This window comes from Staurois parvus, unplaced genomic scaffold, assembly GCF_062004578.1.
Source record: "Staurois parvus isolate SC_StPar_1 unplaced genomic scaffold, SC_StPar_1.0 ptg000272l, whole genome shotgun sequence".
NCBI classification, from domain to species: domain Eukaryota; kingdom Metazoa; phylum Chordata; class Amphibia; order Anura; family Ranidae; genus Staurois; species Staurois parvus.
The window spans coordinates 29,475-101,563 of record NW_028318068.1 but is presented as its reverse complement, the minus strand read 5'-3'; the positions used below and the strand labels follow the sequence as shown (position 1 = coordinate 101,563).

General features: G+C 43.9%; 1 protein-coding gene across 1 annotated transcript; it reads right to left on the bottom strand.

The window, feature by feature from the left end:
• Positions 1-29,663: 29,663 nt before the first annotated feature.
• SMAD2 (SMAD family member 2) lies at positions 29,664-58,043 on the bottom strand. The gene is made up of 7 exons (XM_089681588.1): positions 57,975-58,043; positions 55,963-56,037; positions 54,423-54,476; positions 47,296-47,508; positions 41,079-41,216; positions 38,280-38,424; positions 29,664-31,442 (listed from the first exon to the last, which is right to left on the bottom strand). The coding sequence occupies exons 2-7, from the start codon at positions 55,970-55,972 to the stop codon at positions 31,319-31,321; spliced, it is 684 nt and encodes a 227-aa protein (XP_089537714.1). The 5' UTR covers positions 55,973-56,037; positions 57,975-58,043; the 3' UTR covers positions 29,664-31,318.
• Between the last annotated feature and the right edge of the window lie 14,046 nt (positions 58,044-72,089).

Genomic DNA, 72,089 nt, shown 5'->3' with positions numbered 1-72,089 from the left:
CGGCGATGCTTTTCTTCAGCAGGGACAGGGAAGCTGGTCAGAGTTGATGGGAAGATGGATGGAGCCAAATACAGGGCAATCTTAGAAGAAAACCTGTTAGAGTCTGCAAAAGACTTGAGACTGGGTTGGAGGTTCACCTTCCAGCAGGACAACGACCCCAAACATCCAGCCAGAGCTACAATGGAATGGTTTAGATCACAGCATATTCATGTGTTAGAATGGCCCAGTCACAGTCCAGACTGAAATCCAATGGAGAATCTGTGACAAGACTTGAAAATTGCTGTTCACAGATGCTCTCCATCCAATCTGACAGAGCTTGAGTGATTCTGCAAAGAAGAATGGGCAGAAATGTCCCTCTCTAGATGTGCAAAGCTGGGAGAGACATCCCCAAAAAGACTTGCAGCTGTAATTGCAGTGAAAGGGGGTCCTACAAAGTATTGACTCCGGGGGGCCGAATACAAATGCCGCCACACTTTTCAGATATTTGTAAAAAATTTTGAAAACCATTTCTCATTTTCCTTCCACTTCACAATTATGTGCCACTTTGTGTTGGTCTATCACATAACATCCCAATAAAATACATTTACGTTTTTGGTTGTAACATGACAAAATGTGGAAAATTTCAAGGGGTATGAATACCTTTGTATATCTTATAGGTGTGGTGCACTTTCTGAAAGAGCAAAAAAAACAATGAATATACACTGAGTGGGGTTTTTTTTTATATATACCAATGACATGTAGCAGAATTTGGCCTAAATTTATAAAATTAGTTTTTTTTTTTTTTTTTATTGGACACCTTTTATAGCAAAAAGTCAAAAGTATTGGGTTTTTTTTCCCAAAATTGTCTTTTTTTTGTAAAAAGAATATGCAGAGGTGTTCAAATACCACCAAAAGAAAGCTCTATTTGTGCAAAACAAATGACAAATTTCATTTATGTACAGCGTTGCATGACCGCACAATTGTCAGGTAAAGTAATACAGTGCCATATTGCAAAAAAAAATGGACTGGTCATGAAGGGGGGAGAGGGGTAAATCTTCTGGCGGTCAAGTGGCTACAGGATGCATAGAACCAGAACAGATCCAAAATTGTAAATTTACAAAATTTGCGTTCTCTATATTGGTTCCGTGTCAGTGACTTGGAAGTGACATATTAAAGTCAAAGCTTCAGTTTGGTGAGCAGGGAAGTAGCATTCTCAAAAGGAGAGTTCAGTGATGGCATCTTCCATGAATCACACATTACAAAGTCCCTATAGAAGAGACCCTGTCATCAGACCATTTCAACAAAAATATTCCAATATAGACAGTATTAGCATACTGTATATTGTATGTTATTTACCCGTAAAATCATCCCTTGTGTAGACATCTAGACAACTTAGGGTTGCCACCTCATCTCTTTAATTCCAAACACATTAGTTTCACAGGTTCTAGGGCTGATTAAGGTGGTAATTAAGCTCCTTTAGCACCTTATCTGCAATAAATTGGCCTCAGATCCTGTGCAATTAATATGTGTTCAGGTTTAAAGGGATGAGCTGGCAACCCTAAGACAAAGCTCTGACATCCAAGATGTGGGCCACCATCTTGGATGTGATTTAAGCAGCCCCAGCAGACTCCAGCAACATTCTATAATATTCCAATTCACTCCCCACCTTGGTTGCTACTATGTAGGAAGGTGAGAGGAAGAGGAAGTGAAGGAGCTGGGCCAACACAGAGTAATTAAACACTTCTAGAAGAGGAGAGGCCTATGATGTGCAAGTAGGGAGTGGCCTGTACTAGGAAACTGACTTTCCTGAAGAAGTCACATTTTCTAGCAAGTTTAACCACTTCCCATCCGATCCATGTCTATAAACGGCCAGACGGGAGCGCTGCCGAAGCGGTTGACATTTCTAAACGTCATCCGCATTCACTGCCTGTGCGCGCTCCCTGGGCATATAAAAAAAAAAGAAATTTGAAAAATTATAATTTTGGGTTATAAACTCATTTGGGTTATTTATTATTTTTTACTAAAAAGATAGCTGAATACATTTTAGCCAAGATTTATGAAGAAAGATTATTTATTTGCAAAATTTTATAAGAAAAACACTTTTTTTTAAAAAAAAATTTTTACTTTTTCTTTTATATAGCAAAAAAATAAAAATCCCAGTGGTGACTAAATACCACCAAAATAAACTTTTATCTGTCTCAAAAAAAGAGAAAAATTACCTCTTTACAAAATGTTATAATAGAAACAAAGAAAAACTTTTTTTTTTTTCAAAATTTTCAGTCTTTTTTCCCTTGGCAAAAAATAAAACACCCAACGGTGATTAAATACTGCCAAAAGAAAGCACTATTTGTGTAAAAACTTGATATGTGTACAGTGTTCAGGGGCGGACTGACCATTCGAGCGCTCGGACTCTGCCCGAGGTCAGTAGGGGCCCCATGAAATGCCCCTGGTACCTTTTATAGGCTTTTGTGGGTGTGCTTTGAGTGTGGGCAAGGACACAGGGGCCCCATGATCCCCTATTGCCCAGGGGCCCCATGAGTTGTCAGTCCGCCCCCGACAGTGTTGCATGACCGTGCAATTGTCATTCAAAGTGTGATAGCACTGAAAGCTGAAAATTGGCCTGGGCAGGAAGGGGGTGTAAGGCTGGCCATACATGATACAATTTTCTATAGAAAATTGCTTTAGATTGGCCAAAAACCATATAATATGAGGTCAAACCTAAACAACACTTTCAATTGTATCCAATTAAGCAGGCCCATGTACTACATAGTTGAAGGTAAATGTAAAGGAAATTGGGCAGAAATTGAACAGAAAATTGTATAGTGTATGGCAGGGGCGGACTGACAACTCATGGGGCCCCCGGGCAATAGGGGATCACGGGGCCCCTGTGTCCTTGCCCAAACTCATTTCCGAAATGTAAAATGTGTGGGATCTCAAAGTTTTCTTAGTTTTTCCAAGCAAGCAATTTTGGTACCTGCCTCTTTAGGGTACTTTCTGAGAAAAGAGAAGTATCTGAGATCATCCTTCAGAAGGGTCCGTTGGTCCCAGGGGTGGAATGACAACTCATGGCGCCCCTGGGCAATAGGGGATCATGGGGCCCCTGTGTCCTTGCCCAAACTCAAAAAAGCCTATGAAAAATGTACCAGGGGCATCTCATGGGGCCCCCTACTGACCCCGGGCCCTCGGGCAGTGCCCGAGTTTCCAAATGGCCAGTCCGCCCCTGGTGTATGGCCAGCCTAAGTGTCCGGACTTGAAGTGGTTAAAGGCACATTGCAAGTGAAAAAAAGATATATATTTTTTTTTTTCAAAAGAAAAACTATGCAAGTAAGCACTTAAAATACTTGTTTTACTTGCAGTTTCTTTAGGTTGGTAAAAGGGTTTTAGGAGCCTAGTGTGGAAGGGGAGGAGACACTGTTCTGACAGCTGTGTGTGTAAACCTAACCTTCAACTACTGAAATCCAAAAAGCAGGTCAGCATACTTTGAAAAGCATGTAAAAATTATCCTAGAGCGCCATTTGCTGGCTGGAACCGAAAATACAATAAGGACTAGAACACAAAAGCACAAGAAAAAAAAAAAAAAAAAATCACCTTTTGATCCAAAAAAAAAAAAAAAATTAACTCAAATGCACATCGAAGGTGCACTCATCAAAGGGGAAAAAATCCAGAAAGCAAAGAAGTTGTTTCGATGTTTGGATGTTATAGTTCAACACCCTACTGGAGTGGGCGTGCAGCATTCCAAGTGCAGGAAAAAAAAAAAAAAAAGACCTTCCTGAAACCAAAATCCCATGCTATGACTGGCAGCGAGTGACAGGCGGAGGATGCGTAGCCTACTGGAATGAGGATACATTTCTTTATACCCCTATTACACAGTGCCTGGTGAACTATGCAGGAGTTTCAATGCCAAATTTTGGTCTGAAATGCTTGATCAGGACCAACCAGGGGCGGACTGACCATTTGGAAACTCGGGCACTGCCAGAGGGCCCGGGGTCAGTAGGGGGCCCCATGAGATAACCCTGGTACCTGTTTTATAGGCTTTTTTGAGTGTGGGCAAGGACACAGGGGCCCCATGATCCCCTATTGCCCGGGGGCCCCATGAGTTGTCAGTCCGCCCCTGGGACCAACGGACATTTCTGAAGGATGATCTCAGATACTTCTCTTTTCTCAGAAAGTACCCTAAAGAGGCAGGTACCAAAATTGCTTGCTTGGAAAAACTGAGAAAACTTCGAGATCCCACACATTTTACACTTCGGAAATGACCGCCTTTAAATGATGCATGTACCCCATCTTGTGGTACCTAAAGCTCTTTTGATGATTTTGAAGGACAACTACTTTTATGCTAAACTCTTGTAAACTCTCCTCCAGATCTCTGCAAAAATAACATCTCGCCCGGCCTTCTTAACCTCTTGCCTACCGGGCACTTATACCCCCTTCCTGCCCAGGCCAATTTTCATCTTTCAGAGCTGTTGCACTTTGAATGACAATTGCATGGTCATTAATCTCCAAATACGAAAAGGTTTCTTCACAGTAAGAGCTGTGAAAATGTGGAATAGACTCCCTCAAGAGTTGGTTGTGGCCAGCTCAGTGGATTGCTGTAAAAAAGTCCTGGATTGTTTCTTGGATACACAGAATATAACTGGATATAACATTTATAGGTAAAGTTGATCCAGGGAATATCCGATTGCCTCTCGGGGGATCAGGAAGGAATTTTTTCCCCAGCAGGAGAAAATTGGATCATGCTTTGCTGGGTTTTTTTGCCTTCCTCTGGATCAACTGTGGGTGTAGGATTATAACTTTTTTTTTCCTATGGTTGAACTGGATGGACTTTTGTCTTTTTTCAGCCAGACTAACTATGTAACTATGCAACACTGCACCCATATGAAATGTTTATCCTTTTTTTGACACAAATAGAGCTTTCTTTTGGTGGTATTTAATCACCAGTGGGTGTTTTATTTTTTGCCAAATGAAAAAAGACTGAAAATTAAAAAAAGAAAAAAAAAAAGTTTCTTTGTTTCTATTGCTACATGTGTTTGCTACAAAAAATCCCAATATATGTAAAATTAATTGGTTTGCATGAAAGTTATAGGCGTCTAAAAATGTCGGTATAGATACTGGAATTTTTATTTGTTAATGTTTTAATACTAGTAATGGCGCCAATCAGCGACTTATAGTGGGACTGCGGGTCTGCGGCGGGCATTCTGACACGGGGGGTGGAAACTAACTTCCACTGACATCCCAATGACACTAGTACAGTGTTCAGTGCTAATAAAAAGCACTGACACTGTACTAATAGCACTGGGCATGAAGGGGGTTCAAATCTGGGGTGATCAAAGGGTTAACTGTGCTCTGTGTGTGTTTTACTAGGGAAACAGCAGAGAAGTACAAAGCAGAATGTCTTTTCTGGCAGGAGAGAGACCTGGAGATCTCTCCCTTGTCAGCTTTACTTGGCGATCGTTGGATGCCGGCGGGGAATCTCCGGCCGGGATCCGGTGACTGACGTCCCTAGCCGCCATAGCATGCCCCCTACCCAGATATGCAAATCACATATACATACATGATTTTGCACAGCCCTGCCAACAACAGTGACTAAAAGTCCCATTCTCTGCTCAGAGCAGCTGTGAGAAGTCAGCGATCAGTGGTCATGTGACCGCCGTGTTCTCACACTTTGAGCAAGCTGGGGATAGCATCAAACCAATCCACCTAGGCAAGTATAATTTATACAAAATACAAAAAAAACACAGTGCTAATCATAAACACACAACGCCAATAAAACATAAAAAGTCCCAATTCATAAAGTCCCAATAATATTCCCACGGTCCACCATCACCAGGACACCCAAATGGTTCAACCTCTTACCAGAACTTCTGACCGAATAACACTGGTCAATATAGGCAACTCCAATGGGAGATGACCATATGAATCTTGGAATCAGCAGTCCTCATCCAGGTTATTATCAATCTTCCCCTTTAAGAATCTGAAGTAGGTCCTAAAAGAGTACTCTCGTCCAACATTTAAGTAAAGAATAAAAGAAAAAAAACACTCATAGTGTAGTATTTGAGTATTAAATTCACCCTGTTTAATTTCAAGTTACTCGTACATTGTTATGGATGGTTACCAGCATTTGTATTAAGTTTCCAACCAAGAAAAATGGCCACCGTCCCTCCAAAAGAACGTGATGACATCACACGCCAAAGCTCCTGGGGTGGAATCCCACGCTTCTCTTTTAGGTAATGAAAAACCTAACTCCTCTGCTTTACACTAGGGTACACAGGTTGAATCTCAAAAAGGACATGGAGCTTGCATGTCATCCCTGTGCATGAATGGGTTTCCTCTGGGTACTCTTCCATGTCCTAGTATGTGTGATAGGGACCTTAGATTGTAAGCTCCTTGAGAGCAGGGACTGAAGCAGGGGTGGACTGACCATTTGGAAACTCGGGCACTGCCTGAGGGCCTGGGGTCAGTAGGGGGCCCCATGAGATGCCCCTGGTACCTTTTTCATAGGCTTTTTTGAGTTTGGGCAAGGACACGGGCCCCATGATCCCCTATTGCCCGAGGGCCCCATGAGTTGTCAGTCCGCCCCTGGACTGAAGTGAATATAGCAAAGCACTGCATAAATTGCAAGCATGGAATATTAAAATCTTACGGCTGCTGATCTCCTCCAACCACTTCCTGTCTACATGTACTCCAGCGATGGCCACATGGGATTTCTCAAGGCGGGTTTTCTGATGGTGACAACTGTGGACTGTGTGTATTTAACCACATCCTGTCCGGCCGCTGTATATAAAACGGCCGAGCGGTGGCAGTCCAGGGGCGGGTTGCCGTTCATAAACAGCACCTGCCATTTTGGATTGTGTGTGCTCCCTGGGAGCGCGTGGCACCCCGATCCGTTGCCCGCTGTGTCCGGAGAACACCGATCGCTGTACGGGACCTCTGTGTGAGGTCCTGATCATGTGATCACTGATTGGCCAACCAGAGATCACACAAATAGGTGTAAGCTTCTGAAATCATTGCTTACTATAAGTGAAATCTGTGAATGATCACAGAGGTCATATGGTACAATGCTTCACAACTGCCTTGTACCGTGTGACAAGCTGTGACCAATCACAGCTCTCACAGTATTTCTCAATGGCTGCAAGAATGCAGCCAGAGAGTAGAAATGATTGCTTTTACACCCATAAAGGCTGTAAAGGTAATCTGTAAAAAAATAAATAAATAGATAAATAAAAAGCTTCATCACCCCAAGTAATACAGTGTCACTATGGTGACACTGCACTGCTAGGGGGACAGTATGTTAAAAAAAACATAATATAAAAAAATAAAACAAATGTAAAAATTACAGCTCCCACAGTATTTCTCAATGGCTGCAAGAATGCAGCCAGAGAGAAGGAGAAATGATTGCTTTTACAGCCTTTATGGGTGTAAAAGCAATCAGTGTAAAAAAAATCTTCATCACCCCCCACAAGTAGTACAGTGTCGCTAGGGTGACAGTATGTAAAAAAAAAAAAAAAAAAAAAAAAACAAATAATATAAAAAAAAATAAAAATGTAAAGAAACATTTTTGAAAAATTATAATTTTTGGTTATAAACTAATTTGGGTTTTATTTTTTTTACTAAAAAGATAACTGAATAAATTTTGGCCAAGATTTATGAAGAAAGATTATTCATTTGCAAAATTTTATAAGAAAAACACTTTTTTAAAAAATGTTTGGACATTTTCATTTATATAGCAAAAAAAATAAAAATCCCACTGGTGAATAAATACCACTAAAATAAAGCTTTATCGGTCTCAAACAAATGCTAAAAAATTCATATGGGTACAGTGTTGCATGACTGCGCAATTGTCATTCAAAGTGTGATAGCGCTGAAAGCTGAAAATTGGCCTGGACAGGAAGGGGGTGAAAGTGTCCGGACTGGAAGTGGTTAAACAGCCACTTGTAGTCTCCATAGGAAACCTGTGGGAAGATACATGAGAATAATCTGGACACGGGGCAGAGCATTGTTACCTGATCAAGGGACCTTATAGGATCAGAAGATGTCCCAATATTAAAAAGAACTATTGAAACAACATTAACAGCTTATATAAGATTCTGCTGATTGGGTTTACACACACTTACAGTGTAACTTTATGACCACTTTATTATAATGACATCTGACAGTCGGTGCAGCAAGTAAACATGTGATCCCTGAAATGAATGTGCTGAAAGCAGAAAAAAATGGGCATTTCAGTTTGTTGTGTATGGAGCTACGTAGCTGGAGAGCGATCAGGGTGTCCATGCTGACCTGTGTCCACAGCCAAAAGAGCCTACAATGGGTACATGAACATCAGGACCACGAAGCAGTGGAAGAAAGTGGCCTGGTCTGATCAATTACGTTTTCTTTGTGGATGGCTGTGTGTGTGTGTGTGTGACACTTACCAGAGGAAGAGATGGCACCAGGATGCCGTATGGGAAGAAGGCAAGTCGGTGGAGGCAGTGTGATGCTTTGGGCAATGTTCTGCTGGGAAACCTTGAATCCTGCAATGCATGTGGATGTTACTTGGTCACCAGTGTTCAGGTAGGTGGTACGTGTCAAAGTACATCTCTTCTTGGAAACAGTGTTTTCTGATGGCAATAGGTTTTCAGCAGAATAATGTGCCCTGCCACACTGCAAAAATGGTTCATGAATGGTTTGAGGAACACAAGTTTGACGTCTTGACTCAAAATCTCAATCCCAAAATCAATTTTTTTTGGGATGTGCCAAAAAAACAAATCCAATCCATGGAGGCCTCACCTTGCAACTTACAGGAAATGAAAAGGTCTGCTAATGGCAGTTTGGTGGCCGATACCACAGCATACCTTCAGAGGGATAGTGGAGTCAGTGCCTTGACGGATAAGGGCTGTTTTGGTGGCTGAATAAGGACCTACTCAATGTTCGGTGTGTGGTCATACATGTATGGCTGATCAGTATATGTGACCCTATACTTTGGAAAACAACCCAATCAGCTTAAATAGAAAATCAAGCAGTACATTTGTGTATACTGTATATAAATAAATTCTAATGGCCTCTGTTATCAGCCTCATAAGGGACTTGGGGTCCTTTCACACTGGCGTCATCCATTCAGTCATGTTTTTTTTCAAAGAAAAAACAGATTCAGTTTACTTCACATTTCAGCTCAGCTTACATCAGTTTTTCACATCCAACAGCTGGAGTCCTTAAAGTGTTACTAAATCCACAACAGTAAAATCAGTCTGTAGATGCAGTAAAGCATGCTTGTTATACTCACTGTGGAACCTAAGGGGTTAATCTTCTGCATGGTGTTAAAACGCTGTTTGATCCTGACTTCTCTGATCCTCCCCTTCTTCTAGTGCCCGCCACTTAACTCCGGATGAGACATATCCCGTGAAGTCACTCTGCACATGCTCAGTTTCGTGTGTATTGCTAGGAGAGGTTTTTTTCTTTTCTTGGGAGAGTGCATGTGATCAGCACAGGGTCAATCAGTACTGTCTAGACCGGGTGTCGGCAACCCGCGGCTCTTTTTCACCTTGGCTGCGGCTCCGGAGCACACTGCCCACCAGGTGACAGGCAATAGGGCAGCAATGGGCAAACTACGGCCCGGCGGACCTTATAATCCGGCCCGCGGAGCTAGGCTCCCGCTAGGCTCCTCTCACAGTCCGCCCTGAAGACCGGTGTAGCATGAAAATCTGTCTCCTATGAGGATCTGTCCCCCTCGACGTATCTGCGCATGTGCCGGAGATCGCCGATCGGCTGCTAATGCCTGAAACTGGCACATGCGCAGATACAGCGAGGGGGACAGATCCTCATAGGAGACAGATTTTCATGCTACACTGGAACGGCGCGGGAACACGGCGAGAGGAACGCGCGGAGCAAAGGTAAGTGAATTGACACAGGGGGTACTTGGGGACTTAATATGGGGGATGAATTAATATGGGGGATGAATTACTATATGGGGGATGAATTACTATATGGGGGATGAATTACTATATGGGGGATGAATTACTATATGGGGGATGAATTACTATATGGGGGATGAATTACTATATGGGGGGTGAATTACTATGGGGGATGAATTACTATATGTGGGATGAATTACTATATGTGGGATGAATTACTATATGTGGGATGAATTACTATATGTGGGATGAATTACTATAGGGGGGATGAATTACTATAGGGGGGATGAATTACTATATGGGGGATGTATTTTCAGTTTTAAAAATGTGGCTCTCAAAATAAAATTTCAATCGTGGTTTTGGCGAGATTTGGCTCAGTTGAAAAAAAAAGGTTGCCCACCACTGGCCTAAGGCTATGATTGTGATTATGAAGATACACTGTGGCCCTGATTAACCCTTTGCTTACTGGGCCCTTAAACCCCCTTCATGACCAGAGCGCTTTTTGCAATATATGCAGTGTCGGATTGGTTTTAAATGTTGCAATGGTTTTGCGGCTCCCAGTCTTTTTTTCCCTCTCGGAAACGGGTCCAAGTGGCTCTTTATGTCTTAAAGGTTGCAGACCCCTGGTCTAGACAGATGTCAGCGGTCCTGCATCCTCCTAGAGCAGAAAGAAACCTCCTCCTACAGGCTTTAACGTGCACTGCTGGACACTGAGAAGTCACAAGACTGCTATATACTGCTGATGAGAAAAGGTATTTAGCAGTTTATATTTACTAAAATAATTGCACTTTGATGTTCTGTGTACTGTGGGAGACCGGATAGAGTGAATGCGGGGTCCGGGGAGACCGGATAGAGTGAATGCGGGGTCCGGGGAGACCGGATAGAGTGAATGCGGGGTCCGGGGAGACCGGATAGAGTGAATGTGGGGTCCGGGGAGTCCGGATAGAGTGAATGCGGGGTCCGGGGAGACCGGATAGAGTGAATGCGGGGTCCTGAATGCGGGGTCCGGGGAGACCGGATAGAGTGAATGTGGGGTCCGGGGAGTCCGGATAGAGTGAATGTGGGGTCCGGGGAGTCCGGATAGAGTGAATGCGGGGTCCGGGGAGACCGGATAGAGTGAATGCGGGGTCCTGAATGCGGGGTCCGGGGAGACCGGATAGAGTGAATGTGGGGTCCGGGGAGTCCGGATAGAGTGAATGCGGGGTCCGGGGAGTCCGGATAGAGTGAATGCGGGGTCCGGGGAGACCGGATAGAGTGAATGCGGGGTCCGGGGAGACGGGATAGAGTGAATGCGGGGTCCGGGAAGACGGGATAGAGTGAATGCGGGGTCCGGGGAGACGGGATAGAGTGAATGCGGGGTCCGGGGAGACCAGATATAGTGAATGCAGGGTCCGGGGAGACCAGATATAGTGAATGCAGGGTCTGGAGAAACCAGATAGAGTGAATGCAGGGTCCAGGGAGACCGGATAGAGTGAATGCAGGGTCCAGAGAGACCGGATATAGTGAATGCAGGGTCCGGGGAGAGCGGATATAGTGAATGCAGGGTCCAGAGAGACCGGATAGAGTGAATGCAGGGTCCTGGGAGACCGGATAGAGTGAATGCAGGGTCCAGAGAGACCGGATATAGTGAATGCAGGGTCCGGGGAGAGCGGATATAGTGAATGCAGGGTCCGGGGAGAGCGGATATAGTGAATGCAGGGTCCAGAGAGACCGGATATAGTGAATGCAGGGTCCGGGGAGAGCGGATATAGTGAATGCAGGGTCCGGGGAGAGCGGATATAGTGAATGCAGGGTCCAGAGAGACCAGATATAGTGAATGCAGGGTCCACGGTTTAGTAACACTTTAACCACTTGAGTCCTGGAGCCAGTTTTTTTTTTATTTTTTTTCACTTTTTGTTCACATGATTACAAAAATTTTAGGCCTGAAGGGGGGGGGGGGATGTTTAGCACAGGTCTGACCATTGGATTACAGCCAGGCTAGGCTCCCAATGGAATGCAAAGAGAAAAACTGACCGCACTGGAATGGATGGTAAATTTTATGTAGGAAAGAAGTGGAACTGGCAGGATCACCTGGTATTTTACACAAAGGAAGCAATACAAAGAGAATAGGATGCTTTTTTTGTACAATTACATGGTAATACTGACATATCAGGAATATGACATGCTGGGGTAACATACACGTTAAAATACATAAAAATAATTAAGGAACAATAACAAATAACTAACCAAAAAAGTCAGAATGACAGCTGACCCTCTGTATCCAACTGTCTTTAGAAGCCGGATCAGGATCTCATCCAACTCTGGTTTGGCAAGTGGTCCTGCAAACTAAAGGGAACAAGAGGGGGGAGGGGAATACAGCAAATAGTCGCTATGGTACTTTGGCGCCATCTAGTGGAGTATAGCGATAAAATACCATGAAACAAATATAGAAAGTACCATTCTGTCCAGTAATATACAATCACCTAAAATCCATTGTTTTAGTATTGCTAAATATACTGTGTACAAAATCAGTGCCCAGGGATGCTTCATATATTGTGGGACTGTCCCCGCATCCAAGAATTTTGGTTATGAATCCTTACCCCAGGGCTTGACAAATTCACATTGAATCTAGGAGCCAGCTAAAAAAAAATAAAAATTTAGGCGCTAGCTTTTTTCTTTTTGTAGCGTAGCATGGGTTTTCAGCGCCCAGGACTTGGACCCCAGGACCCAACACGCGATTTTCCACGTGACAATTATGGCAAAACCGCACCACGTTTTAGGCACCATTGAAACTGAGTTTTGCGATCACAGCGATTCTGCTGCAACCCCAAATGCCCAGATGTGAATGGAGCTGCCTTGGTGCACACACGAATTCTGGATTCATTTTGAAGCTCACAGATTATGTGTTCCTATTGAGGTGGTTCACACAGATGCCATCCACACGCATTGCGTTTTGAGTGCCATAATGAAAAAGGGTCCTGTGCAAGTTTGTAGTGGTGTGTTCCAGACTCACATGTGATAAAGTAGAGAGGCATGCGGAGAGAAGTTACATTGTTACATATAGTTATATAGTTAGTCTGGCTGAAAAGAGACAAAAAAGTCCATCCAGTTCAACAATTTAAAAAAAAAAAAGTTATAATCCTAGGGAGGGGAAAAAAAAAACCCCAGCAAAGCATGATCCAACTTGCTCCTGCAGGGAAAAAATTCCTTCCTGATACCCCGAGAGGCAATCGGATATTCCCTGGATCAACTTTACCTATAAATGTTATATCCAGTTATATTCTGTGTATCCAAGAAAGAATCCAGGACTTTAAGTGTTCTCATAGGATTGCTATTGACAGGAGTTTTCGCATTGGAGTCTGTGGGAGACGTTTTTCCATTGAAGTCTATGGGGCGCGATTTCCCATTGAAGTCTGAGGGGCGCGATTTGCAATTGACGTCTGTGGGGCGCATTTTCCCATTGACGTCTGCGGGGTGCGATTTCCCATTGACGTCTGCGGGGTGCGATTTCCCATTGACGTCTGCGGGGTGCGATTTCCCATTGACGTCTGCGGGGTGCGATTTCCCAATGACATCTGTGAGGTGCGATTTCCCATTGACGTCTGCGGGGCGCGATTTCCCAATGACATCTGTGTGGTGCGATTTCCCACTGACGTCTGCGGGGCGCGATTTCCCACTGAAGTCTGCAGGGTGCGATTTCCCATTGAACTCTCCATGGGGCGCAATTTCTCATTGAAGTCTATGGGGCGCGATTTCCCATTGATGTCTATGGGACACGATTTCCCATTGAAGTCTATGGGGCGCTATCTCCCATTGAAGTCTATGGGGAGCAATTTCCCATTGAAGCCTGCGGGGCGCGATTTCCCACTGAAGTTAATGGAAGGCAGTGTGTGAAACCAGGTGCCAGGATGCAATTTGAAGTCACCATGGCGACATGACGCATTGGTTTTGTTGAGCCTTGGCTTACCCTGTACTGTAACCCTAAGGCTACTCAAATCCAACTTTTCCCTAAGGTGGTGCTCCTCTCCATGTTTCCTGAACCCCACAAAAAACAAAAAAAAATGAAGGATGGCCTTAGGCATTTCTTAGGCTCAACCAGAATGGTTATACCCTGGTATTTGAACACAACGGCCATATCTCCCCTTGCAGAATGGGCAATTGAACTTGATTCCATACAGGACCTGGAGTGCCTATTGGCGCAAGAAAAATACAGGGAAGAGCAATTCAAAACAGCATGGACCTCCTGGTCAAGGTTTCAGTTTTCCTCTGCATTTTGGCTTTGGATAAAAGAGAAAACTCCCCGATTTCCAACCAGCCATGATGGAGTGACTGTAAACCCTCTTCCTTCAGTTCAAACCTCGGCTATTCCCTTTCCTCCTTTCTTCTAGTACTCGTATGTTCCATGTCACCTCGCTACCCATCACTGGAAGCTAGTTTTGCATCATGGATTACCCAGTTTCTATTAATAGTCGAACTTCACAGAATATTACTTTTCACTGGTTTCTGATGTGGGAGTCTTTAACCAATTTGGTTGGGCCATCTACCTCCCAGATACTCTAGGTGACCTGAGATGGCAGTACTCCAACCTTAGTGCAGGTGTACCTCGGTTTACGAACGCCTCGGTTAACAATTTTCAGTTTATGAATGAAAATCCATTGAAAATATTGCCTCAGTTTACAAATTTTTTTCGCAATACGAAGCAAGTTTCCCCAGGATGGATTGCGCCTGGGAGGTTTATAGCGTCGACCCCGTGGGTCTGTGGGTAGCATGTGATATCGAGTGTGGAGGTGTTGGAGCGGTTTTTGCATCGAGTTTTGGAGCCATTTTGGAAATTTTTAATCATATCCCTGTACAGTATTTATGCCTTTAAAGTGCACTTTATAAAGAGTTCTGAACAGATAAAAGACTTTATTTCTAACTTTTTTCTGACCTCCGGAACGGATTAATTGGTTTTCACTGCATTCCTATAGGAAACCGTGCTTCAGTTTGTGAATTTTCGCAATACGAAATGTCCCGGAGAATGCATTAAATTCGTAAACCGAGGTACGCCTGTACCTTGTCATGTATCACCAGTAGGGTTGCACCAATACTGATATCGGTACCGATACTAAGCATTTTCATGAATACTCATACAAATGCTCCGATACCCAAAACCTATACCTTTGCGGTGCAATTTGGGCCATACAAAATGAACAGCTCAATTCGCACTGCAAATCACACCACACCCGCAGGGAAACCGCATGTGAATAGGACAGAAATTGCACCGCATTCCTATTCCAATCACAGGTGATTCTTTGCAGTCCAATTTGAGCCCGTTCATTTTGTATGGCCTCAAATCGCACTGCAAAGGTATCAGTATCAGCGAGTATTTGACCAAAACTATCAGTACCCATACGCGCCAGTAAAAAAAAAAACGGTATGGGTGCAACCCTAATCACCAGTAACCAAGTACCAAATCATTTTATTTTTTTTTAGAATTCTATTCTACCACTTGTAGATGATTTGAAATGTACCGCCTTTGTATTTTCCATAGAAGATGAGAGTGAGCCTGACTATGCTAGGTAACAACTTTGGTCATCACAGAGGACAAGGGGGCGCTCTTTACGTCTGGAGGAAAAGAAATGTAATCTCCAAACACGGAAAGGTTTCTTCACAGTAAGAGCTGTGAAAATGTGGAATAGACTCCCTCAAGAGTTGGTTCTGTCCAACTCAGTGGATTGCAATAACCCCCCTGGCGGTATTCCCGAGTGTAGCTCGGGGTAAAGTTTCAGCACCACAAGTGGTAACCCCGAGCTACACTCGGGAAAACCCTGCAGCGTTGCTCCGGGATCTCTTCTGCACTTACTTTGTCCTGCGCTCCCGCGATGCACCCCCTGCAGTGTCCATGGCAATGTCCTCCAGCCGATGCCGGCATATGTCTTCTGGGTTCCGTTCCCTGCGATGTCGGGGCGTACGGGGGATGGACCGGCGGGAAATTTGAAAATGACATTCACTAAATACACTAAAATCACATAATAAAACATGACTGTATCAAACCATTTCACATACATTTTGTCCCGAGTGCTTTGTCCGGCGCCCTGCCTGCATTTTTACTGTTCTTTCTGCCTGGAAACTGAGAAACGTCCATGGCGTCCAAAAAGCGTCCCTTTAGGTCAAAAGCGGTTTTAGACCGGCTAGAGAACAGCGATAGTAAATCAGAACCACTTGCAGAATTGAGTGATAATGATTCGTGGGGGAAATTCGTCATCAGACACTGAAAACGATTTTGCGACTTTACTCAGTGATGTCCGAACTTAGCGCAATATTTCAAATTTCAGTGTTTTTGGTTTGATTATATTATTGAATTAAATTTATTATATTATTATTTTTTATGATTATTTATTAAATTATAATTTATGATTTCGTGTTTCAAATTTTAACATACCCGGGATGTTTACTAGACTCTTGTTCGGACAGATTTCAGCGAGTTATTCCTAAGAATTACAGGCCTACAATAAAAAAAACTACATATTTCCATGCAAAAACATTTACCGCTTTAAGCACAGAAATATGTACATAATCAGACCACTAGGGAGGCTACAAGCAAAAAGCAGCATTTTAGATACAATAGAGTTCAATGGAGAAGCTGCTGCAATGCATAGTAGTGCATTTTTGCCGTGTTTTTGCGTTTTGCTTTTTTTTTTTTTGCCCAGAACAAAATAAAAGCTGAACAAAACACAAAATGTTCGTAGAAAAAAAAACACGCAAAACAAACTACAAGAAGAGAAAGCATCAAACACAAAATGCAAAAATGTGAACCAAGCCTAAGAGTAGGTTGTTCTTAGTATTGGATGAAAAGGTAGTCATTAGATTTTGGTATCCCCAGCATACTGCTCTAGGGGGGTTTTCAATTGGTGCTGTATAGCATTGTACCAGATATATATGCAGCCCATTCACATCAGAGATAAGGCAATTGAAGAGAAGGGAGGTATATTGGTTTTGGTAACCCCACTATACGAGGTGTGACCATTTTATTCCCATAATGGATTGTGGAAAAAGAAAAAATCCACTTACTTGTACACTAGCGGTTGTTGTCATCTTCAAAATAGTCCCCATGTGAAGCAAAACTCTTTTCTAGACAACTATGCCACTGCTAGAAATATTCCTGAAATTCATTTTCTGGAACATTGTGCAGTATCTTTGTTGCGGGGTGCTGGATGTCCAGAATGTCATCAAATCTGTGTCTGCTTAAAGGCATGTTTTCATTTTGGAAACAGCCAAAAGTCACAGTGTGCTAAGTCAGGGGAATAAGACGGTTGGTCAAGTTTCAGAATAGATATCTGGGCCAGGAACTCGCAAATACTTGAAGAATCACGTGCAGGAGCATTGCCAAGATGGAGAATGCACTTGTTTGGCCAGAATTCTGGTGTTTTCCTCTGAACAGATTGCCACAACCTTTACATTTTTCACATTTACATCCGTCCTTTGCGTTTTGAGCTGCCCACTTCTTGTGTCATCATAGACACCTTCCCACCCCTCAAACTGCCTATGCCATTCAAAAACACTTGATTCCTTCATGTTCACCATAAGCCTGTTACAACAGAGCTAAGGTTTCATTCCTGTCACTCATTTTCCGCCACACGTGTGTTACTTCTTCTACTGCTCCATAAAGACTGATTCAAATGGTCTGTGACCCAGGCAAGTGCAAGTTAGGACATGTCAGAACACACCTGAGTGCGAGTGGCTGTGTGACTCACACCGCGGCCATTACCTGGAAACTACTAAATGCACAGCCCAACCTAGATGGGACAAACACGACTCATTTCCAATGAGAGTTAAGCAGGAGGCAGAGTGTGAAACTTCAAAGTGACACTGTGGACCCAAATGTCTGAGGTTTCCTTAGACCAGAAAGCCGTCCCTGCATTCTGAACAAGTGGGGGCACCCCATCACTGGGAGGAAGCCTTGAAATCAGTCTTGGCTGGTTTTTGGGCCATGGAGTAGAGTACTCTTGCCCTCTATGAACTGCTTAATGTACTTTTCCAAAACGATGTACCAAACAGCCATTCACCTTAAAAGGAGAACTAATCAAGGAGCTTCTAGCAAGGGAGCTCAGCTGACTAACATTTAAGCCAAAAGATCCTGCACATATGAAGAAGCCACATCCTGAATATTTGGAGAAGCGTGTCTGCCAAGCGGTTAGCGTAAAGCCACCAGTATGTTGGCTGTGAACTGAAGTAATTGCCATAATGGAGGCAAGATCAAGGGGCAGGTGCTTAGTCTAGACAGCAATGATCTGACAAACTGCCATAGAAGCAGCCGCAGACTGCTGCATGGTGAGGTCCATTAAGGAAAAGAGAGCTTTAAAGGACGGCTCCAAAAAACGGCAGGGTCTACCACAGGAACTGCCCACTTTCATCATCAATTTTCCACAATAAGATACTGGAGTACAATGCATTTCGGAGTAAAAATGTTCTCCATGTGAGGCCAATCCCTATATAGGACAGGCACTCCCAGCACATGGTCTGAAAAAGTCTTAGCTGGTTTAGGTAAATTAAAGGACCAAATGCTGGAGACCTTTGTGTTAGAGCTGCCTGGATCTGCTCATCCCAAACAGCAGTGTACCTCTCATACTATCAGCATGCCTTAGGTTTGTAACAAAACAGTATTGAGAGCATAATTATAACAGAGGAGCAGGACCTGGGTCTTTCAAACCATTTTATGGTGAGTACCATCTCTATTTCTTTCTCATCCACTAAGGTACATAGACACAAGTCGAACCTTTACGACATCTAAAAGCAGTCTGAGGGATGGACAACATAAACTCAAAGAGTTGCCCAAAGAACGTTGTGGCTGACGTGGGCATCAAATGGAGGTCTGAACGTTCACCTGGTAGATCTTGGAAGAATGTTTAAAACAGAGGACCAGGTGGCAACACCTCCTCATCACCTTACCGTATAAGAATGGAGCCCAGACACCAATGTAAAAGGAATGGAGGAATCTTCCAATTTAAAAATGGAACACACTGTGCCTTGATTAGAAAGGAAACAGTTTCCTTCTCCTTTGGTGAAATAACTGCTGATAAATTCAGCTGCTGAGATCTCCTCCAAGAAAGGGAGAGCTTCCAACAAATCCTGTGGAGGATCCTTAGCAGAATCAGAAATACTGGGCATCTCTGTGTCAGATTCAGCTGGAGAAGATGGCAGTGGATGTTTTACACCTTTGTAATCAGGGAGATCAACAAGATGGACTAATATGTTCCTATATGCTGCCAAATAAATAACACCTCCACTGTGGGGAGGTGAGGAATGAGCACCAGAAGATGAAAGGGGGTTGAGATGTGGCCGATGGAGCAGGCAATTCCAACTGGGATTTCCCCGTACCAAGCTCATCCTTGCATAAAGAGCAAATGGGGTTCTTAGTTAGTAGGTTGTCTGCAATTATAGAGCGACCACTCCCGTATAGCTAGCACCACAAAATAGATAAAAAGGTGAACTAACTCCAAAAACCCTCCCGAGTTAGTCCTATGCCACTCTTCCACTAGTACGGTTAGTCGCTATGAGCTCTGCTCCTTTATGGACCTGCTACTCAGCATCCCTCAAGCACAGTTTAGGAGTTTACACTGTTCCTACGCTCCATCAAAGCTGCTCTGAGGATAGGAGAGTAGTGTGACGGGAGTGACTTTGGGTGGGGGGCCCATGGAACACAGCTCACTTTGGAGGGGTGGGGAGACCCCTGTCTCAGCTCCCCATATCCCTCCTATGTGTAAGTCACCCTGTTCCTGTTAGGGGTACAGGGTGGAATGTCCTGATATTGTGTAGACATGTATAGGTGGGGTGTGGGAGTTGTTCATGGTTTACTGCCATGTGGTGCATCCCATTGTTCTATTGTGTGTCTTGCTTCAGAGCAAACTATTATGGGATGTATCTGTTTGTGTATTGGCTTGGTGGGAGGTCTGCTGATGTGTCTCTGGTTGCTAGATTTGGTTTGCCCCGCCCTTTCCTCATATGCAGGGAGGTGGGTTGTTCCCTTGAATGTTTATATCTTGTGTCTGTGTTAAAATAAAGCAGTCTATTTCCTGCTGTCCTTCCAAGACTGGTCTTGTCTAGTCTTGTTTGGTCAGCGGTGGTGTCCATGGATCTGTGTTCAGACAGGGAAGCAGGAGTCTAACGGAAGTACCCTAGCGCAGTCGGGGTCCGGTTCCGTTACAAGTAGGAAAGAGAAGTTGGTGCAAGCACGCACTAGCTACTATGCTGTGTTGTCATGTCCCAACCATTAATGGAGGAAGGGCAGGAAATCCAAATGGTGGTTCAGACACAAAATCAGTCTACAACACAGAAGAGCTGAAGTTAAATAGCAGAATGGGCACAAATAGAAAAGAAAATGGCTAGCCTGAGCAAAACTAAAAAGGGTTGTTGCAGCTCTGTCCAAAGTTCAGTAAAGTCATCTGTTCCTTTATCAGTGCCCAGCCAGTTAAATGAATCTTAAGGACACAAAAACCTCAGGCACAATAAAAAGGGAAAAATCCCCAACCCAGCAAGAAACCTGCATTAGCCACTCTGACAAGTAGTCTTCAGAGATGGAGACAGACATAACTGCCACACCCCTGATTCTGAAATCACTGTAAGGAATTCCCGAATATACTGGCCTAGCCTGAACAGTGGAGGACTTTGCTTACTGGAAAGCTGATAGATTGTCACTGCCATCCTCAGAACCACTGCAAAGAGAACAGCAGTATACAGCGTGTTTCAAAAAGAATAACCCGATCTTAAAATCTTGTATCTGTGCAACCACACAACACCTGGACTTCTTGAACAGGCGTGGCCTGGAAGTTCCAATGATGGCACTAGTAGCGCTCAAATAGATCCTAGCCTCAGTCGTTAACAAGGTGGTGTCTATGCAACAGAAGGGGTTTTGTGTTCTCCAATTTAGCAAGACGGAGTTTGTAAAAATGGTCTTGCGTGCGTTTCAGGATCGATCCACCAGTGGCAAAGAACATTGGTATAAACAATTTGAAGAACTGCGGTGTTTATGTAAGGGGAAGTCCAGGGCGACCACGCACTTCAGAGGGAAAATATGCAACAAATTCAAGAAGCTTTTCAGTGAAGACCACACAAGTCCGCTCTTCGTGCTAAACGAAAACTTGCGATCCCTCATAGGACTGTTTGACATGTGTTAGGCTAAGTTCACACTAGCTTTGTTAGCAGGCGTTTGAGGAGCGTTAAAAACGCTTTCTAAATGCCTATGAAAATTCTACACATGGCAGCACACAGTGCTGTTCACACTGAAGGGTTAGCGTTGCGGCAAAATTGATGTCTCATGTCGAGTCAAGAGGAGTTGAAGCTTCCCATTCAAGTCTATGGTGACGCTCCTCAAACGCCTGGCAGGCATTTGCGAGGTGGTTACTGAGAAATAATACCATTAAACGTCATTATAGGCGTTTGTGGTGCAGTGTTAACACTTGGCAAATGCCTATCAAACCCCTCAAAAATGCACACAGGGTGTTTTCTGAGCGTTTGAAGAACGTTAAAAACGCTAACGCCTGTCAAACGCTATAGGGGCGTAGGAGTTAGAATTTAGTCAAGTGTGAATGAGCCCTTAAGGCGCCGTTTGCTTCTGAGGCCATACCGATTGCAACTGGTGCAAGCTCTTTGTGTGACGAAGAAAAATGTTTAGATTTCTGTCATATGCTATTAAAACGACATGGATGGACGGATGACAGATTCTTCCCACGGTTGATTTTAGTGATGAGGCAACATTTCAACTAAGCATTAAAGTTTTGCATCTCAATGTTCGCATATGGGGACTCGGGAAGCCACACGGACTTGTAACAGCATGAGTGAGATTCACCAATAATTTGTGTTTTGTGTGGTTTTGTTTACAAAGATTTGTGGCCCTTTTTTGAGGGAAACACTGTTTTGGGATATTCCTATTAAGAAATACTGAAGGACTTGCTTTTCCCACAACTTAATGAAGACTCTGAAGATTTCATATTTCAGCGAGACAGCCACATTGGCACAACCAAGTTCATCGGTTTCAAATGAAACAGTGCCTCAACATTGGATAGGTCACACAGGACCCCAAGATCCATAAGATTGGCAGACAGAGAAGCACGATTGGTCACTCTGGAGAATACGTCTCTACTGCTCTGGAGTCCAGTGGCAGCATTCTTTACACCATGGCATCCAATGCTTTGCATTGCACTTGGTGATGTAAGGCTTGGATGCAGCTGCTCGGCCAAGGAAGCCCATTCCATGAAGCTCTCAGCGCACTGTTGTGCTAATCTGAAGGCCACACCAAGTTTGGAGGTCGTTAGCTTTGACCGTTGGCGACTTCTGCGCACTGTGTGCTTCAGCATGACCTCATTCTGCCATTTTACGTAACCTACCACTTGGTGGCTGAGTTGCTGGTGTTCCCAGTTGCTTCCACTTTGTTATAATCCCACTAACAGTTGAGCGTGGAATATTTAGTAGCCAGGAAATGTCACAGATGGACTTATTGCACAGGTGACCACCTATCAAGGGACCACGCTTGGAGTCACTGAGCTCCTGAGAGCGACCCATTCTTTCACCAATGTTTGTAGAAGCAGTCTGCATGCCTAGGGGCTTGATTTTTTACACCTGTGGCCATGGAGGCGATTGGAACACCTGAATCCAATGATTTGGAGGGCGGGCCCAATACTTTTGGCATTATAGTGTTGGTTTATCATCAAGCTGTGTCTGTCAATATATAATTGAAAAAAAAGTTTTGGTTGCAGGAGGACGTTAACTTCAGCTCTTGCACCTGCATACCCCTGATGTATTAATTTTTACATTTCTGTTATGTGCCTGTTTATTCATTTATTACTTTGTTAGTACTTGAAGTACAGGGTTACAAAACAAAAAATTTAAACATTACATGATTTACAGGTGAGACAGTGATAACGTTTCGCGTTTAAAGCAGAAGTGATGTAACAATATGTTCCTTCCACTGTGTGATGAGACACCTAGCTATCAGGTGGGAAGCCTCACTTTTGTCAATCACTGCATGAGCTGCTAGTAATATGGAGTCACGTCAGAGCTTACTGAGCTTCAAAGGCAAATTGTTGGTGCCGCTTAGCTGGTGCCTCTGTGACTGATGTTGCCTATTTATTTGCCGTATCGCGAGGTACAGTATCAGTGTACCTTGGAGCAAGAAAACAATTGCTGCAAAATTGACTGAAGAGCTCAATCTCAGTCCTCATGGGACTGAGAACGAGCTCTGCAGTCACTTTTGCAGTAGTGTAAATTTTGGGTCACAGTCCTGCGCAATGTCCTTTTGTCTCTTTCAGTCAGTGGACCATGTCAACCACGCTTATGCTCATCAGGCGACATTTTCACAGAAACTGTACGTCGTCATGACAATTGATACTGTACCTCGCAACATGCCAAATAAATTTCCAACTTCGGTCACAGAGACACCAGCTAAGCAGCACAAACAATTTGTTCTCTTCGAAGCTCGGTAAGCTCTGACATAACTCTGTATTACTATAAGCGCACGCAGTGAATGGGGAAAGTGAGGCTTCCCACCTGTTAACTTGTTCTAGCCATTCAATATGGCGCTTTTCTGGTTTACAGAAGGGACATCCCAGAGTTCCAGAAATGACATGGCTGCAGATTACATCACACATGTGCGATCTTTAGAGACGACGGAGACCGCAAACGCAGGCACCATCTTCCTCTGGAGAATCCATGGGTAGCATTTCAATATCGGCTGTTCATGGTAGGTAAGATTGATTAAGTAGCTGCAGCTGTTAATACAACATAAAAGGTTACTTGTGAACATAACTTCTCTGACACGAGTTCAGAGTTGTCTATCAAAGACTCAAAAGACCAACTGCATGTATAATCTCATACTGGAGGGCCAGTATGAGATATGATAACATAGGGTTACATGCTCATGTATGTATGTATATATAGTTGTGTTCAAAATAATAGCAGTGTGTTGAAAAAAGATAATAAAGCTCAAAATCCTTCTAATACCTTTTATTTCCATACACACAAATGCATTGGGAACACGACACATTCTATTCCAAACCCAAGCATTAAGAAAAATAGATCAAATTTGTGTTGTTCCTGTAAAAAAAAATTAAAGAAAAGTGAATATTAGACGGTTCAAAAAAATAGCAGTGTTTGTATTCTTCTTTACAAACTCAAACATTCACTATATAAACTGAAAAATGTTTGAAGATTTTGCTTTCCTTTGAATGACTTCATGAATATTTGGTTGTAGTCGCACTGTTTCTGAGAACTGCTGTACATCTGTGTTGCATGGAGTCACCCAACGTCTGGCCCCTGTGATCAGGTATTCCAGCCCAGGATGATTGAACTACATTCCACAGTTCTTCTCTATTTCTTGGTTTTGCCTCAGAAACGGCATTTTTGATGTCACCCCACAAGTTTTCTATTGGATTAAGATCCGGGGATTGGGCTGGCCACTCCATAACGTCATCTTGTTGGTCTGGAACCAAGATGTTGCACGTTTACTGGTGTGTTTGGGGTCGTTGTCTTGTTGGAACACCCATTTCAAGGGCATTTCCTCTTCAGCATAAGGCAGCATGACCTCTTCAAGTATTCTGATGTATTCAAACTGATCCATGATCCCTGGTATGCAATAAATAGGCCCAACACTGTAGTATGAGAAACATCCCCATATCATGAGGCTTGCACCACCATGCTTCACTGTCTTCACAGTGTACTGTGGCTTGAATTCAGTGTTTGGGGGTCGTCTGACAAACTGTTTCCGGCCACTAGACCCAAAAAGAACAATCTTACTTTTATCAGTCCACAAAATGTTGCACCATTTCTCTTTACGCCAGTCAATGTGCTCTTTGGCAAATAGTAACCTCTTCAGCACATGTCTTTTCTTCAACAGTGGGACTTTGCGGGGGCTTCTTGCAGATAGCTTGGCTTCACAGGTAATTTTAGACCTTCTTTGATCTTACTGGAGCCGATTGTTGGCTGAGTCCGCGCCATTTTGGCTATTCTTCAATCCATTTGAATGGTAGTTTTTCTCTTTCTTCCACGTCTTTCAGGTTTTGGTTGCCATTTTAAAGCATTTGTGATCATTTTAGCTGAGCAGCCTATCATTTTCTGCACTTCTTTATATGTTTTCCCCTCTCCATTCAACTTTTTAATCAAGGTACGCTGTTCTTCTGAACAATGTCTGGAACGGCCCATTTTCCTCAGAATTTCAGAGAGAAATGCACTGTAACCAGCATGTACAACATTTGCTGCCTTCCTTCCTTAAATAAGGGCAATAATTGCCACCTGTTTTTCAAAGAATGAATGACCTCACTAATAGAACTCCACACTGCTATTATTTTGAACATGCTCCTCACTTAGTGATTCAATTACACAGAATCAGCAGCATGCATGTCATGACTGTTGGATTTATATTACTCTACTACACCTGCTAGTAAATTATTTGCCATGTAGAAACATAATTTCTACCAAAAACAGTGATTGATCAGGTTAGTGATGTCTGACTGCTATTATTTTGAACTGTGTGTGTGTGTGTGTGTATATATATATATATATATATATATATATATATATATATATATATATATATATATATATACATACATATATATATACACACACACACACACACACACAGTTAGGTCCATATATATTCAGACACGGGTACAATTTTCATACTTTTGGCTCTGTATGCTGCCAGAATAAATTAAAATGAAACAATCCAAATGAATCTGAAGTGCAGATTTTCAGCTTTAATTCAAGGGGTTGAACATAAATATCAAGTACAAATTTTAGGATCTGCAACCATTTTTATACACAGTCCCTCCATTTTGAGGGGCTCAAATGTAATTCAACAAATAAATATAATCATAACTAAAATCTTCATTTTTAATATTTGGTTGAGAATCCTTTACTGGCAATGACTGCCTGAAATCTGGAGCCCATGGACATTACCAGAGACTGGGTTTCTTCCTTTCTGATGCTTTGCCAGGCTCTATGTACAGCTGTCTTCAGTTGTTCTTTGTTTGTGGGTCTTTTTGCCTTTAGTTTTGCCTTCAGCAAGTGAAATACATGCTCAATTGAGTTGAGATCAGGTGACTGACTGGGCCATTGCAGAATATTCCACTTCTTTTCCTTCCAAGCTCCTGGGTTGCTTTTGCAGTGTGTTTTGGATCATTGTCCATCTGTACTGTGAAGCGCCATCCAATCAACTTTGCTGCATTTGGCTGAATCTGGGTTAAAAAGTCCACCTCTACTCCACTCATTAATCTAACTTAGTATCACCTGTCTGAGCTCTTTAAAGACACTTGTCCACCCCACAGTCAGTCAGACGCCAACTACTACCAAGGGCAAGACCAAAGAGCTGTCAAAAGACACCAGAGACAAAATTTTGGACCTCCACAAGGCTAGAAAGGGCTACGGGGCAATTGTCAAGCAGCGTGGTGAAAATAGATCAAATGTTGGAGCAATTGTTAGAAAATGGAAGAGGCTAAAGACGACTGTCAGTCTCCCTCGGACTGGGGCTCCATGCAAGATCTCACCTCGTGGGGTATCACTGATAATAAGAAAGTTGAGGAATCAGCCCAGAACTACAAGGGAGGAGCTGGTCAATGACATGGAGAGAGCTGGGACCACAGTTTCAACGGTAACTGTCAGTAGAACACTATGCCGTCATGGTTTCAAATCATGCATTGCACGGAAGGTTCCCCTGCTCAAGTCATCACATGTCCAGGCCCATCTGAAGTTTGCCAATGACCATCTGGATGATCCAGAGGAGGCATGGAAGAAAGTCATGTGGTCAGATGAGACCAAAGTAGAACTTTTCGGTCTAAACTTCACTCGTCGTGTTTGGAGAAAAAAGAAGGATGAGTTGCTGCCCAAGAACACCATCCCTACTGTGAAGCATGGGGATGGTAACATCATGCTTTGGGGGTGCTTTTCTGTAAAGGGGACAGGACGACTGCACTGTATTAAGGAGAGGATGAATGGGGCCATTTATTGTGAGATTTTGAGCAACAACCTCCTTCCCTCAGTCAGAGCATTGAAGATGGGTCGTGGCTGGGTCTTCCAACATGACAACAACCCGAAGCACACAGCCAGGATAACCAAGGAGTGGCTCCGTAACAAGCATATCAAGGTTCTGGAGAGGCCTAGCCAGTCTCCAGACCTAAATCCAATTGAACATTTTTGGAGGGAGCTGAAACTCTGTGTTGCTCAACGACAGTCCCTTAACCCTGACAGATCAACAGGAAATCTGTGTGGAGGAGTGGGCCAAAATCCCTGTTGCAGTGTGTGCAAACCTGGTCAAGAACTACAGGAAACGTTTGACCTCTGTAATTGCAAACAAAGGCTTCTGTAGCAAATATTAACAAGGATTTTCTCAGGTGTTCAAATACTTCTGTTCAGCTGTGCAAAACAAATAAATTCTTTAAAAATCATACAATGTGATTTCTTGAATTTTTTTTTTTTAATTCTTTCAGAGTGGGAATGTACCTACAATGTGAATTTCAGACCCCTCCATGATTTCTAAGTGGGAGAACTTGCAAAATCGCAGGGTGTTCAAATACTTCTGTTCCTCACTGTATATATACATACACACACACACACACACACACACACACATTTTTTTGTAGCTCTATGTCCTATCTTATATTGATATGATCCCACTGCAAAGTATTTACATCGCTTGTATACACGTTTTACTAGTTTAGCGCATGTTACGCTTATACATAAATCTCCTGGAAGGAACATCTCTACACATTAACCACTGAAAACTGCTAGTTACAGGAACATACAATCTGAACGTTATGCCTCCCAGGATATTTTAGCTTCTTTGAACATTTTTGTTAACATTCTGTTTAGTGACACTTTGAACATTGGCCCAGTGGTCTCCGCACAATTTCTGAGGTTCCCATGTACTGGCGGTAACTTACCCAGCGGCAATTCTTGGGTGGAGTCTTTTCTTGAATAATCTTGCATTATGTGGGATTTGTAAATCCTTGTTTTTAATTATGCACAATAATGTAAATTATATTACATGTATCTTATGAGCATGATTATAAAATGCTTCTTGCACTCCACCGAGTGGTATTACATCCCTGAAAAAGAGATTGTTCTGAAAAAGCTGGAAAGATATTGGATACCCTATGGCTGGATAAACCCTGCAGTCAGAGTAATGTGATTGTGCGGTTTTCGTAAATAAGAAATTGGGGAATACCACTATGAATGAGCATTAATGAATATGTAAAATGTATACACCCTTCTATGAATATTATTTTTATAATGTATCCTATGTCTTGAATTGTATTGTGACAGTATTTTTAAAAATATCCAACTTTTTTTAAACAATGAAAAATTAAGTTACAATTTAATTTTGGATTTATTTGTATGGTTGCCTTACAAAATCCCACTCTGGGAGGTACAAAATAGTATGCTATATATTATCAGGGATGATGGCAAGTTCACCCTCAGTCACAAAGACTATTCTTATGCGGTCATAACCTTTGATACTGTACCTCGTGACATGGCAATTAAACTGGCAACTTCAGCCACAGAGGCACCAGCTAAGCAACACCAACAATTTGCCCTCTTCGAAGCTCCGTAAGCTCTGACATGACTCCGTATTACTAGCAGCTCACAAATTGAATGAGGAAAGTGACACTTCCCACCTGTTAGCTAGGTGTCTCATCACACAGCGGGGGGGGGCAAAAGAATGCTACATCACTTTCACTTTCAATGAAAAACAGGTCGACACTTTCAAATCTGCAAATCATGTAGCTTTACCATATTTTAGTCTAATCCAGGGGTGGGCAAACTCTTTGACTTGAGGGCCGCAATGGGTTCATATATTGGACCCGGGGGCCGGACCAAGAGTAGATGAATGATGTGTATGTGTCATCCATAGTAAGTATAGTAACATTCCCCCATAGTAAGCATAGTAATTCATCCCCCATAGTAATTCATCCCCCATATAGTAATTCATCCCCCATAGTAATTCATCCCCCATATAGTAATTCATCCCCCATATAGTAATTCATCCCCCATATAGTAATTCATCCCCCATATTAATTCATCCCCCATATTAAGTCCCTAAGTCCCCCCTGTGTCAATTCACTTACCTTTGTTCCGCGCGTTCCTCTCGCCGTGTTCCCGCACCGTTCCGGTGTAGCATGAAAATCTGTCTCCTATGAGGATCTGTCCCCCTCGACGTATATCTGCGCATGTGCCAGTTTCAGGCATTAGCAGCCGATCGGCGATCTCCGGCACATGCGCAGATACGTCGAGGGGGACAGATCCTCATAGGAGACAGATTTTCATGCTACATCGGTCTTCAGGGCGGACTGTGAGAGGAGCCTAGCGGGAGGCTAGCTCCGCGGGCCGGATTAAAAGGTCCGCCGGGCCGTAGTTTGCCCATTGCTGGTCTAACCCCTGTATTACGTATCTTATTTTTTTTTGCGGGGCGGAATTCTGTTTTGGTGATATTGTCTTGCCATCAACTCACGTCATCCTTTACGCAATCTATAGACAAAAGGTTCTAAATGAATCAGTGTTGGTAGATAAAAAAAAAAAAACAAAAACACATTACTGTAGATTCTGTTACAAAGCAATGTAGTTATTTAAAAAAAAAAAAAAAAAATATTGTATTCCCCTCCCCCAATGTTGCCCATTCTTGTAAGGTTACTTTAACATTTGCACATGAACGGTAGCAGGCCCAAAATATGCAACTAGTTAAAAACAAAAAAAACCTGTAGTTTCATTTTGATTGTACAAGCGGTACATAACAAACCCACAATGGTGAGCCTACACCACACCCAGGACTTAGAAAATCACACCACTAAGTGAGAATTAAACCTTTTTATTAGTGTATTCACATATTCGGCAAATGCAACACGCACAAAGCTTATGTCAAGTTCACAAGTTCTACCAATACACCGATCTACTGGTAAAACTAGTTCACAAATGTTAAATGCTTTTGCCAATTACGTTTTTTACGGTTTGGCTTTCTGCTTACCATTGAACAGTCTCGGAATTGCATCTATGTACTACAGCAGGCATCTTCAACTCCAGATCTTCAATGACCCACAGCAGGGCATGTTTTCAGGAACCCTTCAAATCATAGGTGGCGGGCGCAACCGGGTGAGTGGAACATTCTTGGCTGTCCCAGTAGAAGAAACTCCTCAAACATGGCCGGCGGCAGGAGGAGGGGTAACGATACGCTATACAGACGCGTAATCACTTTCCGCAACTTAGCCTAGTGATTATTAAACCTAACACTGGCCACAAAGTTTGTTCTGAAAGCCAACAAAGGTCACTAGCTGTACTTACAAAGTACAATACTAATGTAGTCAATGCAGCCCAGGGTGGAGGGAAAGACAGCGAGAGAGAGAGAGAGAGAGAGAGAGAGAGAGAGATAGAAAGAGAGAGAGAGAGATGAAAGGAAATCCTGCCACTCTCACGTTTATAAAAAGGACAGACAGCTACAGAATGAGTTTGTTAGTAAGATGTACACTTTAAAGTCAGAGTACCCTTGTCTACACAGTCATTGACCCCACCCGTCCCAAAAATGCAGACAACTGGAAAGATACTTTTATAGGGTGCAAAATGTAGTGTCCAAGGGTCCACAATAACATGCACTTTAAAAAAGAAAAAAAAAACAAAAAACCACCTTCAAACACTTTATGATCCTAGAATCTCGAATGATTTTGTCTTCATGAACAAAAGTTGAATTGGTTACTGTCTCAAGAGATGTAATCTTGCAAGTGCATAATTCTGTAATATATATATATATATATATAAAAAAAAAAAAAAAAAAAAAAAAAAGACTTCTTTAAAACGTAGCCACCAAGAGAAGGACAAGAAATATGGCATGGCTAGTTCTATGGCTGCTAAGAAAAAGTACGGGAAGGTGAGCAAGCATGCATTGTTATTAAGTCAACTTATAAAATAGGCAAAAAAAAAAAAAAAGTACAAATATGCTAAGGGTAATAATAATGGCAAAAAAAATGGTTTTGGGGTGGAGGGACTAAAATAAAAGAAGCAGACACACCCTAATCGGGATCTAAAAATGTATAACAGCAAAAAAATGTAGTAATTATACATGACGCATAAGAGGACCGCTCATGTTATTGTTAAACCATTTGGACACTCCGATATATGCCCAATAATACATTAAATGTCCTTTAAAACATCCCTTCCCAAAGTAAGGAGTGACTTCACACTGCACTTTCCTCTATGGTATCAGAAAACGTTATTCCAACAAGGTGCTTTAAGCTGACGGGACCTCAAGTGCTGTTTCTCAGTATTTTTTTTTCTTTTTTTTTTTTTGGATTTGTAAACAGTTCATGGGGACCACACACAAATACTATGGACAGACGAGCTGAATTAAGTCTGTTGCCAAGACTTCGCATTGAACCCACAGGTCGTACAAGGGGGTTAAAAAAAAAAAAAAAAAAAAATAGCAAAAAAAAAAAGAAAAAAAAAAAGAAAAAGCCCCATTAGGACATGCTGGAGCAACGGACTGAAGGTGAGCCCATTTGAGTCAACACTTTGTCCAGCCATTGTAAAGGTCCGTTCAGGTGAAGCTCAATCCAACAGGGAGTGCTTGTGACTGTTTGCCGCCTGAAAGACAGGAGAGAGAGGCTTAGAAAAAGGGGGGGCATTTGAGAGGTCAGTGCTATAGGAGACGTGACGAGACACGATCATCTTAGACAGATCATTAGCTTTGCAAATTGTATGCATTACTAACTTCACTTGCTGGAGGCCCTGTCAGTATGCCCATTCAGGGAAGAGAGACTGTGCTCACTGCCTCTATGCGACATTGCTCCAACCCGAGAGGCCAACTACCAGACCTGAACATATTTACATCACGTTGAGGGGGGGGGTCTCTACCACATAGGCAAGCTCAAATTCAGAGCTTAAAACAGCAAGGTCTCCAACAGGGAGGTGAGCTGTCAGCAGAGAATGTCACTTTGCAGTGAATGGGAGTGACAGCCTCCCTTTAACCACTTGCCCTTTGGAAGGTTTTACCCTCTTCATGATCAGGCCATTGTTTGCTATTTAGCACTGTGCTATTTTAACTAGCAATTGCACAGTCATGCAACGCTGTACCCAAATTAAATGTATATTTATTTTTTTTTCCCACACAAATAGAGCTTTCTTAGTGATATTTGATCACCACTGTTTTTTTTATTTTTTTACTATTAAATTAAAAAAACAAAACAAAACAACTTTGAAAAAAAAAAACAAACAAAAAAACACAAAACAAAAAAACCCCAAAAAAACCAAACCAAACCCCCCCCCCCAAAAAAAACCACTAATTTTCAAAATTTTTCTTGTAAACTATATACAGTAACAAAAAAATCCCCATAAATGTAGGGCAAAATGTATTCAGCTACATGTCTGAAAAAAATCCCAATAAGTGTATATTTATTGGTTTGTGATCTATAAACTATGGGATATACACTCACCGGCCACTTTTATTAGGTACACCTGTTTAATTGCTTGGTAACACAAATTGATAATCAGCCAATCACATGGCAGCAACCCAATGCATTTAGGCATCTAGATGTGGTGAAGACAACTTGCTGAAGTTCAAACGGGAGCATCAGAATGGAGGAAAAAAAAAGGGATTTAAGTGACTTTGAACACGGCATGGTTGTTGGTGCCAGACTGACTGTTTTTTCTCTCCCTGCTTTTTAGTGAGAATAAACAGCCAGATCACTGTTCCCTGTACAGAGAGCTCTGTGTTTTTGTAACACGCAACTGTGTGTGTAACTGGACACAGCCGATCAACTGACTTCACCCAAAATCATTAGTTGAAATCAGCTGACATACTCATCGGTAGGGGGTGCATGCATGTGCGCCATCGAACCCAGAAGAGCAAGCCGACATACAGGTATGTCATTGTGCCTGCACCTGCCGCATGCTCGCAGTATATTTAGCAGTCAGCAGGTGGTTTAGCATGGCTAAGTGGTTAGCACTTTTCCCTGGCAGTATTAGGGATGTCAAATCCCAACTAGTTCGTTACCTGTCTGGAGTTTGCATGTTCACCCCGTGTCCTGTTCACCCTGAATGTGAGTTAGGGACCTTACATTGTACACCCCTTGAGGGGCAGGGACTGATGAATGTTCGATATATATGTAAAGCGCTGCGTACATTTAAAGTGCTACAGTGCCTTTAAAAAGTTTTCAAACCCCTTGAAATTTTCCACATTTTGTCAAGTTACAACCAAAAACATAAATGTATTATTGGGATATGGAAAGAGTATGGCACAACTGCAAACCTACCAAGACATGGCCATCCACCTAAACTGACAGGCCGGGCAACGAGAGCATTCAGAGAAGCAGCCAAGAGGCCCATGGTAACTCTGGAGGAGCTGCAGAAATCCACAGCTCAGGTGGGAGAATCTGTCCACAGGACCACTATTAGTCGTGCACTCCACAAATCTGGCCTTTATGGAAGAGTGACAAGAAAAAAGCCATTGTTGGAAGAAAGCCATAAGAAGTCCCATTTGCAGTTTGCGAGAAGCCATGTGGGAGACACAGCAAGCATGTGGAAGAAGGGGCTCTGGTCAGATGAGACCAACCTTTTTGGTCTAAAAGAAAAACACTACGTGTGGCGGAAAACTAACACTGCACATCACCCTGAACACACCATCCCAACCGTGAAACATGGTGGTGGCAGCATCATGTTGTGGGGATGCATTTCTTCAGCAGGAAGAGGGAAGCTGGTCAGAGTTGATGGGAAGATGGATGGAGCCAAATACAGGGCAATCTTAGAGGAAAATCTGTTAGAGTCTGCAAAAGACTTGTCCTGCTGGAAGGTGAACCTCCGCCCCAGTGTCAACGACCCGAAACATCCATCCAGAGCTACAATGGAATGGTTTAGATCAAAGCATATTCATGTGTTAGAATGGCCAGTCACAGTCCAGACCGAAATCCAATGGAGAATCTGTGGCAAGACTTGAAAATTGCTGTTCCCAGACGCTCTCCATCCAATCTGACAGAGCTTGAGCAATTCTGCAGAAGAATGGGCAGAAATGTCCCTCTTTAAATGTGCAAAGCTGGTAGAGGCATCCCCAAAAAAACTTGCAGCTGGAATTGGTACTCCACCAGGGGCACCCACTACCCATCAGGGAGCCCAACCACCATCCCACCGCCAGCCACCAGGGATCCCACCACCCACCAGAAACCCTAACCACCAGGGACCCCTAACCACTATCCCTCCAGGGATCGCTACTAACCCACCAGGGATAGCACGGCCACCATCCCACCAGGGATCCCCTGCCCTCCACCCCACCTGGGACTACCAGCCACCTCCCACTGCGTTTCGGACACTGCTTCGCCATCCCTGACCAGCACCCCCTCACCCACCCTGACCCTTCCTGCACCCCGCTCACCCCAACATGCCGCCCGCGCTCCTCCTCCTTGTCCTCCTCTCCTCCATCCCTAAAACCGCCTTCCTCTACCCACCCACCCCCGCTAAGCAGCTCTATATCGCCCCCTCACTTCTCCCCTCTCCCCACTACGGCACCCACCACCTCCTCCTGCTACTCCACTTCCCCGCTGACCCACTTACCACCACTTTCAGACCCAAGCGCTCCTACACCTCCCGTTCCCATGCCACCTTCCTCACCCTCCTCCTTCTCATATCAGCTGGGGACATCTCCCCAAACCCTGGCCCCTCACCACCTCACACCCCCCCTAGAGCCCCCCCTGCTCACGCCAGCCGACGCGACCCCCTCAACCTCATACATGTACCCCTCCTCCCCATATCTATCCCCCCTCTCTCGGTTGCACTCCTGAATGCTCGTTCGGTTTGCAATAAGCTTACCGCCATCCATGACCTCTTCATCTCTCGCTCCCTCAACCTCCTAGCAATCACCGAAACTTGGGTACAGGCCACCGACTCCACCTCCCCTGCGGCACTCACTCATGGAGGTCTCATCTGGACCCATTCACCAAGACTGAGCGATCGCAGAGGTGGTGGTGTCGGCTTGCTCCTGTCACCGCTTAGCACCTTCCAGGTCCTCCCTAACCCACCCTCTCTTTCCTTCCCCTCCTTTGAGGCGCACTGCATCCGACTCTTCTCACCCACCCCCCTAAGGATCGCAGTGATCTACAGGCCTCCCGGACCCATAGCCCGCTTCCTGGATGACTTCGCCGCCTGGCTTCCCTTCTTCCTCTCCTCTGAGCTCCCCACCATCATCCTCGGGGACTTCAACATCCCCATCAACGACAACACCCCGGCTACTTCCCAATTCCTCCACCTAACCTCCTCTTTCGCGCTCACACAGCACACTCAATCCTCCACCCACCTCGGAGGGAACACCCTGGACCTCGTCTTTTCCCACCTCTGTACCCTCAACCAGTTCGCGAACACCCCCTTCCCTCTCTCCGACCACCACCTCATCACCTTCTCCATCTCCCCTTCCCCCAACTCCCCCCCTCAAAAACGCCAAACCATCACCAGCCGCAACCTCCGCAACCTGAACCCGGCCCCCCTCCACTCTGCCGCCGACTGCCTACACGACAGCATCCTCTCACTGTCATGTCCTGACATAGCCACCACCTTGTACAATGACTCACTGTCAGCTGCCCTAGACTCTCTGGCACCCCTTACCACACGCATCATCAAACCCAGACCGCTTCAACCCTGGCAGACCGACAGCACTAAACGCCTCAAACGTCGCAGTCGCGCACTGGAGAGACTGTGGCGCAAAACCAGGTCCCCTCATACTTTCTCCCTCTACAAATCTGCATTTCTTATCTACACCTCCTCCCTCCACGCCGCCAAGCAGGCCTACTTTGTTAACCTAATAAACACCCTCTCCTCCTGCCCCCGCCGACTCTTCTCCACCTTCAACTCCCTGCTCTCCCCCCCCCCTCCTCCACTCAGTACCTCTCTCACCGCCCACGAAATTGCCACCCATTTCCACAACAAGATTGACGCTATCCGTAAGGACATCGTCAACTTGCAATCTACCTCCCCACCTAGCCTCCTCGCCCCCGCCACCCCTTCATCTCCCCCCTCCTCTGCCCTCACAACCGCACTGCCCCCCTCCTCTCCCAATGCCCCGCCCACCATAACCCCCCCCGCACTGCACTCCCTCAGCCCTGTCACTACTGAGGAAGTCGCCAAAGTCCTCTCAAAAGCCCGCCTCACTACCTGCCCCCTGGACCCTATCCCCTCTCAACTCCTCCGGTCACCCCCCTCTTCCCTCATCCGCTCCCTCACCCACATCTTCAATCTCTCCCTCTCTACTGGCGTATTCCCCTCCCCCCTAAAGCACGCGCATATCACCCCCATCCTCAAAAAGCCCTCCCTGGATCCCGCGGACCCCAACAACCTCAGACCCATCTCCCTGCTGCCACTCACCTCCAAGCTCCTTGAACGCTTAGTCTACAATCGCCTAAGCTCCCACCTTACTGACAATAACCTCCTTGACCCTCTACAGTCCGGCTTCCGTCCCCTACACTCCACTGAAACCGCCCTCCTCAAAATCACTAACGACCTACTCAACGCCAAAGCCAAGGGCGACTACTCTGTCCTCCTTCTCCTGGACCTCTCTGCGGCCTTCGACACAGTTGACCACCCCCTCCTTCTTAATAAACTACTCTCCCTTGGCATCGGAGATGCTGCTCTCTCTTGGTTCTCATCCTACCTATCCCGACGCTCCTTCAGTGTCACCTACAATGGTGCCACCTCCCCCTCCCTCCCCCTCTCTGTTGGGGTCCCCCAAGGCTCTGTCCTTGGACCCCTTCTCTTCTCCATCTACACCTCCTCCCTGGGCAAACTCATACAATCTCACGGCTTCAACTATCACCTCTATGCTGACGACACCCAAATCTACCTCTCCACCCCTCACCTCACCCCCACTATCTCCGCCCGCATCACTCACCTCCTAAATGACATCTCAGACTGGATGTCGCTACATTTCCTCAAGATTAACCTCTCCAAAACTGAGCTTCTCGTCTTTCCCCCTGCCCACACCCCCCCCCCCATCCTATCCATCATCACCAACAACTCCACTATCACTTCCGCCCCGCAAGCCAAAGTCCTTGGCGTCATTCTTGACGCGAACCTCTCCCTCCAACCGCATGTCAAATCACTCACAAACACATGCAGGCTCCATCTTCGCAACATTGCCAAGATCCGCTCCTTCCTCACCCCAGACACCACCAAACTTCTAGTACACTCCCTCATCATCTCACGCCTTGACTACTGCAACTCCCTCCTCACTGGCCTACCCAAGTGCAGGCTCTCCCCGCTCCAGACCATCCTGAACTCAGCTGCCAGACTCATCCACCTTACCACCCGCTCCACCTCTGCCACCCCCCTCTGCCTCTCCCTCCACTGGCTCCCGATTGCCCAACGCATCAAATTTAAACTCCTTACCCTGACCTACAAAGCCGTTCACAACACTGCCCCTGACTACCTCACCAATCTGATCACCAGGTACCACCCTACCCGTACCCTTCGCTCCTCACAGGACCTCCTTCTATCCTGCTCCCTGGTCTCCTCCTCCCATGCACGACTGCAGGACTTCTCCAGGTCCTCCCCCATCCTCTGGAACTCACTGCCCCAATCCATCAGACTGTCGCCTTCTCTATTCACATTCAGGCGCTCCCTCAAAACCCATCTCTTCAGGGAAGCCTACCCCACCCTCACCTAACGGCCATCCTCCCTCATTCCTCCTACCACTTCATCCCCCCCAGCCACTTCCTACTGTACCTTTACCCCCTCCCTCCTAGATTGTAAGCTCGTAAGAGTAGGGCCCTCTTACCCCTCGTACGCTGTCTGTCTTTGTTGTACTGTGCCATGTATTGTCCCCCCCTATTGTACAGCGCTGAGCAAACCCTTTGGCGCTATATAAACTCGTAGTAATAATAATAATAATAATAATTGCAGTGAAAGGGGGTCCTACAAAGTATTGACTCCGGGGGGCTGAATACAAATGCCGCCACACTTTTCAGATATTTGTAAAAGATTTTGAAAACCATTTATCATTTTCCTTCCACTTCACAATTATGTGCCACTTTGTGTTGGTCTATCACATAAAATCCCAATAAAATACATTCGTTTTTGGTTGTAACATGACAAAATGTGGGAAAATTTCAAGGGGTATGAAAACCACTGTATATAAACACCCGTAATAAATAATAAAATAAGCAACTAAACCATTGTCAATGGTAATTTTTCCTGTAATCTGACACTGCCCTAGGTCAAGATGCAATATTTTCATTAGTATGGGGTAAAATTGGCAGCTGGGGTTTTTGGTTTTGACTCCAGTATCTAAAAAGGGCTTAAACTGAACCTTTTGAGTTCAACATGTAGTCAAATTGGATGATCATACAAAGGGAAGGTGAAGGAAATGGAGAGAGAAAAACAAAAAACGAAGAGAGAGACGCACACAAAAAAAAAAAAAAAAAGGAGAGCCATACAAGTGAAGAGTACCTGTATTCGGCACCCCAGCCTTTCACAAAGCTCATTCTGATGGTGCACATTCTGGTTAACTGGTAAACTGCTTCAAATCCCTGGTTCACTGACTGAGCAAGGAGGGCAGCAAATTCTTGGTTATTGAAGATCTTCAGGTTACAGCCTGCCAATTAAAAAAAAAAAAAATTAAAAAGTAAGACAAAATGTTTACAAAATGAATTAACAGAAATAAGTGTATATCCACTTCTGCAGTAAAATTTGAGAAAACACAAGTTTGTTAAATGTTTCTATTCACACAGCATACCTAAAACGAAAAACACAAAAAGTTTTGTTACCTTTACCTTTTAATGATTTCTCAGGAGAGAGCTTCATGGCTGACTGCACGCATTTCAGAACAAATGTCAGAGTGACTCTGTCCTAAGGACAGGCTAAGGCAAGCCATAGATGATACAAGAAGAAAACTGCTTGATTTCCCCATTTACACAGTCAGTGTTGATGAGGGAGGAATTCCTCCCAAGGAGCTATTGTGTTGTGCCAGCGGGGAGCCTTCTCTGCCAACTGAACACAATGATTACTGCTAGTGACTACAGCTGCCTGCAGTAATTGTACATAAAAAATCCAACAGGCTGGTTGTACTGAAGTCGATTGATGGATCGACTTCTGTACAACCATCCTGTCCATAGATGGATCAAATCTCAGCCAGTCCCTTCTGAACTGGCTGAGAGTTGACCTACTGTTGGCCTGCTTAAGTCTCTTCTCATTAAAGCGGAGCTCCACCCACAAGGGGAAGTTCCGTTTTAAGGCTCTGTCCCCCACTGCCCGTGAATAATTGGCACCTTTGGGGAGCGGGGGGGGTACCTGAATTTGATACATACCCACTCCCGCTGAGTTCGCCTAGGCCTGGACACACAGAGGAGGCTTGGGGGATTAGAAAAGAGGATCGAGACTGCTCTGTGCAACACCACTGCACAGAGCAGGTACCGTATTTTTCGCCGTATAAGACGCACTTTTTCTTCCCCAAAACTGGGGGGGAAATGTCAGTGCGTCTTATAAGGCGAATATGGAGCGGCCGGTCCGGTATTTCCACCGCGGCCGTGTCAGAATACCGGGCCAGCCGCTCAGCTCTGCAGCGGGACCTTACCTGTTCCTCTATCCAGCGGCGTGCTGTCTTCCCGGCTTCTGTAGTGTGGGCGCTGGGCATGACAGCCGGGTGCCAAGTGCGCATGCGCAAGAAGCGGTGCTTTTTGTGAATGGTAAGGCGGTACCAGGGACACATGACAGATCCCAGAAGCCGCCGGACCAATCACAAAGCGCAAGTGCTTCTCGCTCATGCGCACTGGGCACCCGGCTGTCATGCCAAGCGCCATTACAGAAGCCGGGAAGACAGCGCGCGGCTGGATCAAGGAACAGGTAAGATCAAACAAAAACTCTGCGGAAGTAAGAGCGGGTACCTGTCAAATTCAGGTACCCGCTCCCCACCTCCCCAAAGGTCAGCAGTCATCTGTGCTGTCCGCAGTCTCTGGTCATCCCTGTGCTGTCCGCAGTCTCTGGTCATCCCTGTGCTGTCCGCAGTCTCTGGTCATCCCTGTGCTGTCCGCAGTCTCTGGTCATCCCTGTGCTGTCCGCAGTCTCTGGTCATCCCTGTGCTGTCCGCAGTCTCTGGTCATCCCTGTGCTGTCCGCAGTCTCTGGTCATCCCTGTGCTGTCCGCAGTCTCTGGTCATCCCTGTGCTGTCCGCAGTCTCTGGTCATCCCTGTGCTGTCCGCAGTCTCCGGTCATCCCTGTGCTGTCCGCAGTCTCCGGTCATCCCTGTGCTGTCCGCAGTCTCCGGTCATCCCTGTGCTGTCCGCAGTCTCCGGTCATCCCTGTGCTGTCCGCAGTCTCTGGTCATCCCTGTGCTGTCCGCAGTCTCTGGTCATCCCTGTGCTGTCCGCAGTCTCTGGTCATCCCTGTGCTGTCCGCAGTCTCTGGTCATCCCTGTGCTGTCCGCAGTCTCTGGTCATCCCTGTGCTGTCCGCAGTCTCTGGTCATCCCTGTGCTGTCCACAGTCTCTGGTCATCCCTGTGCTGTCCGCAGTCTCCGGTCATCCCTGTGCTGTCCGCAGTCTCTGGTCATCCCTGTGCTGTCCGCAGTCTCTGGTCATCCCTGTGCTGTCCGCAGTCTCTGGTCATCTCCTGTACTGTGTCTGCAGTCCATTAGTTCAGAATTTTTTTTTTCCTGTTTTCTGCCTCTAAAACCTAGGTGTGTCTTATGGTCAGGTGCGTCTTATACGGTGAAAAATACGGTAAGTATAACATGTTTATTTTTTTTTTTCCAAAATAGCATAAGCTTTAACTATAACTGTAAGCCTGCATGTGATCATGTCATAGGTGACAGTAATCACATGATCAGGAGCCACTCATTAGCCAGGACTTAAGCGGTCAGTGACAGCCACGATTGAGAGCCTAAAAACATGCAATTGGTCAGCTGTTATCTCTTCAAAAGGACGACATTTATTATTGTATCCTCAGCTAGGAAAATCTTGATGAGGAATAATATAGGAACTGAGGAAGAATTCTAACATGACCAAGAAATGCTTAGAGCAGGGGTTGTCAAACTGGCGGCCCTCCAGCTGTTGCGAAACTACAAGTCCCATCATGCCCCTGCCTTTGGGAGTCATGCTTGTAACTGTTAATCTTGCAATGCCTCATGGGACTTGTAGTCTGACAACAGCTGGAGGGCCACCGGTTTTACACCCGTGGCTTAGAGAACCCTAATGGGATCTCCTAGGAATGAAAAAGGAAGAAAAAAAAAAAGATTCAGCAGGATAAAGCTCACCTGGAGGAATCTTACACACGGTCGCTGGATGCCATCCATACCGCTGATTACAGTTTGGACTCTGGACAAATATAGCACTATCGCTGAGGCACTCTGCAAACACTTCGCCCCCAATGTAATACAACCGAACGCCTCTTCCTGCATCAACACAACACAATTGTTTCATTTTAATTTAGGAGAAAGGAAACATTTACTGCTAAGCTCTGCAAAACCTGTGCCATTGTGAACCTTGTATTAAAGGTTTACTTTTTTTTTTCTTTTAATTCATTTAATGTGACTCTGTAACCATAAAACATTTCCTTTTAAAGCTGAACTTTCGGAATTCAGCTCCTTTGCAAGAAGTGAAGGCATACTACGAGTTAAGTCCAACATGACCTTTCCTCTCTATATCTGACAGGTTTCTAGTACTCTAGGCCGGAAGACAGCCATCGCTGTATTTCCAGGAGCCTGACACCGATCCTTCTGATCTCTGCATTTGCAACAGTAGAGCCTCTGCAGCTGCGATGCCAGCCCCTGGCCAATCACAGAAGCCTTGGTGAACACATTCACAAAATACAACGGCTTCTGTGAACAGGTAGCAAAAGGGCAAGGGCGGGCATTGCTGCTCCGTGTGCTTCTCTCCTGTGAGGTTCCTGAGTGCAGAGCAATAAACCTGTCAGATGTAAATAGTGAGAAGTCCACATGTCATGCACCTCACTGGACTTAACTCCTAGTGTGTGTTTATTATTACTACAGTTATTTATAAAACGTCGTCAATTTACGCAGCACTTTACATATATATTGTACATTCACATCAGTCCCTAACCCTCAAGGGGCGTACAATCTAAGGTCCCTAACTCACATTCATACATACACATCCTAAGGATAATTCTGACAGGATCCAATTAACCTACCAGCATGTCTTTGTAGTGTGGGAGGAAACCAGAGTACAAGGAGGAAACCCACGCAGGCAAACTCCAGGCAGGTGGTACCGTGGTTGGGATTTGAACCAACAATCCTGGTACTGCCAGGCGGAAGTGCTAACCATTTAGCCACCGTGCTGCCCAGTGGACTTAACTCATAGTGTGCCTTCACTTATTACACAGTGGCTGAGTTCCTGGGAGTAAGCTGTAAACACATGCAGTAGTAACAAACGATCTTTACTCACGTTGGCCAACTTGTTCTTCATAACAACCTATTTTTTCCTATAACCAATGAATGGTTTCCATGGTTCTAAGACTTGCTGGAGAATCAAAGCCCTCTTTGCACCCTCCATCCTCCCATCGGTGCAGTAAATGCTCTCTGCTTCTCTTCTGTCCTCTGAGAGGCCACAGGACAGTGAGCAGGAAGAGTGCACACACTGCAGTGACATAGGAAAGGGGATGGGGACAGCAACTGGAGCTGGCACAGAGAGATTCAAAACTTACAGGAAGTGTCAGAACCCTTGGAAATGTTGGCCATGGAAATACTGCTACAGGGCGGCAGCGGTGCGCAAAATCACAGACATTATATACATATATATATATATATATATATATATATATATATATATGTATATATATATATATATGTAAAGCGCTGAGCAAACTGTTGGCGCTATACAAATCCTCAAGAAAACAAAGGGGTGCGGCGCTGGAATATCTAATAACAAAGTACAAATGTATATTCACACATAAATTGCACTAAACCCAAATGTGGATATAAAGTGACAAAAGTGCAAAAATATAAAGTTAAAAGGTGATATTGGTGAGCACTGATAATGTGCTGAGTGTTAATAACCATACATAGTCCTGAAAACAGTTGGTGAGCAGACAAACACACATGTGAAAGGGATCAGGAACAGCACTGCAGCAAGGAGAGTAGAGACACCTTAAAACAGGAAGTGTGTTACTGACCGGATCACAAGTTGGAACGAAGGAAAGGAAGCCTAAAAGGAAGAGGAAAGCTGGTGCAGCCACGGTATATAGGGATTGTGGATACCTGTACAGAGCCCATTCCGGAGTAAGGCCTAAGGTGCTGCAAACTGCCCAGGGGAAGGGGATTCTTATCGGTTTGTGAACAGACCAGGCTGATCCGGTTCTGGAGGAGATCTTCAGCAGACATCTTTGAGATATACATATGCGCATAAAGGTTGTGCATCTGGAGAGTGCGTATTCCTAACAATTTCACGGCACGTCATCAGGATGTTGTAAGGAGCACTTACCTGAGATTCCATCAGATGGATCATAACTTCTAAGCACTTTACATGAACTGTTTTCAGGACTATGTATGGTTTTTAACACTCAGCACATTATCAGTGCTCACCAATATCACCTTTTAACTTTATATTTTTGCACTTTTGTCACTTTATAGCCACATTTGGGTTTAGTGCAATTTATGTGCGAATATACATTTGTACTTTATTAGATATTCCAGCGCCGCACCCCTTTGTTTTCTTGATTATTCTGGAGGTTTTTTGGTTTGCCTTTTTGGTGCTTTGGCTGCTTGTGATTGTTTTAGCGCTCGCTTATTTTATTTCCATTTTATACGCTATATAAATCCTGTATAATAATAATAATAATAAATATATATATTTATACATATACACACACACACGTGATTTTGCATCTCCGGGTAGGGGGCAAGTGTGAGCCACACAAGCACCCTAACCACACCGCCATTCGCGGCCTTGGCTGTCAATCACCAAGTCCCAACCAGTAATTACTCGCCAGCACCCAGTGCCTGCTGATCATCTCCGACGGGGAGGGGGGTATGGGAACTGTTTGTAAACAACAGTTCTCTCCTGTCAGCTCCTGCACACAGCCATGCAAAGCAGTGTGCTTACAGTGAAGCACAAACACAGCACACTTAGTAAAACAGCACACAGTTAACCCTTTGATCGCCCGTTAACCCCTTCCTGCCCAGTTGCATTAGTACAGTGTCAGTGCTTTTTATTTGTGCGGATCACTGTATTGGTGTCACAGGGGATATCAGTGACACCAAGCCAGTTCCCCCCCAGTGTCAGAATGCCCGCCACAGTCACTGATCACCACCACTACTAGTAAAAATAAAAAAAAAATAAAAAAAAAAAAAGAGTCCAGTATCTATACCGCCATTTCTAAACACTATAAACCAATTATCTTACACGTATTGGGATTTTTTTTTAGCAAAGACAGAGAAGAATACATTTTGTTCTAAATTAATGACGAAATCTGATTTACATTTTTTTTACTGGACATGTTTAATAGCACAAAGTCAAAAATAGTGTTTTTTTTTCTCTGTGTATATATATGTGTACACACATATATATACACAGTGGGGATCGAAAGTTTGGGCACCCCAGCTAAAAATTTGTATTAATGTGCATAAAGAAGCCAAGGAAAGATGGAAAAATCTCCAAAAGGCATCAAATTACAGATTAGACATTCTTATAATATGTCAACAAAAGTTAGATTTTATTTCCATCATTTACACTTTCAAAATAACAGAAAACAAAAAAATGGCGTCTGCAAAAGTTTGGGCACCCTGCAGAGTTAATATCTTGTACTGCCCCCTTTGGCAAGTATCACAGCTTGTAAACGCTTTTTGTAGCCAGCCAAGAGTCTTTCAATTCTTGTTTGAGGTATCTTTGCCCATTCTTCCTTACAAAAGTCTTCCAGTTCTTTGAGATTTCTGGGCTGTCTGTCACGCACTGCTCTTTTAAGGTCTATCCATAGATTTTCAATTATGTTGAGGTCAGGAGATTGTGAAGGCCATGGCAAAACCTTCAGTTTATGCCTCTTGATGTAATCCCCTGTGGATTTGGAGGTGTGTTTAGGATCATTATCCATTTGTAGAAGCCATCCTCTCTTTAATTTCAGCTTTTTCACAGATGGCATCAAGTTACCATCCAAAATTTGCTGAAATTTTATTGAATCCATTTTTCCTTCTACTCGTGAGATGTTCCCTGTGCCACTGGCTGCAACACAATCCCAAAGCATGATTGATCCAACCCCATGCTTAACAGTTGGACAGAGGTTCTTTTCATTAAATTCTGTGCCCCTTCTTCTCCAAACGTACCTTTGCTCATTCCGGCCAAAAAGTTCAATTTTAACCTCATCGGTCCACAGAACTTGTTTCCAAAATGCATCAGGCTTGTCTATATGTTCATTTGCAAAGTTCAAACGATGATTTTTGTGGTGAGGACATAGAAGAGGTTTTCTTCTGATGACTCTTCCATGAAGACCATATTTGTACAAGTATCTCTTTATAGTGGAATAGTGTACCACAACTCCAGTGTCTGCCAGATCTTTCTGGAGGGATCGTGCAGTCAAACGTTGGTTATGAATTGTTTTTCTCACAATCCTGCGAGCTGTTCTGTCAAAGGGGGCAGTGCATGCTATAAATTCTGCAGGGTGCCCAAACTTTTGCAGACGCCATTTTTTTGTTTTCTGTTATTTTGAAAGTGTAAATGATGGAAATAAAATCTAACTTTTGTTGACATATTATAAGAATGTCTAATCTGTAATTTGATGCCTTTTGGAGATTTTTCCATCTTTCCTTGGCTTCTTTATGCACATTAATACAAATTTTTAGCTGGGGTGCCCAAACTTTCGATCCCCACTGTGTGTGTGTGTATATATATATATATATATATATATATATATATATATATATATATATATATATATATATATATATATATATATATATATATATATATATATACATACACACACACACACACACACACACATACAGCAACAGTGTGGGCTGGCTGTGCAGAATCACGTACCGTATTTTCCGGCGTATAAGACGACCCCCCTACTTTTCCTGTTAAAATATAGGCTTTGGGCTATACTCGCCGTATAAGACTACCCCCCTCTACCAACCAATCACGGCAAGCGATGTACCAGTATTTTCTGTGCACACTGCATACAAAGCCTGCTTGGATTGGGTGGGTCAGCTCTCCCTGCCTGCCCAGCCCTCCCTGTCTCCAAGATGATCTGAGAACTGCCACAGTTATTAATATATAATAATTAATGTTAATTACCGTATTTCCTGCAAGGTACTGCCTAGCTGACGCTTCTGCACATGTCTTCGGCAGCAGTAGACGATCGCTGATCACCATTCCTCACAGAACTGCATGAGACGTCGGATGCAGCCGTTCAGTGCTCGATTGAGCTTGACTGAAACTGTGATATGCAGAGAAGGGATACACATCGGGTAGCGGCAAGAAGACGCTTCTGCACATGTCACAGTTTCAGTCAAGCTCAATCGAGCACTGAACGGCTGCATCCAACGTCTCATGCAGTTCTGCGAGGAATGGTGATCAGCGATCGTCTACTGCTGCCGAAGACATGCGCAGAAGCGTCAGCTCGGAAGTACAGGTAAGGTTTCAGCACAACACCCGGCGTATAAGACGACCCCCGACTTTGTAGAAGATTTCCAGGGGTTAAAAAGTCGTCTTATACGCCGGAAAATACGGTATATACACGTGATTGTGCATTTCCGGGTAGGGGGCGTGTGTGCGTGTGCCTGCTTGGCTGTGCTGGGATCTGTTAAAGCACATGCCAATCACCGGCCAGTGACTGACCGCCAGCACCCCGCCAATCGACTCCTTGCTTGTTTACATAGGCAGAGCTCTGTTCTTTGTCCTGCCCGAAAATCGTTAGGTGCCGGAGAACATTTGTTCACCGGGACGCACAGATCGGCTTCTGCTGTGATTGTTTGCATTGGCGGTGTGTGCGTGCCCCCTATGGCGGAATTGCAAAACCACGTTTATACCCCTTTGATCATCCCGGATGTTAACCCCTTCCAACCCACTGTCATTAGTACAGCGTCAGTGCTTTTTATTAGCACCGATCACTATTAGTATCAGTGGGGATGTCAGTGGCAGTTAGTCAGTTGCCCCCCCAGTGTTAGAATGCCCGCTGCCATTAGTAGTATAAAATGTATTTTAAAAACAATTCCAGTATATACACATCGCCATTTGTAGACCCTATGGCTTTCATGTACACCAATTTACACGTATTGGGAATTTTTTAATTTTTTTTCCAACATTGTTGGTCTTTTTTTGCTTATAGCGCAAAAAATAAAAAACAAAAAGGCGCTTAAATACCACTGAAAGAAATCTCCATTTGTGGGAAAAAAAGGAACATAAGTTTGATTTGGGTGCAGCATGTGTGCAAGTAGTTAAAAAAAGCAATGGCCTAAGCAGCCAGATTTTATTAGTCATTCACAATTCCAACCTTGCAGCTGTATACAGGTGACAGATTACCTATGTGGCGTCTGGTCATTTCCACTGTGGCATTCCGATTCACGTTAGATAGTAAACCTAAGCAGAATCTCTCAGAATTTGATGGGTCCGTGAAGCCATCAACTGTGAGTGAAGGCTGTGATGCGTGGAAGGTTTCCCCCACTCGCTGGTTCAACTCGTAGTAAGCTATTGAACACCAGAAGGCTGGCTCAGAATAAGTAACAGGCTGCAAATCTGTGGAGGAGACACAATGAAGAAGTATTATGACATGGAAGAGGGGGAAACTACTTCAAGGACCACAAAAAAAGCATGAAACCATAAAAGTGTTGGTTGCAGAATACACTCTACACAGGAAATACAAGCACTGTAACCTGGCAGTGGCACAAGCATCTCTGATATGTTAAAATGGGCCATTAAGTGCAACTAGAAAAAATAAAAACAAAAACACACACAACATGTAAGATACAATCTGTCCATTAACACAGCAGTTTGTGGGGTTTTTTTTTATTCCCCTCTATAACAATTTTTGTCCCCGGTTGACGAACAGTATTCCTGTTTTTTCCACTTATCTGTCCAGAAAAACTGACTATTAGGGCTCATGTACGCGGGACGTTTGAAAAACTCTTCTGAACGATGGAAACTGACTGCTGGAAAATGTAGGTTAAAAACCGCCCGTTTAGCCGCGTTTGCATACTGCATTGATGTGCGTTTGCGTTTAGAAGTGTTTTTAAAACAACCTCAGGAGACCTTCCAAAATGCCCAGAATGCACGGAAAAATAGTAAAAAGTTAACTATTTCACACATTTTGAGAGAAATAGAGAGAGCAGAAGCAGAGAGAGCAGTCTGTGTTGAGATGACCGGTCTTTTCTGGTTGTATTCACTATGGATCCCATCATGAGCATAATGCGGCACGTTCTACCATTTTTTTTTCCTTCATGCGAAACCTGCAACTGACTGCGCTGGTGTACCGGGTCCATTTGAATACATGGAAAATGCTTTTCATGCATTTCTGATAAAAAAAAGGCTCTGGACAGCATCTGGACATGGAACAGTTAAAAAATGCTTCTAAACGCAAACGCTTATAAACGCGGTTAACCGCGTTTATAAGCGGTTGAAACGCAGGTAAAATCTACTTCTGAACGTAAGTTTGGTACGTTCAAAAAAACGACTGTAAACGACAATGTGTACATGGACACACAGGAAAACATTAGGGAGAGTTCAGGGGCTGGGGAAAAAAACGCTGAACAGCTCCTGCACATCAATTTAGCAGCGGCAGTGTACATGGAGCCTTACAGGGGTTGGGACAAAACATCCATACACTGACAGGACTGATTACAGCGATCAGCTTTATGCACATGATATAAAGTGGCTGTAAGCCCTTCCATATATCCAGTGAAGTGACTGGCCTCAGGTGATTGATTTATTTATTTCAGGTACTTATATATCGCCATCAATGTACACAGCACTTTACATATATATTGTACATTCACATCAGTCCCTAACCCTCAAGGGGTGTACAATCTAAGGTCCCTAACTCACACTCATACATACACATACTAGGGACAATTTAGACAGGAACCAATTAACCTACCAGCATGTCTTTGGAGTGTGGGAAGAAACTGGAGTACCTGGAGGAAACCCACGCAGGCACAGGGAGAACATGCAAACTCCAGGCAGGTGGTGCAGTGATACACACAGATCCTATCATATAATTTGTACCCGTTTATCTGCAGCCATCTCTCCTCTACAAAACGTTAAAGCAGTGAAGCGCTGCCCTATACACGAGCAAAATACCTCAGAATATACATTCATGGAATGTGCTTCCTCTACAATTACACCATCAACGCAACATGAACAAATATAATGAATAAACAATTCATAAATTATAGTCTCTTAATGTGCAAATGTGCGATAATCCTTCATAGAGTGCAACGACCGATGCGCTATGTCCAGCCCTTTTCTATTTGCTATTACATGTGAGTGGAACACGATTTTAACTCTAATTTTTAATAAACGGTATTTCCCTATATGACCCCCCTTCTCTCTTTATACACTCCTTTATGAGGAGCTTATTCTCCTGAATGGGAAACTAACCACAGAGGACAAGAATGAGGACCGGACAAACAGGAGGACTACAAATCCCTGATGAACCTATATTTACACAAGTGTGTTAGACTCTTGATCTTATAAGAGTTCAAGGGAATTGGTGAGTAAATGGGACCACCGGAGGGGAGCACTAAGAATTTGTTGCACTTTATGAAGAATTATTAACCTCCCGATTGTAGCTCGGGGTAAAATTTCAGTACCAAGAGCGGTAACCCCGAGCTACACTCGGGCTTACCATGCGGCGTTGCTCAGGGAGTCCCTGCAGCACTTACCTTGCCCTTCGCTCCCGCGATGTGTCCCCTGCAGCGTCCCCGGCCATCTCCTCCGGCCGATGCCGGCATCTGGCTTCCGTGTTGCGGTTCCTGTGACGTCAGGACATACGGGCGCCGGAACCGGCGGCAAATTTGAAATTTTTTAAAAATTTCATTTTTGCTGTCATTGCTGTTTCAATGCATTTCCCATTTTGTCCCGAGTGCTTTGTCCGGCGCCCTGCCTGCATTTTGAATGTTCTTTCTGCCTGGAAACTTAGAAAAGTCCATGGCGTCCAAAAAGCGTCCCTTTATGTCAAAAGCGGTTTTAGACCGGCTAGAGAACAGCGATAGTAAATCAGAACCACTTGCACAATTGAGTGATAATGATTCGTGGGGGAAATTCGTCATCAGACACTGAAAACTATTTTGCGACTTTGCTCAGCGATGTGCGAATTTGCCTCTGTATTTCAAATTTCAGTGTTTTTGGTTTGATTATATTATTTAATTTATTATTATTATATTATTTTTTATGATTATTTATTAAATTATAATTTATGATTTCATGTTTCAAGTTTTATCATACCCGGGATGTTTACTAGACTCTTGTTCGGACAGATTTCAGTGAGTTATTCCTAAAAATTACAGGCCTACAATTAAAAAACTACATATTTCCATGCAAAAAAATGGTACCGCTTTCAGCACAAAAAAATCGGAAAGAATCATACCGCTAGGGAGGTTAACTACATCCCGACTGCCTTATAGCAGATATACTGCCACAGGGCAGCAGGGGTGCGCAAAATATACGTGATTTTGCATTTCCAGGTAGGGGGCAAGCGGATCCGCACCGTCATTCGCAGCAGTCAATCACCGGGTCCCGGCTGGTGATTACCTGCCGGCACCCAGTGATTACCAAGGATCTCCAACAGGGAGGAGGACTGCTTTGTTTACTCAGTCCTTCTCCCTGTCGGCTCGGGCACACTGCTCTGGATGGCCATCCAGAGAAGTGTGCTTACAGTGAAGCACCAACACACCGCCCCCTAGTAAAACACTCCCAGCACACAGTTAAATCTTTGATCGCCCCTCATGTTAACCCCTTCCTGCCCAGTGCCATTAGTGTTAGTGCTTTTTTTTATAGCACTGATCACTGTATTGGTGTCACTGTGGATGTCAGTGACACCAAGTCAGTTCCCCCCAGTGTCAGAATGCCCGTCGCAGTCCTGCTATAAGTCGCTGATAGCCGCCATTATTAGAAAAAAAAATCCCAGTATCTATAGCGCCATTTGTAAATGCTATAACTTTCACATAAACCAATTAATGTACACGTATTGGGATTTTTTTTTCGCAAAGACATGGAGCAGAATTCATTTTGTTCTAAATTTATGATGAAATTTGATTTTTTTTAATTTTTTTTACTGCACGTTTAATAGTAAAAAGTCAAAAATATTGTTTTCTTTTTCTCAAAATTGTCGGCCTTTTTTTTTATCGCACAAAAAATAAAAACCGCAGAGGCGATCAAATAATACCAAAAGAAAGCTCAATTCGTGGGGAAAGAACCCCCCATAAATTTCATTTGGGTGCGACGTTACATGACCGCGCAATTGTCAGTTAAAGTAATGCAGCGCCGTAACGCAAAAAGTGGCCTGGTCATGAAGGGGGGTAAATCCTCAGGAGGTCAGGTGGTTAAGAGACTAGAATTTATGAATTATTTGTTTACTCGTTGTATTTGTTCATATTACGTTGATGATGTAGTTGTAGAGGAAGCACATTCCATGAATTCATATTCTGAGGTATTTAGCACTTATATAGGGCAGCACTTCACTGCTTTAACATTTTGCCTAGAAGTCAGCACCTTTGTAGAAGGAGCAGCTCCATTTTTTTTGTATGATTCAACACAGTTTTGTCACTTATTGGCAGTATCCGAGCATGGGTTATAAGTGATTACAATCTCTCCTCCACAGACATTCAAAGTGCTGAATTTGGAAAGCTTGTCAGAGTTCAGAAAAAGAGGGGCGGAGAGCTGAAATTACACACTGCACAGCTCAGGGAGAAGAGCTCTGAGAGTGGATTGGAAGGAAGAGACATATCACACACACCCTAACCCACCTCCAACAGAGCTGAGGCCGTCAATCTGCTGGAGGTCCCTCCCGTCAACAATGTTGTCTTGGTGTCAGAAAAACTTGACAGAAGTGACTCATGCCGATAGCAGAGGAATGAGGCAGTAGGCAGAAATGACACTTAGTGCTCTGGAAGTATACACTATAAAGGGATATATGCTTTGTTCATATTTCATGTCTGAGGTTTACAACCATTTTAACCACTTGCCGCCCAAGCCTGTTCACCTACACGCAAAAAACATTTTTTTTTTGCTAGAAAACTGCTTAGAACTCCCAAACATCATATATTTTTTCAGCAGAGGCCCTACAGAATAAAATGGTGGGTGTTGCAATTTTTTATGTCACACCATATTTGTGCAGCGGTTTTTCAAAAGCAATGAAAAAATACAATTTAATGAGTTTTCATGCGCAAAACAAAATCTAATACCCAATTGTAGAAGATAAAGATTAAGTTACACCGAATAAACAGATATCAAGCATGTCACACTTTAAAATTTTGCACGCCAGTGACACAGTGACAAATTACATACATTTTATTATCCATAAGCGACGCTTAAAAAGCCTTTACAGGTTATCACTTTAGATGTACACGGGAGGTCTGGTGCTCGAATTACTGCCCTCGATCGGGCGTTCACGGTGATACCTCACATGTGTGGTGTGATCGCCCTTTACATAAGTGTGAGGGACAGACGCCTTTGTTTACACTTTAATACTTTTATTGTTTTCGTATTGAATAGAAATATCCCCTGTAATAATAGGCAGTGATGGTGCTAGGATTGCTTTTACAAGAAAGCCAACCACAAGCTTAGAAGAAAAAAACAAAACAAAACACTACATCGGGATGATACTGGCATCTCGGTATAACCACTGCAACTCAAGGACGTAGAGGGATGCCTTTGGGCAGCAAGGGATTATTTTTTCCCCCAAAAAGGAAAGAAAAGAAGAGTGTTGCTGTAACAACTTAACCACCTCCCGTCACGGCTGGACGGTGGCAGTGCAGGGTCGGGTGGCCGTTTATAAACAGCCTCCCTGCACCCTGCTTGTGCGCGCTCCCTGGGAGTGCGCAGCACCGCGATCCGGCGCCCGCTGTGTCTTCCGGACACAGTGGAACACCGATTGTCGTATGGGAACTCTGTGCGAGGTCCCGATCATGTGATCACCGACTGGCCAATCAGTGATCACATACAGAGTAGTAAGCAAGATGTCACTTCTGACATCATTGCTTACGTGTGAAATCAGAGGTCACATGGTACAGGGCTATTCACAACAGCCTTGTACCATGTGACAAGCTGTGACCAATCAAAGCTCACACAGTAGTTCTCAATGGCTGCAAGAATGCAGCCAGAGAGAAGGAGAAATTATTGCTTTTACAGCCTTTATGGGTGTAAAAGCAATAAGTGTAAAAAAAAAAAAAAAAATTCATCACCCCCCACAAGTAGTACAGTGTCACCATGGTGACACTGTACTGCTAGGGTGACAGTATGTAAAAAAAAAAGATAAATAAGAATATAAAAAAATTAAATAAAAATGTAAACAAAATGTTTAAAAATTATAATTTTTGGTTATAAACTAATTTTGGTTATTTTTTTTTTTTTTTTTACTAAAAAGATAACGGAATACATTTTGGCCAAGATTTATGATGAAATATTATTTACAAAATTTTGTAAGAAAAACACTTTTTTTCAAAATTTTTGGACTTTTTCATTTACATAGCAAAAAAAATAAAAATCCCAGTGGTGAATAAATACCACCAAAATAAAGCTTTATAAAAAAAATGCTAAAAAATTCATATGGGTACAGTGTTGCATGACCACGCAATTGGCATTCAAAGTGTGATAGCGCTGAAAGCTGAAAATTGGCCTCGACAGGAAGAGGGTAAAAGTGTCCGGACTGGAAGTGGTTAAAAAGCGTTGGCTAGAATTGGGCTTTAATTTTCTATCTAAGACTACCCTGCTCACAATGTAGCAATGCTGCTTTGTTATTTCATTGCAGAGAAAAAAAAAAAAAAAAAAAAAGAAGTGTTGCCACCCTGTTATAGAAAATGGAAAAATAAAGGATCTACAGGCAGGATCAACTGATGTCACATGGAGGGGGCACTGAAATACACAAAATGCTGTTACTATTAACAGACTGTATGATACAAGTTTTAAATTTTTTGCCCCCCCCCATAATTATGCTCTAACCTTGCCCTGGTGCAGCCGCTATTACCATACTATAAAAAGCAGGTTAAAAAAAAAAAAAAAAAAAAAAAAAAAAGTGTACAAATTTGTTAAATATTTCAAATAAAAGCGATTCAAATTATTTAATCTCCCATAAGTTTTTAAAATATGACTAATGCAGGCCATAGACTGTTTATCGGCCGAATTTTTGTCTGAAAGAATAAACAGCCGATATTCGCACCGTTAGTGGGGCAATGTCGTCGGCCGATTTTCGCGATTCCTCCTTGTTTCTTTTATCGGTCATGCTGCAAAATTTACGAAAAACGGCTGATTTTCGTAAGCATTAGTGGCAACAGAACGATCTATTTTTAGTTATTCGGCCGATAAACGAACCGTCTATGGCCTGCATAAGGGCCAGCTACTGGACCAGAATTTCAAACTGGGATAACAACCATGCGGGTCACAAGATTTGATGTAATGCAGGAATAATTATGGAAGACATGGAATGCATTACTTACCCAAGCTGTGATTGACAGGAGAAAGTGTACTAGGAGAAAGCTCGGCTGGTGACCCTGTATGGACAATACAAATACCAACATCGTCATCTAGAACATATCTGATCACAGCACAAGCACACATTTTACAAGATTCCAGCTTAACCCCTTCCCGCCGGCGTCTCCCGGCCCTTTAAGAGTTTCAGACGCCGGGAGGCAGGGCGGGTGGGGTGTGGTTTAGGGATCATGTGACCACCGTGACGAGTCGTCACGGCAGTCACATGATCGGGAGGGATCCCGATCGAAAGAGCGGACCGGGACCTTTCTGTGAGTACCGCACGTGTGCTGGGAGCGCACAGGGCACGCGCTCTCAGCACATATGTTTTTTGTTACATGAACGCAAATGTGCTGCTGCTCGGTGTCTAGGCCCAGGCGCCGGGAGGCCGCACATTTGTGTGCAGCCGGCGTGAAGGGGTTATAGAGCCAGTTTCCCCAAAAAAACGTCCTATGCAGTTAAGGGACGTCTGAACTTAAAAACAAACTGTGAAGCTTTGACCAAAACAGAATAATTGCCTTGCTATAGGTGTAGATCATTTATGTACCACGTGGATCCTGACTGGAAAACTCCCAGAGATGTTGCTGAGAGAGACCTAGCTGTTTCTGTTCACCTTCAGAGGCACAAGCTCTTTCTCGGATTCAAACCTCCTCCCGTTCTCTTTTTCTCCCCCAATGCAGTAGTTTTGAGCTGGGAATTTTGGACCTATGCACACAAGGCGTTTGCTCAGCTACTTCTAAACGCCTTTCCTCCTGGCAGCAGCGTGTTGGCAAAAAAAAATGCTTGATGCATGTAAACGAGCGCAAATGCGTAAAGATGTGTTTACGCATTTCAAACGCTTGAGTGTTAATTCATTCAATTGGCCAGAATAATAATTTATTCTACCTATATAATTTAATTGGGGCAGCACAGTGGCTTAGTGGTTAGCACTTCTGCCTTGCAGTAATTGGGTCATGAGTTCGATTTCCAACCATGGCGCCTCCTGCATGGAGTTTGCATGTTCTCCCTGTGTTCGCGTGGGTTTCCTCCGGGTACTCCGGTTTCCTCCCACACTCCAAAGACATGCTGGTAGGTTAATTGGCTTCTGTCTAAATTGTCCTAGTTTCATCCCTGGCCATGCGGGATCTCCTGCATGGTAGGGGTTGGGGAAAGACCTGGCAACCTACCCTGTAAAAATAATTCATGGAAGAGAATTCATGGAAAAAGTTGCTTACAAGCGACAGTCCATGCAATCGCCAAGGATTGGATACGACTGGATAGATAGATATAGATATAAGTGAATTAATGATCAAGCGCTAAATGCGCCAAAATGCTGCTGCTCCTGGATGTGTTGGCAATGGGGGTTTTTTTTTTCTGCCTTTAAACGCCTATGTGTGAATTGAGGCTAGCATGGAGGGGTGTTTAGAAACAGAAAAATAAAGGCAGACGCCCCTAAAAGCAGTGTTTTTACATGCTCAGTGTGCATAAGGCACATATTAAATTATAGATATATAATTTAACATCTTGTACCTGTATCCATGCTTTGGTTAAGTTGCTGATCGCTAGTCTCTCCATCTTCACTAATGTACCCAGGAGGTGGAGTTTCTACAAAGAGAATTTAAAAAAAAAAAAAAAAAAATCATTAGTACACAATATACAATGTATCCTGAACAGAAGTCATTTGCACATTCTGTTTGATACTTTTTCACGCATTAAAATATAATCACCTGAAGTCTAATGGGTGCTTGCCTGTCAACTGCCTCACCTCACATGAAGGGTCCGGGGAGACCACATATAGTGAACGCGGGGTCCGGGGAGACCACATATAGTGAACGCGGGGTCCGGGGAGACCACATATAGTGAACGCGGGGTCCGGGGAGACCACATATAGTGAACGCGGGGTCCGGGGAGACCACATATAGTGAACGCGGGGTCCGGGGAGACCACATATAGTGAACGCGGGGTCCGGGGAGACCACATATAGTGAACGCGGGGTCCGGGGAGATCACATATAGTATACGCGGGGTCCGGGGAGATCACATATAGTGAACGCGGGGTCCGGGGAGACCACATATAGTCAACGCGGGGTCCGGGGAGACCACATATAGTGAACGCGGGGTCCGGGGAGACCACATATAGTGAACGCGGGGTCCGGGGAGACCACATATAGTGAACGCGGGGTCCGGGGAGACCACATATAGTGAACTCGGGGTCCGGGGAGACCACATATAGTGAGCGCGGGGTCCGGGGAGACCACATTTAGTGAACGCGGGGTCCGGGGAGACCACATATAGTGAACGCGGGGTCCGGGGAGACCACATATAGTGAACGCGGGGTCCGGGGAGACCACATATAGTGAACGCGGGGTCCGGGGAGACCACATATAGTGAACGCGGGGTCCGGGGAGACCACATATAGTGAACGCGGGGTCCGGGGAGACCACATTTAGTGAACGCGGGGTCCGGGGAGACCACATTTAGTGAACGCGGGGTCCGGGGAGACCACATATAGTGAACGCGGGGTCCGGGGAGACCACATATAGTGAACGCGGGGTCCGGGGAGACCACATATAGTGAACGCGGGGTCCGGGGAGACCACATATAGTGAACGCGGGGTCCGGGGAGACCACATATAGTGAACGCGGGGTCCGGGGAGACCACATATAGTGAACGCGGGGTCCGGGGAGATCACATATAGTGAACGCGGGGTCCGGGGAGATCACATATAGTGAACGCGAGGTCCGGGGAGATCACATATAGTGAACGCGGGGTCCGGGGAGATCACATATAGTGAACGCGGGGTCCGGGGACATCACATATACTGAACGCGGGGTCCAGGGAGATCACATATAGTGAACGCGGGGTCCGGGGAGATCACATATAGTGAACGCGGGGTCCGGGGAGATCACATATAGTGAACGCGGGGTCCGGGGAGATCACATATAGTGAACGCGGGGTCCGGGGAGATCACATATAGTGAATGCGGGGTCCGGGGAGATCACATATAGTGAACGTGGGGTCCGGGGAGATCACATATAGTGAACGCGGGGTCCGGGGAGATCACATATAGTGAACGCGGGGTCCGGGGAGATCACATATAGTGAATGTGGGGTCCGGGGAGATCACATATAGTGAATGCAGGGTCCGGGGAGATCACATATAGTGAATGCGGGGTCCGGGGAGATCACATATAGTGAATGCGGGGTCCGGGGAGTTCACATATAGTGAATGCGGGGTCCGGGGAGATCACATATAGTGAATGCAGGGTCCTGGGTTTAGTAACACTTTAACAGAGTTCATTAAAAGATTATTTTTTAATTTTGGATGAATGTGCAGAAGGTGAGAACCTCGGTCGGGTTTTATTTCCGTCCGTGTTCACAGTGGGGAGATTTCTCTTCACTTTCTGTACTGTACATACAGTAAAAGAAAACCTATCCAAAGTGAGGGATAACCTGTGACAGAGGATTATCTTATTGTAGTCAAAAAAAGAATTTGACATTACCCAGCACTGTGAAAGCAAAGGCTTACAGGTCGTGTTCTTACCTGGTATATAGTTGCTCTGAGGCTCGATGCCTGCTGGGAAATTAGTGTTTTCCGGAATGGAATGTGTGTAGTCATCAAGAGGGGGAAGTTCTGTTAAGATCTCCGTGTGGCGCGGCACTAATACAGGTGGTAAGACTACGAGAGAAAAGGTTTGGGTTTTTTTTTAGCTTGATTTACAACAAACAAGTGTTTTCAGACAAATGTTCTACTTGCTGTTCCACGCGTAGATGACCACTGAGCTTATGCAAGTTACAAATTATTAAAGTGTATGTAATGCCTAACAATGAACTGGTCTTATTGCCTTCCTTTTGGGACTGTAGGTACATATAGAATTGAAAGTGCTTTTATATCTGTTGGTTCTGCCAGAAATGAGACAAACAACCCTTGTGCTCCGCTGCACTGCTATCAGCATTGTTCCCAGCTATCTGAATACAGAACACCTCCCCCTATTAGTGAAGATAAGGAGCAGGGGAGGTGCTCTGTTTTCCAAACACAATTCTTGTCCTAGAGTGACAACGACTCCACCACAGTCACAGTACACTTAGTGTGGTCACTTTAGGACAGGAAGTGTGTTAGGAAAACACAACGCTTCCTTCAATCTTCATTAAGTTGCCCATAGATGGATCAAAAATTGACCAGCTCAGCAGGGACCAGGCAAATTTTGATCTATGTGTGGGCCCTGTGGCTGTACAGAAGTCGAGCTAACAATCGATTTCTGTACAACCGCCCTATCAGAAAATTTCCTCTTGATCAACACTGCAAACTATAGCCGACAGCGCTGATCAATGTAATCCGAAAGCGCTGATCAATGTATTCCAACGGTGGGGAAGACTTCCTGCTGTCAGAATACGAGGACACAATAGGTAGGATTCCTCCATCCCAAACGTGTGGATGGAAGAATTGGGTCAGTTTTTTAGTTCAAAGCGATGGTTGAATGAAAAAAAGAAGAAAAAAAAACAAAACAAAAACCTGCCCCATCTATTGACTGCTTTACATAGGGAGAAGGTGTTCTGTAGCCCACCGATATAGCTGGGTTTACTGGCAGGATCTCTAAGTGAAAACACAGAGGAAAAAACGAAAAGAAAACTAATTGAGTCATCACATCGAAGGACTGGCAAGCAGCAATATATTTTTGTTCTTGGTCCTATATACACTTTATTAAGATGTTTTAATTCACAGATTCATGGTTTGATTTTCTTGAAATAAAGTTACATTCGTGCTCACCTGCGTGGAAGGTTAAAGTGGAGCTCCAACTGTTTTTTAGTTTCCTTAAAAATGTTGCTTAATGTATGCCAGTAAGAGTTAGGATTTTTTTTTTGTTTTAAGTTTTACATACCTATTCTTTTTATTAGCCTGCACTTCCGTTTTACCTCGCCGCGGTGAGGTACGTCATATCCGGCAACCCCATTGATAACTGGGACCGATGAGTCGGCAATCCTAGGAATCTACAAGGTTCCTCAGCTTGTAGCATCACATTACTTCAAAACTGGAAATGACGCAATGCCAGGCAGAAATGAGCGCCATTTTTAAATAGCAAATTCATTAATTTTGTTTATTGTCCTTTGATTGACAGGTTGCCATAACAACGGGGTGTGAACTTCTGCTGTCACCTCCATTGTTAAGGAAACCTGCGGTTACAAATAACTTGTATCATGCTCTGTCCATACAGGAGATCGAGAGGTGCATGCTGGGATAGCCAGCAGCACCAAATCTAGGAAGTACAATTAGTGGGCATCAGATGCCCACATCCATCATGGAACCTGCCTGCTTCCGAGATCAATGTAAGATTATTTATATTATTCTACAAACGAGTATAATTTCATCAGACAGGAGGATCGCATGTAACTGCTGCTTGTTACAATTACGGGGGAGAAATTTGTAAAGAATTTTAGGTGGACTGGAACTCCGCTTTAATACGTTCTAAAACATTTTGTACTGCTAACCAGAGACAAAACAGCCCGGTATACACAGAAATTGTTTCAACTTATATTATCAGGAAACAAATTCCCCCCCCCCCCCCCCCCCACACACATTTTAATCTGATCGTTTCAACATTATTACACCTACACACACATCCCCACACCTACACCCCCCCCCCCCCCCTACGCCTACACATACCCCCCTACGCCTACACCAGTGTTTCTCAACTCCAGTCCTCATGGACCCCCAACAGGTCATGTTTTCAGGATTTCCATTATTTTGCACAGGTGATTTGATCAGTTTCACTGCCTTAGTAATTACCACAGCTGTTTCATCTGAGGGAAATCCTGAAAACATGACCTGTTGGGGGTCCATGAGGACTGGAGTTGAGAAACACTGGCCTACACACACACCCCCCCCACACCTACACACCCACCCCTATGCCTAAACCCCCCCCCCCCCCACACCTACACACACAACCCTACACCTACACACACCCCACACCCACCCCTATGCCTAAACACCGCCCCCCCCCCCACACCTACACACACACCCCTACGCCTAAACACACACCCCACGTCTACACACACCCCCAAACCTACACATACACCCCTACACACACACACCCCCACGCCTAAAGACCCCCCCACACATCCACCCCTACACAAAACACCCAAACCCCCACACCTACAAACACACCCCTACACAAACACCCACATGCCTAAACACCCCTCCCCACACCTCTACACACACCCCCAGCCCTGCACACCCACCCCTACACACACACCCCCACTCCTACCCCTACACACACACCCCCACACCTAAAAACACCCCTACACAAACACCCACGCCTAAACACCCCTCCCCCCACACACACCCCTACACAAAACACCCCCACACCTACTAACACACCCCCACGCCTAAACACCCCTGCACACACACACCCCTACGCCTAAACACACACCCCCACACACACACTTAAAAGTGGAACTACCCCCATAAGGGGAAGTTCTGTTTTAAGGCTTCACTCTCCCCCCCCCCCCCCACCTCCTCTAACATATCTGGCAAGTCGTTTTTGTGGGTGAGGGGCTGGAATGGGTAACTACTTTTGACAAATACCCGCTTCTACATAGGCTGCCTGGGCAATCCAAGTGGAAATTCTTCTCCCCCCCGCATTGTTCACAGAAGACTGCGATTTTTTTTTTTTTTTCAAAAACCACAGAGAAGCTTGCGCATGTGCAGTGGGCAGCTGGCTGTGAAACCGCAAGCAGCATGGCTGAGCAGAATTAGGAGGTGGGTACCGGGAACCCAAAGGCTGGTGCAGAACTAGGCTGGGTGAGGACGGCGCTGGATCCCCAGACAGTTAAGTGTCCTTTTATTAAGTCTGCAGTTACAGGATTTGTTGCTGACTTTTTTCTTTCCCCCCCCCCCCCCCCCCCCCCAACTGAATAATCACTTTCAGGGTTTCAACCTTAGCAGCCAAATTGGAGTAACATCTACTTTATATTTCTGGCATGATCCCATTCACCTAGCAGAATTAGCTGAGGATTTAGATTTACCAAACCTAACCATGTCTGTACTGTGCTGGCAGATGTGATCAGTTGTAACTAGATGTGCACACCATCTGTGGCGAAAAGTCTTAAAGTTTGAATGGTACATTAACCACCTCCCTCCGGAGGACACAGCGGACACCGCAGCGCGGTACTGCTCGCTCCAAGGGAGCGTGCACAAGCAGGGGGCGGAGAGGCCGATTAGAAACGGCCACCCAACCCTGCACTGCCACCGTCCGGCCTGTTATATACAGCGGCCGGATGGTGGCAGTGCAGGGTCGGGTGGCCGTTTCTAAGCGGCCTCCCCATACCCTGCTTGTGCACGCTCCCTGGGAGCACGCAGCACCTTGATCCGGTGCCCGCTGTGTCCTCCAGACACAGTGAAACACAGATCGTTGGACGGGACCTCTGTACGAGGTCCCAATCATGTGATCACAGATTGGTCGATCAGTGATCACATGCAGAGTAGTAAACAGGTCACATGGTACAGGGCTATTCACAACAGCCTTGTACCATGTGACAAGCTGTGACCAATCACAGCTCACTCAGTACTTCTCAATGGCTGCAAAAATGCAGCTAGAGAGGAGAAATTATTGCTTTTACAGCCCTTATGGGTGTAAAAGCAATCAGTGGAAAAAAAAAAAAAAAATCTTCATCACCCCCCACAAGTAGTACAGTGTCACCCTGGTGACACTGTACTGCTAGCGTGACAGTATGTAAAAAAAATAAATAAATAAAAATTAAAAAATGTAAAAGAAAAATGTTTAAAAATTATAATTTTTGGTTATAAACTAATTTGGGTTATTTCCTTTTTAATTAAATATAACAGAATAAATTTTGGCCAAGATTTATGATGAAATACTATTTATTTGCAATATTTTATAAGAAAAACACTTTTTTTCAACTTTTTGGGGCTTTTTAATTTACATAGCAAAAAAAAAATAAAAATCCCAGTGGTGAATAAATAAATACCACCAAAATAAAGCTTTATCTGTATCAAAAAAAATGCTAAAAAATTCATATGGGTACAGTGTTGCATGACCGCGCAATTGTCATTCAAAGTGTGATAGCACTGAAAGCTGGCCTGGAAGGGGGTAAAAGTGTCCAGATTTAAAGTGGTTAATGCAATTTAAAAAAAACAAAAAAAAAACAAAACTTGCCCTCCTACAGTAACACACCACTCAGCGCTTGCAGCCATTGGCTGCCAGCACTGTTTAGATGCCGATCAGATGCTGGTTTGGCAGGCTTTTGACAGACAGGCTTCCCTACACACTGGCCAAACATCAGCCTGTTGAACCGTGTGTACGAGGCTTAAACCAAAAAAGATTGGACAGGCAGGGAAATTTTATGAATTGACGACACACACTACAAGAGTGAAAACGATTTCCAGTCTACCCCTCAGTCAGCTTACTTTTGTGCGTAGTTAAATCTAATAAATGTGTCTATTAGATTTAGATAGATAAATGTGTGGTGTGCTTTGCGTGTCACTGTACAATAGATTTGATAAGTGTTCTCAAAACGGTGAACAGTTCCCATCAGAATAACAACTACATGCTAAAAGATTCTACGATTTCACCGCATTGTACTACAACAACCACACTGAAAGCAATCATAGCTCTTTGACCAAAACAACTGCCAGTGTGATTGTAATATATCCAATTGAGAAAACGGTCAAATATATTGGGGGGACTTTACCAAAACTGGACAAATTGTGCATGGCAACCAATCAGCATCTATTTTCAGCTTGCTCAGTTAAAGTGCAAGTCCACACTTTCATTAAAAAAAAAAAAGTGAACACCCTCACCACCTCACCTTCCTTCCCCAAACCTACCCCGGTGGGCAATCAGCTGTCAGAGCTCACTCAGCCGGGACGGCAGTCTGTCTTTACTTAAGGTTGGCCATATATTATACAATTTTCTTGAGATTTTCGTTTAGATTTACCAAAAACCAATTAGGCAGGCTCTTGCACTACACAGTTGAAGGTAAATCTAAAGGAAATTGGGCAGAAAATTGTATAGTGTACAACCAGCCTAAGGCTTCCAGGACAGACCAGAGCAATTTTTGACTGGTCAATTCTTGGCATGTGACCACTTTAACCAATTGGAATTGCTCTCCTAGATTGTAAGCTCGAAAGAGCAGGGCCCTCGATCCCCTCATGTTTTGCATTGTATTGGTATTGTTCTGTCTCATGTTCTGTCCCCCTTTGTAATGTACAGCGCTGAGCGAACTATTGGCGCTTTATAAATACTGTATAATAATAATAGTAATAATATTCATCCCAGAAGGAAAGATGGGGAAGACAAGGGTGGTTTTCAAATCCTCAGACCACTGCACCGGCTGTGTGGGCTGGGTTGTGACAGCTAATCACCCATGGAGGGGTGGGGTGTTGGTTCCCCCATTTATTTTTTGTGAAAAGGTGAACTTACACTTTTAACTTTAAAAATAAAAAAGACAAAAGGCTGATTAGGTTGTCACGCACAGCAGCTCCAGATTCTGATAAATTCCCCTCATTGTGTGGCCTTGTTCAATGCAACATAAAAGCGAAGCAGGTCGTACTTTTAAGCTCCATTTAAATCTTAAGAAAATAAATGGAATACTGATGTGCATATGGAAAGCATCTGGCTTCATACACAAAAATGTCAGATACCAGTAGAGACTGCATTAGAACAAAGGACCACTATAGCAAAAATATTGTGTTGTGAAAACTGTATGAAAAAACGTCATGCAGATAATGCGATCATTAAATGAAAAGTGAACTTGTTCTCCATTTAAGGTAAAACAGAGTGATTTATATAGTATGTTTTATCTACAGTCATGTGAAGAAAAAAGAAGGTACATCCAATTGAAATGGTTGACTCCTTTAGGTCAAAAGCGGTTTTAGACCGGCTAGAGAACAGCGATAGTAAATCAGAACCACTTGCAGAATTGAGTGATAATGATTCGTGGGGGAAATTCCTCATCAGACACTGAAAACGATTCTGCGACTGAACTCAGTGATGTGTGAACTTGGCGCTATATTTCAAATTTTAGTGTTTTTGGTTTGATTATATTATTGAATTAAATTTATTATATTTTTGTTTATGATTATTTATTAAATTAGAATTTATGATTTCGTGTTTCAAATTTAACATTCCCGGGATGTTTACTAGACTCTTGACTATTATTCTGATGTTTCCCTTGTGCTGCTGCCTCCTGCATTGCTTGAAATCTCCCTTCTCCATTCCCCATCAAATTTGAAAGTTTTAAAAAATTGTATTTTTTTGTAAACGATTATTACATAGTATAACATTCCTGTATCAAACCATTTCACATACATTTTGTCCCGAGTGCTTTGTCCGGCGCCCTGCCTGCATTTTTACTGTTCTTTCTGCCTGGAAACTGAGAAACATCCATGGCGTCCAAAAAGCGTCCCTTTAGGTCAAAAGCGGTTTTAGACCGGCTAGAGAACAGCGATAGTAAATCAGAACCACTTGCAGAATTGAGTGATAATGATTCGTGGGGGAAATTCATCATCAGACACTGAAAACGATTCTGCGACTTTGCTCAGTGATGTGCGAACTTGGCGCTATATTTCACATTTCAGTGTTTTTGGTTTGATTATATTATTGAATTAAATGTATTATTATATAATTAATTTTTATGATTATTTATTAAATTATAATTTATGGTTTTCGTGTTTCAAGTTGATAAATACCCGGGATGTTTACTAGACTCTTGTTCGGACAGATTTCAGTGAGTTATTCCTAAAAATTACAGGCCTACAATAAAAAAAACTACATATTTCCATGCAAACAAATGTACCACTTTGAGCACAGAAATACTGACATAATCAGACCGCTAGGGAGGCTACAAACGCTTCTAAACACAAACACGCATAAACGCGGTATGCAAATGTGGCTAAACTGACTTTTTTTAACCTATTTTTCCAGTAGTTTCCATAGTTCAAAAGAGTTTTCCAAATGCCCCGTGTACATGAGCCCTAAAGGGGCAATACCAGCTTCTATTCATTTATTTGTATATTCTATTTCTGTTAGGTTGAAAATGCAAATGTTCTGCATTTTTTAAAAAGGTATATTCCCTTTAATTACCTCTTTTCACGATTGTATTATCAGTTTTCTAAAACCATTTTAAAAAGCGGGAAGACTGACCCATACCATATTCAGGGACTATGTACTCCAGATTGTAAACTGATGCTGGCAGGATTTTCTCTCCAATCATATCTTGTGATTTCTGTAATGCTATATGCATTTGTACCACCTGTATTACTCACCACTGTTTGTATGATTCCTATTGTACAATGGATATGATATCACTATATATTTATATATAGGAGGCTGCAATCCACTTACCGGGAGTTTCCACTCTCTGATAGTGATAAGGGTTGACGCACACTTCATCTTTCTTAAGGTTAAAGGCGTAGTCACAATTTTCAATCGCTTTCAGTTCGTGGTGACTGTGAAGGTCTGGCCAGCGCCAGAGGCGGCAGTAAATAACGTGCGGTAACCCTTTACGGTGGGACACTTGAAGGCGGCCATCGAGAGACCTGGACAGCAGAAGGGTGGATAATTAAGAAGAAAAAAAAAATAAAATAAAAAGGTTTGTCCTGTGTCTTGAGATAACAGAAAACACTGAAGCAAAAGATAGAAGGAACATAGAAAAGTACAGAAAAGACCACTCTGTCCTTAACACTCACACAGTAGCAGAGGTTATGGTTGAAGAGGATCCCCGCATAAATGGACATTTCACCGAAGCCACCTGGCAGGGGATTGTCCCGCTTTCTGTCGGTTTGAACCATTGTAAACCCAGGTCAAGGACCCCGCTACCTAAAGTTGAACGCACGCTACATCTGTATTCTATGCAAAATTATTATTTCCTACAACTATTTGTCCCTTCTGGTATTGCAACTAGGCTTTTTGAGATTTCATAAACGAAGACAAAAACCTAAAAACCTTTAATTCTATAGCTCCAGAATTGCGTACATTCACAAACTGAATGTGAAAAAAAAAAAAAAAAGGTTCCACTGGACCTAAAAAGAAGGCAATGACTGCACGCTAAAAGGGGGGAAAATCATCAGTTTGGATTTTAAAAATTAAGGGCCAGACCAGAGCAGGACATGACCATCGCTGATGAGGTGAACATCTGAACCCTTCATTCAGCTGACACATGGGTGGGTGGCAGACTGGATTGGTTGACCCAGGGTATGCATCCCGGTATCAGTACTGAATGCTATCATATTAGGTCAATTAGTTCACTCACATGGTAGGAGGATGTTAACTTATGAAGTTACCAGGTTTGTGAACATTTGTTTGCCTCATGTTATGCCAGTCAGGAAATAATGCCTTCATCTGGTCTCATCAGCTGGTCACTGTAGACCAGCTTTTTTCCACCAGGGTTCCTCCAGAAGGTGCTAGGGATTCCCTGAGCAATCTCTGCCTCTCAATAAAAAGGGAGCAGTCTTACCACCAGCGTAGAGGGGTCCTTCTCCCACTGACCACCAGTAGAAGGTGGTCCCAGTGATAACCAATGTAAAAATGTCCTTCTCCAAAGACTATGAATACACATGGGGCACCTCTCCACTGATCAGTAACTTAGAGATTTTATACTGACCACTAATGTAAGGGGCCCTACACTGACCACAAATATATGAGGGTATTCCTCTACTCCTCTACTAAGCACCAATGTGAGGAAACACAAACTTTCACTGTCTATCTTTCTCTTATGGCCATAATTATAGGAGAAGTAGATCCAAAGCTCTTTTGGCTATATTTCTATGGATCACAGGAGTGCACTTCGTTCTGCACTCCAGTGACCTATTTGCAGCTAACAGCAGGCTAAAGCCTGCTATCAGCCGACGCCACTCAGACAGTCCACACCCTGCAGAGATCCCAATTTTAATGTCAGGAATTGCCCAGAAGCCTGACCGACAGCTGGCTCAGCCTCCCAGCATGCCACTGAGAGCCTGAGCCAGCTGCTCCCACCCACTGCACAGCCCGACGCTCCATCGAGCGCTGGTGGACACAGCAGAGAACCGGTGGCTGAGTGTCAGCGGTCTTTGATAGCTCAGTTCTTGGTCTTCAAGGTGGCAGGGGACAGATGTAGCATCCACCTAAGATCTCTCTCTCTCTCTATATATTTCTCTCTCTCTCTATCCCCCCCCCCTCTCTCTCTCTATATATATCCAGCTCTCTCTCTCTATAGCGCTTTCTCTCTCTCTATAGCTCTCTATAGCTCTCTCTCTCTAGCTCTATATTTATTTTATTTTTTTTATATTTATTTTTTTCCTTCCTCCCTGCCCAAACTTCTCTTTTAACCGTTTCATTTTAATTAATTAACATAAATGTTGTCATAAAAAGCTGCCCTGGTTTTTAATAAGCTATGTAACATTTATTATTCTTTTATTTTTTTTCTTATTTCTCAACTTAAGGGTCATGCTAATGTAATCATAATTATTATTATTAGCAGGGGTTTCTTAGACCTGAAAATTATTTCAAGGGTTCCTCTGTTGACATTGAGAAAGGCTGCTATAGACCAATGATGAGCTCTGCCATGTTCGGATCCTAGCCTGAATCAAATGAGTGAGCTCACCAGGAAGCGGTCACTGTACTGGGCCAATCATAAGCAGCAGAGGCATTTCTTGCTCCGCACTACATGTGAGCTTTTTGGCGGGGTCGCTCTGGTAGGTTTGGACTAGGATCTGAACACATTCAAGCTAATCACTACTGTAGACCAACGTAGAACTAACATCATCCAAATATAAATGGAGAGAGCCCTACCCCCTTCTTAAGTGATGGGTAAGATGCACCGAGTTTGAGGGGGAACACCAAATATAAATGGAGAGAGCCCTACCCCCTTCTTAAGTGATGGGTAAGATGCACCGAGTTTGAGGGGGAACACTCAGATGCTTCCCACTGCTTTCAAAAATAAAAAAAACATTTTTGTGGAGAGCCTCTTTAACCTCATCACACAGTTCACACAACATACTTCATAGTAGGCCATTAGACCATAGGGGAAATAAAATAAAAAGTTAAAGGAATACTTTTTATGTACAGTAGAAGGTTGAGGTCATAGTAAGCATACAGAGAGGCTGCAGCAAACAGATGCTAGATTGTCATGCAAAAAACACAAAAGACCGCAGCAGCACTGAACAAAAAACAAAAGCAAAGCCATAACGCAAAACACCGGTGTTATCCCATGAAAGCCGCAACTGTACTGCGCAGCAGAACTTTCCCCACTTACGCAGGACTATATACCCCGTGTACCCAATTAATCTGCTCTACCCTGGCCACCTGCCTAGGCTCACCACGAGTTCAAACCCGCATTTTAGCACGGAAGCACACAACACGATCAGCCAGAGGAAAAAATAAAAATAAATAGGCATTTCAAGAAAAGCACAGCAAAGAAAAAAAAAACAAAAGCAACCTCAACACTGAAAGTTATTTTATGTGTGGGTTAAACAAAAATCCTTTGGAGACTTCCTTCCAAACACTACAAAACACAAGGACTGGCTGCATATGCACATACACAAATGCAGATGTAAATGGTTATGAAATGAGCAAAAGACAAAAAAAAAAAAAAAAAAACTAAAGAAAAAACTAAAAGGTAAAAAAAAAAAAAAAAAATCAACTTCTGAAACTGCTGGAGGTGTGGAAATTTGGAGTGTCAGTTTCTGTCCTCAATAAAAAGAACCGTGGAATGATGGATTGAATCAGAAGCTAAATTACTACTTTGGTGTCCGCTGATAATAAAAACTAAAAGTCACGTTTCCTTGTGGCCTGCACAAAGTGGAGGCAATGACCCCAAGACTGCAGTATGCCTCCGCCAGTGACAACACTGAAGCTGGAGGCTCAATCAAAGAACTCTGGGGTCAACACGGCCAGAATGACTGCCACAGAAGAAAGGGTTTCTTTCATATTTCATTGGTCAAAACATCAGCTAGGAAAAAAAAATAAATAAAAAAAAAGGAAAACAAAGTAAATGAAAAAGTAACCATAACGTATACTTTTTGCTACAGGTCCAATTGTTTCAGATTAAGCATCCTGCAGTACACAGAAAGTCACTATATGTCCCGCCCCTCCACTCTCTAGAACCAATCATTCCCTCCCGTCCCCGAGCTCTATGCAATAGATTGGCAGAATATTCACCTGGTTTGTTCAGAGAAGCTGTATAGGGCTGTGGTATCCCACTGATCTATGGTATTTGGTGTACTCAGTCCCCAAATTTCAGAGCAAGTGCTGTGCATAAAATTAAAAAAAAAAGAAAAAAAAAAAAAAAAGTTGATGTGAACATGGAAGCATGGTTACTTGAAATACCATGAGGTCAAAACATGGAGAAATGTACAGATCACTTCCTTCACATATAAAGATACAATGAATGGCATCGTTAGAGTAAAGGAAGGGGGTTAAATGGAAAATAAGGTGACTTGGAAGCTATGACAAATGTTGAAAAAAGCTGAACACGGTGGAACAGACGGGTTTCATGGGTTATCACATTGTGGTTGTAGGTCACCTTCTCTGATTGAGAATATGAATTGACACATGACAAGTCACAGTACCGACACCCCCCCGGGCAGAGGACTGCGGGGGGCGCTGTGCTCACTTAGCACTCTATATAGTAATTAATACAAGATCAAGCAACTCATATGCAGGTGAAACTCAAAAAATTAGAATATGGTGCAAAAGTTCATTTATTTCAGTGCTGCAACTTAAAAGCTGAAACTAATATATGAGATAGACTGATTACATGCAAAGCAAGATAGTTCAAGCCGTGATTTGTCATCATTGTGATGATTATGGCTTACAGCTCATGAAAACCCCAAATCCACAATCTCAGAAAATGAGAATATTGTGAAAAGGTGCAATATTCTCGGCTCAAAGTGTCCCACTCTAATCAGATAATTAAGCCATAACACCTGCAAAGGGTTCCTGAGCCTTTAAATGGTCTCTCAGTTTGGTTCAGTAGGAATCACAATCATGGGAAAGACTGCTGACCTGACAGTTGTGCAGAAAACCATCATTGACACCCTCCATAAGGAGGGAAAGCCTCAAAAGGTAATTGCAAAAGAAGTTGGATGTTCCCAAAGTGCTGTATCAAAGCACATTAATAGAAAGTTATGTGGAAGGGAAAAGTATGGAAGAAAAAGGTGCACAAGCAGCAAGGATGACCGCAGCCTGGAGTTAGATTGTCAGGAAAAGGCCATTCAAAAGTGTTGGGGACTTTCACAAGGAGTGGACTGAGGCTTGAGTCAGTGCATCAAGAGCCACCACACACAGACGGATCCTGGACATGGGCTTCAAATGTCGTATTCCTCTTGTAAAGCCACTCCTGAACAACAAACAACGTCAGAAGCGTCTTACCTGGGCTAAAGAAAAACAGACCTGGTCTGCTGCTCAGTGGTCCAAAGACCTCTTTTCTGATGAGAGCAACTTTTGCATCTCATTTGGAAACCAAGGACCCAGAGTATGGAGGAAGAATGGAGAGGCCCAAGGACCCAGAGTATGGAGGAAGAATGGAGAGGCCCAAGGACCCCGAGTATGGAGGAAGAATGGAGAGGCCCAAGGACCCCGAGTATGGAGGAAGAATGGAGAGGCCCAAGGACCCAGAGTATGGAGGAAGAATGGAGAGGCCCAAGGACCCCGAGTATGGAGGAAGAATGGAGAGGCCCAAGGACCCAGAGTATGGAGGAAGAATGGAGAGGCCCAAGGACCCCGAGTATGGAGGAAGAATGGAGAGGCCCAAGGACCCCGAGTATGGAGGAAGAATGGAGAGGCCCAAGGACCCCGAGTATGGAGGAAGAATGGAGAGGCACACACTGCAAGATGCTTGAAGTCCAGTGTGAAGTTTCCACAGTCTGTGTTGATTTGGGGAGCCATGTCATCTGCTGGTGTTGGTCCACTGTGCTTCATTAAGTCCAGGGTCAACGCAGCCCTCTCCCAGGAGATTTTGGAGCACTTCATGCTTCCTTCCGCAGATGAGCTTTATGGGGATGCTGACTTCATTTTCCAGCAGGACTTGGTACCTGCCCACACTGCCAAAAGCACCAAAACCTGGTTCAATGACCGTGGAATTACTGTGCTTGATTGGCCAGCAAACTCTCCTGACCTGAACCCCATAGAGAATCTATGGGGCATTGCCAAGAGAAAGATGAGAGACATGAGACCGAACAATGCAGAAGAGCTGAAGGCCGCTATTGAAGCATCCTGGTCTTCCATAACACCTCAGCAGTGCCACAGGCTGATAACTTCCATGCCAAGCCGCATTGAGGCAGTAATTGCTGCAAAAGGGGCCCAAACCAAGTACTGAGTACATATGCATGCTTCTGCTTTTCAGGGGTCCGATATTGTTCTATGTACAATCCTTGTTTTATTGATTGCATGTAATATTCTCATTTTCTGAGATTGTGGATTTGGGGTTTTCATGAGCTGTAAGCCATAATCATCACAATTTTGACAAATCACGGCTTGAACTATCTTGCTTTGCATGTAATGAGTCTATCTCATATTAGTTTCACCTTTTACGTTACATTACTGAAATGAATGAACTTTTGCACAATATTCTAATTTTTTGAGTTTCACCTGTATATGGGACTGTGACCTGACCACTAAGAAGTCTTCAGATAGAAAAAAAAATCTAAAAACAAACCTGTAAA

Excerpts from the sequence above, each read along its gene's own strand:
- SMAD2 (XM_089681588.1), bottom strand. Across the intron at positions 47,509-54,422 it reads TCCTGTCAATCACAGCTTGG|ATTTGCAGCCTGTTACTTAT; the intron begins GTAAGTAATGCA and ends TCTCCTCCACAG. Across the intron at positions 38,425-41,078 it reads CGTGTGTAAGATTCCTCCAG|GCTGTAACCTGAAGATCTTC; the intron begins GTGAGCTTTATC and ends TTTAATTGGCAG.